The 60,948-nt window shown below is 49.0% G+C and overlaps 1 pseudogene; it reads left to right on the forward strand.

Moving 5' to 3' along the window:
* Window positions 1–36,586: 36,586 nt before the first annotated feature.
* LOC144175766 (uncharacterized) lies at window positions 36,587–45,463 on the forward strand (annotated as a pseudogene).
* The last annotated feature ends 15,485 nt before the right edge of the window (window positions 45,464–60,948 follow it).

Below are 60,948 nucleotides of genomic sequence, written 5' to 3' on the forward strand. Positions count from 1 at the left end.
AGTCAAAGGAGCACGACAACTGACCTTTGAGAGTCTCAAAGGCCTTTGAAACACGAACGGTTGTACCCTCGGGCTCAGTTTCTGCAAGCCGTAATAACAAAAACAATTATTTACGAGTAAAACTGTGTGTTTGAAGTGCAAGATCTTCATAATTTTTCACTTGCTCACTGGTTTTCGTTCTCTGTCACTCGCTCTACGATTACGAGGTAACTTGGTACTCTCAACACCGGCGGTGCGAAAAAGAAACTGGCTGCCTTGTGCATGTTTTGTGCGCGCTTGTAGATAGTTATCAATTTGATCTCTAATAATTGCCTTTTTGCCCATTTTAACTCTAAGATTACATTTTCGCCAAGAACGAAACATGGCAGCAGTGACGACACCAAAACATGGCGGGAGAGCGCGGAAACTTTCAACTGCCTTTGAGAATGGTCGTGTAGATCGACAGAACTCCTTCCAGTTCGAATGACATTTGAAATTTCGAGGGTCGTTCGACTGAAATGTCCTTCCAAGCACTCGTTTAGCACAGGTATTATGCATTTTACAGCTGACAACATGGCAGAAGCGCCTTAACGATTACTGAGATCGAGAATGCCCATCCAACGATGCTGTTGGATGTCAAGCATGTTGTTTTACAGAACCGAAACCGAAACATGTTTGAATGCTAACCTTGTACATCGTCCAATCACGGTGCGTCTCCTCCCGTCGTCACAGCCTTTAGTTGGTGCGGCCGCCGCAAACCGCGCATGGTAGTTTTTTTTCTTTTGCGCTTTGTGAAATAATCGCCTACTTGTCAACCAGATAAACGATGAAAAGTGTGCTAATTTGAGCCAGTCTACGCAGTGCAAGTAAGAACGGGACCTTGACAAATTCGCTTCAGTGTCCCTTTAAAGGAGCACTGACACGAAAATTTTATGTTACACTTTTATTGCTTTTATCGATGCCTATTGGTCTGGCGAACCTGAAACAGCACTTCAAATACTTCAGCGCGCGATAGTTAATTACATTGAACGGCCTGAAAATCGTTTGTTTCAAATTCCCGCGCTTTCATCCCGAACGGCGCATATGACAGCCTCCTGGTTTGACCTCACCGCTTTGTGCGGACGTCACCGGCGCCCGCTTGAGAGGGTGTTGCGCCCGCTCGCCGCTCGTGGGGCCGCGCGCGTGAAGTGACGTCACGAGTTTTTGACGAGCGCTGTCGCGTCACTTCTTTTTCCTCTCCTGGAGTGATGTCACGCTGATGTCCATTTGCTGAGTGCCGCTCCGTGCGCTGCTCCGTCGGCGTGATAAAGGCAATCCAATTGAACTATGTTCTTCGCGTCGCAGGCCACTCATATTTCAGCCAGGGTATTCTGTTGAGTGAAGGAAGCGAACTGTGCAATAATATTAACGCCGAAAATTGGTGTCAGTGCTCCTTTAAGACATCGCCGAGGTCTCGCTGTACGTAGGCGAGCATTGTAAACATCCTCTCTTCCTTTAACCTCCTGTCCCCGTTGCCTCTGGACTCAAAAGAATCGAGCACTTCGCAAAACTTCCCAGAATGTTACAGAATTTCCCGCAACATCTCTCTGCCGCTCCGCACTATTATTTCGCTCTCCACTCAACCTCCTCTGCGCTTTTCCTTTGAGCATGTTGCAGCTGCAGCAAGCACGCACGCACCGTCGCCGCCACTAAAGCTTGCTGGCGGCCTATACTCGGGGACTTTCCGTGGCAATGCAGTCAAGGCTGCAGAGTCGAACCGCGCCGTTTAGCTGCGCAGCTTGAAGCAGTTCAACAACAAAAAAAAACTTGATGGTTAGGAACTAAGCTATTCAATACTTACTTTTTAGGCTTGGATTGAAATTATTAGCCGGAGTATGGGAAACTAATATCATTATTTTTTTACATTTCGGGTTTATTTGGTGGCGGTGTTTGCCACTGGCGTCGCATAGGTTCTCTGCAGAAAAAAAAAAAAACATGACGTCCTCATCGACGGTAGGCTTGACGGCAGCTTAGCTTGACACTTCATCCTCCGGTAGCTGGCCACTTCGTTCGCCGTATAGGATTTTCGAGAAGCTTGAGAAGCAAAAGCTGACAAAACAAACGAAGAAGGTGGTCTGCAACGTGTACGCTCAAGCGAGACTGACGCAACAGGGACTCTCCGTCGTTTCCGCATTTCGTCCGTTTTGCCAGCTTGCCGGCATAAGCGAGCGTAATGTCGCACGGTTCAGGGCGGAGGTTCGGTGTGATACCCTGAAGTCTTCATAGCGTAAACGGCTTCGTTTGGTGATTGGAAGGCCCCATAAAGTTACTATAAAAAGACATGAGTGCAGCGATACGATAGTTTCACCCTTGCTGCTCTTCGACGGAAAGTACATCATTCGCAAGGAGGCGGTATCATCCACCGTATAATTTATTGAGTCAGAACATTGGCTTGCGTTAAGAAAGAAATGAAGGGAAGGAGACGCCAATATGCGTGCATGCGCGGTGATCGTGGTTCAGCGTGCTCAACCACGGAGCTAACGGGAAGAAATGAACTGTAGCAAATGCGATTCTGTCACGACGAAACTGAAACCGAAACCAGTTTATCGGAAACTAGTTTGGCACAGTAGCACAAAACACTTATCCCCCCCCGTATAATTTATTTCCATTGCCACAGAAATTTGTCCGCGACTATAGTGACGTCATGCAACTCACAGGTTTCGCTCGCTCCGCGGTCAGCACATTGCGTGAAGGCCGACCGTTATAGAGACATACCAGCAAATTACGATGCCGTAGCCTATATGAGAGCCCACTAAACTTGTAAAAAGTACTCGTGAAAAGCCCACACGACTGAAGGCACAGGGATGTCTATATCTTTGACTAATTTTTGTTTGAGCTTTCAGTGCGTGGAATGAACATTAAATGTTCGTCGAGCACCACACCGAAAATACTGCGTTATTCTCTAAAGAGAATTACTACATCACTGTGAAGAGGTCAGGCTGGTTTGGGAGTAATATTGTCACGTAGCCAAGGACGAAGCAGTTGTTTGGAAAAGAAACAAGTTTATTGGAGCGAACTTGTGCTCCCCTAACAACTGAAAAGAATACAGAGGCGGCGAAGCAGTGGTCAACAAAGTGACGTACAGCCGGTAAAAGGCTTGTCTATAACACAGCGTTCGTACTCTCAGCCCTATCCTGCCCCGCCGGAGCGGGATTTGAATAAAACTACTGCGGAATTCTTAAGTCTTAGCCCTTCGCTTTTGCCTCCGACATGTTTGGAACGAGTATGTTTCGGCAGTTTTCGGATGTAGCTGGTTGAAGTTGAAATCGCTGTTATAGACAAGCGTTTTACCGGCTGTACGTGCGTCGGCGAGCGTCGCAGAATCTAATGCCCCGGCGTCTGCTCTGCAGGCTTTTTATCTTTCGGCGCGCGTGGTTCTGGAACCGTCGATTCGCATCGAGAACATTGTAGATGCAAGAAGATTATTCCGGGATGTTCACGTTAGATCGGAATGCTCTCCCTATCTGAACAGATAACACATGCGGCACAGAAAGAAAGAATGGAACACGCGCTTCCCTTGGCACGGAGATAACACAGACCGGCGCAGCCGGGCGGTAAAAGCAAAACACAAATAAACAAACCCAATGCATGGTTCGCGGCATTACCCCCCCTCGAAGAGTGCATCGACCCGATGCTAACATAAGCGACAGTCCGAAAATGAAAATAAAAGTTCGTCATCGTTCGTAGAAAGGTTTTAAGCGAACCACGTGGACGACTTCGGGCCGCGTACGTCGTCGTGATGTGCCGGAGTCACCATCGGGGATCACTTCGTAGGTAAGTTGGCCAACACGTCGCAGAATCTGGTAGGGTCCGAAATACCGTCGCAGAAGTTTCTCGCTCAGTCCGCGTCGTCGGATGGGAGTCCAAACCCACACACGATCCCCTGGTTGGTACTCGGCGTCTCGGCGTCGGAGGTTGTAGCGGCCGGCATCCACCAGTTGCTGGTCCCTTATACGAACTCGAGCGAGCTGGCGGGCCTCCTCCGCACGTTGAAGGTATCCTTGGACGTCGGCGTTGAGGTCGTCGTCTTCTACATGCGGAAGCATGGCGTCGAGCATCGTAGTCGGTCGTCTTCCGTAGACAAGCTCGAACGGTGTCATCTGCGTAGTTTCCTGCGTCGCTGTATTGTACGCAAACGTGACATACGGGAGGACTTCGTCCCAAGTCTTATGTTCAACGTCGACGTACATGGACAGCATATCCGCAATTGTCTTGTTCAGACGTTCTGTTAGTCCGTTCGTTTGGGGGTGGTACGCCGTCGTTCTTCGGTGATCCGTGTTGCTGTAGCGTAAGATTCCTTGCATCAGCTCCGCGGTAAAGGCCGTTCCGCGGTCCGTGATTAGGACTTCAGGGGCTCCATGTCGCAGCACAACTTGGTTTATAAAGAACTTGGCGACTTCTTGTGCAGTCCCCCGCGGAAGAGCGGCGGTCTCTGCGTAGCGCGTCATGTAGTCTGTCGCTACGACAATCCACTTGTTCTCCGATCGTGACGTCGGGAACGGGCCTAGAAGGTCCATTCCAATTTGTTGAAAGGGCCTCCGCGGGACGGCGATCGGTTGTAGAAGTCCGGCGCGTCTTGTCGGCGGCGTTTTTCGTCGCTGGCAGTCCCGGCAACTCCGAACGTAGTGGGTGACTTCGGATGTAAGGCGGGGCCAGAAGTACTTCGCCTTAATTTTTGCAATAGTGCGAGCTGTGCCGAGATGTCCGGAAGACGGGTCGTCGTGGGACGCTTCCAAAATTTCGTCACGAAGGTCTGCGGGGATGACAAGTAGATAATTCGTTCTTGTTCCGGGGCTGAAATTCTTCTTCACGAGGACGGAGTTTCTGAGGCTGAATGCTGGTAAGTTACGCTTGAACGCTCTAGGCACGGCGACGTTACGTCCTTCGAGGTAGTCGATCATTACTCGCAAATCGGGGTCGGCACGCTGCTGGGCGGCTAGGTCGCTCTCCGTAACAACCCCGAAGAACGCACTGTCTTCATCGGAGTCTTGTGGTGGTGGGTCGACAGGGGCGCGGGACAGGCAGTCGGCGTCGGAGTGTTTCCTGCCGGATTTGTAGACGATTGTAATGTCGAACTCTTGCAGGCGCAAACTCCACCGCCCAAGACGGCCAGAGGGGTCCTTCAAATTGGCGAGCCAACACAGCGCATGGTGGTCTGTTACAACCTTGAACGGTCTGCCATACACGTATGGGCGAAATTTTGAAATGGCCCATATAATAGCAAGGCACTCTTTTTCGGAGGCAGAGTAGTTTTTCTCCTCCTTCGACAGACCACGGCTGGCATAGGCGATTACGTTTTCGCACCCGCTTTGTTTTTGGACAAGGACGGCACCCAAGCCTATATCACTGGCGTCCGTGTGTATTTCCGTTTCGGCGTTGTCGTCGAAATGAGCGAGCACGGGCGGGCTTTGCAGGTGTTTTTGCAGCTCGCAGAATGCCTTTTCTTGGTCGTCTTCCCAGCTGAAAGCGGTGCTATCTTTCGTCAAGCGCGTGAGCGGCTCTGCAATGCGTGCGAAGTTTGCGACGAAGCGCCGGTAGTATGCGCACAGTCCAAGAAATCTGCGCACGCCCTTCTTATCTTTCGGCCTTGGGAAGTTCGCTATGGCTGAAGTTTTCGCCGGGTCAGGCAGGACTCCCGCGGCGTTGACGACATGGCCCAAAAACTTCAGTTCCTCGTACGCGAAGCGGCACTTTTCAGGCTTCAGCGTTAACCCCGACGTACGGATGGCCTCGAGTACTGACTGCAACCTTGCGAGGTGTTCGTCGAAAGTCCGGGAGAATACCACAACGTCGTCGAGGTATACGAGGCAGGTGTGCCACTTCAGGCCAGCTAGCACAGTGTCCATGACTCTTTGGAACGTTGCTGGTGCCGTGCATAGCCCAAACGGCATTACCTTGAACTCGTATAGGCCGTCCGGGGTTATGAATGCAGTCTTCTCTCGATCTCTCTCGTCCACTTCAATTTGCCAGTAGCCGGTCTTGAGGTCCATCGATGAGAAGTACCTCGCATGGCAGAGGTGGTCGAGGGCGTCATCGATTCGTGGCAGGGGGTACACGTCCTTTTTGGTGATCTTGTTCAATCGCCGGTAGTCAACGCAGAACCTCAGTGTGCCGTCTTTTTTCTTCACGAGTACGACCGGCGCAGCCCACGGACTTTTCGATGGCTGTATAATGTCGTCGTTGAGCATGTCGTCGACTTGAGTCCGGATGGCTTCGCGCTCGTGGGAAGAGACGCGGTACGGTGACTGTCGGGTAGGTCGGGGTCCATCCTCGGTTATTATCCGGTGCTTCGCCAGAGGTGTTTGACGTAACTTTGAGTTAGACGAAAAACACTCGCTGTAGCGACGCAGCAAAGCCAATAACTTGTTCCTTTCTTCTTGCGGTAGCGCCGGATTCACGTCGAAGGGGTGCGGAAGCTTGAAGGTATCGTCGGGTGCGCGTTCAAAGTCGGCGACTGCTATCACGTCACTTGCTAGTTGCGTTTCTTCGACGAACGCAATTGCAGCGCCCTTGTTTAAATGCTGGTACTCCTCGGTGAAATTGGTGACCAAAACGTGGGATTTGCGATGCTTAAACCGCGCAATGCCTCTTGCGACAGACACACCGCGGTCAAGAAGCAACCTTCGGTCACTCTCCACGATAGCGTCGACGTCGGGAGCAGCACCTTCACAGTAGACGGTGATCATCAAGCTTGCGCGGGGTGGCAGGGTGACGTGATCATCGGCGATCCTTACAGCTGCACGGTGTTCGGGGTTCGATTCCGGCGTCATGGAGTGGTCGGAGGAAAAAGTTATCGACTTTGTCTGGAGATCGATTATTGCGCCGTTGTCTGTCAAAAAGTCCATTCCGAGAATTACGTCGCGGGAGCAGTTGGGCAAAACGACGAACACTGCAGGGTACGTCGTGCCATCTATGGTGACGCGCGATGTGCACGTTCCACTTGGCGTCACGATGTGGCCTCCTGCTGTGCGTATGTGCGGACCGTCCCATCTGGTCATAACTTTCTTCAGCTTAGACGCAAATGGTCCGCTCATTACGGAGTAGTCGGCTCCCGTGTCTACGAGGGCGACTACATCAAAACCGTCGATGGACACCTTGACGTCGGATGCCGCCTTCCTCGAGTTCCGAGTGCGTCGGGGCGTCGCATCTCGGCTTGTGCGTGTTGACGGTCGGGCACTGTGCGTCGTCGTTGTCCATGTCTTCTCAGCGGACGTCTCGGTCAGGTCGGGTAAGCGTCGCGGCGTATAGCTGTCGTCGTGTTCGGGAGTCTCATCAGGGTTAGGTCGGGTCGTCGGGATGAGGGCATGTCGTGAATCACTGTCTTCGGCGCGTCCTTGCGTCGTTGGAGGGTTTCCGGTTTTTCGCCGTAGAGCAACTTCACCTCCAGAAGTTGCTGCTTTTAGTTTCCCCCGCGTGGGCTGGGGGACCTTCCACGGGCGAAGTCAGCGTTGCTACGGCGGTTCGGCGATTGGTATGGGTAGGGCGACGGTGAACGGTTGAAACGCGCTGGGCCACGGCTGGTTTCAGATAGATACTCGTCGATCTCACGTGGTCGTTGGCCAGGGAGAGGGCGAGGTGCGTCGACGGAGAAACCACGCAGTCCGAGTCTCTTGTATGGGCAGCGACGGTAAATGTGGTCGGCCTCTCCGCAGTGGTAGCACAGAGGACGGTTATCGGGAGTTCGCCATACGTCCGTCTTCCTCGGCGTCTGGTTTCGGGCTACCGGGGGTCGGGCGGGTGACAGTGGGCGGCGGTACGGCGGGGCCTCTTGACGGCGTGTTGGAGCAGGGCGGGGTCGACGAACAGCCGCGGAGTATGTCATAGCTTGTGGCTCTCGGGGTACCTCGGATGGCGTAGAAGTTCCCAACGCTTGTTGCACTTCTTCTCTAATCACGTCGGTGAGGGAAGCGACTTGGGGATGCGGCGGCGTTGGGAGAAGTTTCCGCAGCTCCTCTCTCACTATTGCGCGGATAGTCTCGCGTAGGCTGTCGGCCGGGATCCGCGTGCTGCCAAAGTCGTTCTCATTGGCCGCGCCAACAAAGTTGCGGTCATACTGCTTAGCACGCATTTCGAGGGCTTTTTCAATGGTGCTGGCTTCGGTCACGAATTCGGCGACGGTTTTGGGCGGATTTCGGACAAGTCCAGCAAACAGTTCCTCCTTCACTCCGCGCATTAAGAAGCGCAACTTCTTTTCTTCCGTCATTTCGGGGTCCGCGCGGCGAAATAGCTGCTTCATCTCCTCAACGAAGATCACGACACCTTCGTTGGGGTGTTGCGTGCGTGTTTCCAACAAAAGGGCGGCTCTTTCTTTCCGCACGACGGTAGTGAAGGTCTTAGTGAACTCGCTTTTGAACTGAGCCCAGTTTGTCAAGGAGCTCTCGTGGTTCTCGAACCAAGTGCGAGCCGAATCTTCCAAGTAAAAGAAAACGTGCCGGAACGTTTCTGCGTCGTCCCACCTGTTGAATTTCCGGACGCGCTCCAGTTTCTCCAACCATTCTTCTGGGTCTTCTGCGGGGGCTCCTCGGAATGATGGCGGTTCCCGTGGCTGCTGCAGAACGACAGGAGGATTGGCTTGGTTGAGCATGGTGCTGGTTGCGACGTTTTTCTTCTTCGTCTTCTCCGGTAGTAGACCGAACTCGGGTGGTAAATCTTGCACGCGGAGGCTGGCTCTTGTTGGACTGGCTTGGCGGCTTCCAGAGGTTGTAGTGGGCATGAAGGGTGCGTACCGCGCACCTCCACCAGATGTCACGTAGCCAAGGACGAAGCAGTTGTTTGGAAAAGAAACAAGTTTATTGGAGCGAACTTGTGCTCCCCTAACAACTGAAAAGAATACAGAGGCGGCGAAGCAGTGGTCAACAAAGTGACGTACGTGCGTCGGCGAGCGTCGCAGAATCTAATGCCCCGGCGTCTGCTCTGCAGGCTTTTTATCTTTCGGCGCGCGTGGTTCTGGAACCGTCGATTCGCATCGAGAACATTGTAGATGCAAGAAGATTATTCCGGGATGTTCACGTTAGATCGGAATGCTCTCCCTATCTGAACAGATAACACATGCGGCACAGAAAGAAAGAATGGAACACGCGCTTCCCTTGGCACGGAGATAACACAGACCGGCGCAGCCGGGCGGTAAAAGCAAAACACAAATAAACAAACCCAATGCATGGTTCGCGGCAATATTTTAAGATGTTCAAAACAGCGCAAGATAGACAAGGGAAAAAGCAGAAACGGAGAGGGCACAGCATGATGGCAGTGCTGTGCCGTTGTTGTTTCTTTCTTTTGTCCTCCTCTATCTTGCGCTGGTTTGTAAGTCGTGAATCAACACCAAATAGCTCAACTTGGCACTAATCGTTATCGCCTGCACACCTTGTAAGTCTGATTGATTCTGATTGTAGGGTTTAACGCGCAGACGCAACGCAGGCGATGAGGCGCGCCGTAGTGGAGGGCTCCGGATTAATTCTGACCACCTGGGGATGTTTAACGTGCGCTGAAATCTCGTACACACGGGCGTTTTTTTATTTTCGCCTCCATCAGAAAAGCGGCCGCCGCGGCCGGGAATCGAACCCTCGACCTCGTGCTCGACCTCGACCTCGAAATCGAACCCTCGACTGCGCGTGCGCGCCGCTCGGACAGGCTCGGTCCGGTCGTCGCTTGTCATGTGCCAGTCTAATTTACAGACGCCACCAGCCACGAGGAGCGCTTGCCTCGCGCGGTGCCAGCCGTGAGCGGTGGCACGGGAGACTAGCGCGTCGTTTAACGCGGTGCGGTATCACCGCAAGGAGTTACGTAATCGCACAAAAGGTTCGACCGAAAGGGCCGCTGGCCACTATCGATGCGCTCGTTTCGTCTGCTAGGCGTGATGTTCGCGGTAAAACAGTTTATGTAACATTATCTGCAGAAATTAAGAAATTGACGGAATCGTCCATTTACAGGTTGCTATTTTCGTCACTTGCCTACATTTCGAGTTCCTTACAAGTAGAGTTGGCTATGAGAAGCCAAATACGTTATGTTATTCTGTCAATGTTTTGCTTTGTTTCTTTTCACCAGCAGCAGGAGAAGGAACAGTAAATGTTTAGCAGGGCCGTCCATTAGGTTTACACCATTATATCGAATGAATACACTTTCTTTTCCAACGCCGTATTTTTCCTACGGCGCATGCCTTATGGCAGGGGTTCCTCAGTTGTCGCGATTTTTTTTCGCGTTCTCTTCGATCTTTCAGAAGCTTTTTATTTGAGAGAGAGAGATGACTTTATTTGATGCCCGAGATGGGTTCTGAAGGGTAGACGACTTGGACGGTCTCCCTCCCTCATCCGCCAGCCAGGATTCCTTGGATCCTCGCGGCGGCTTCGGCCATCCGGACTGCTGTCAGTTGTGCCTCCGGTGTGGAGCTGAGCAGAACAGTCTTCCATTGTTCTGCAGCCTTAATTTTGTATCTTGTAAGTGTATCTACATCGGATTTGCTATTATAGCCATTCGTATTTTTTGGAGCTTATGGCAGGACCATATCATGTGGTGTAGGTCGGCTCTGCTGTTGCATAAAGTGCAGAGGTTTGAGTAGAGGTCTGGGTAGCAGCGGTTGAGGGAAACAGGGCTCGGGACTTTTTTTATTTGGAGGAAATGCATGATACATTGTTTAATTCGCTGTGGCAATTTTTTTTATTAATTTTTGTTTTTAATCCAAATTTCGTATTAATAGTTATCTGTATTTGCAGTATTATTACGAATAAATTTGGTACTTCCGCGAAATACGCATTTTTGTGGAAGGAAGAGGGTTTCATTCCCGGCCCGAAAAGCTGCTTTTCTGATGGAGGTGAAAAGCAAAAAATGCCCTTGTGTAGGAGATTTCGGCACACGTTAAAGATACCGAGGGTGTACGAGATTTCGGCGCACGCTAAAGATCCCCAGGTGGTCAAAATTAACCCGAAGCCCTCCACTACGGCGTGCCTCATCGCCTGCGTTGCGTCGGCGCGTCAAACCCCACAATCAATCAAAGATTCCGAGGAGGTAAAAATTAATCAGGAGCCCTAAATATGACGCGCCTCATTCCCTGCGTTGAGCCGGCGCGATAAACCTAACAATCAATCATTTTGGTGGAAATGCAGAGCATTGCATGATAATGGCGCTCGTTTTAACTGGCAAAGAATGCTAAATATACAAATCTGGCGAACATTATTCGTAATTAACCGTATATCACTATACTGTTTTTGTTAGGCACAGTTGTGGTTGGTTGAAAAAAAAATAGTCAGAGAACGGTCATTTATGTACACACGATGATTAGGAAGTAAAACGCGTTTACGGGATGGAAACACGTTTTTGGCATTTCGGTGGTTCCTAGAAGAGCTATGTTTCTACGTCAGCGTCACATTTAAATTGTTTTGGGCGAAATGACAAAAAAAGCAAATTTTTCTGCCAAAAGAGGGCAAAGACGATGCTCACGCATTTATTCGCACAGCCACGTTCCTTGCTGCCTTTCATATCGGCCAACTTGCCAATATCGTTTCTTGTGACGTAACTGGTGCCGTACGCGTGGAAACAGCGGTAGCAGCCACCAAACGAAATTTTCGACAGCCGGTGAAAGCAAAATTAGTCAGCAAGTAGACAATGATAATTTTTGCCCGAAGGTACAAATACGAAAAGCAGGCCTGTGCATTGGTAGTTCGAAGAATGGCTCCTCGACTTACGCACGAAGAACGCCGGACCATAGTTCTTATGGGACGCACCATGACTCAAAGAAGTATATGCGCTGCAACAGGACGTCCAAAGGCCACAGTAAGTCGTGTGCTGCAGGCCTATTACCGCGGGGGCCGAATATGTGACGCACCGCGTGCAAGCGTCGGAAGAAAAACGACTGCCATGGAGGACCAGCTTATTGTTGGAGCGGCATCTGAGAACCCCTTCCTCAGTGCACGTGAAATTCGGTAAGAGGTGGGTGTTGGCAACGCGAGCGTGTCTACGATCAGACGTCGACTACACGAAGCAGGACTAAAGAACCAGATCGCTGCGCAAAGGACACTGCTGGAGCAGAGCCATCGGGACCAGCGAATGGAGTTCGCATCGGTCGTCGAGTCCTGGACGCCGGAAAACTGGCGTGCGGTTGTATTTACGGACGAGGCTTCTTTCTGTACCCGCTGGAATCAAGAAAGGAAAGGTTGTCGTCCATAACGTAATCCGTAAGTTCAGCAGATAATATAGCGCTCACGAAGGACTGACACAGCAAGAAAAAAATATATATATTTATATATATATATATATATAGTTAAGAGAAAAGGTTCCTGGCTATGAGGTTAGCTGTACGATAGAGAAGTCAAACTGAAAAACATAACATTTATTCTAACGTTTCGACCGGGGGCCGGTCTTTTTGAAAAAGACCGGCCCCGGTCGAAACGTTAGAATAAATGTTGTTATGTTTTTCAGTTTGACTTCTCTATCGTATATATATATATATATATATATATATATATATATATATATATATATATATATATATATATATATATATATATATATATATATATATAAGAGTATATATAAGAGTATATATATATATATATATATATACTCTATATAAGAGTATATATATATATATACTCTTAGCAAATCCTCCATAGCTGTAGCGCAGCATTTCAACCAACCAGGCCACAATTTTGATGACCTTAAGGTACATATACTTCAGTCAAATTTTAAGTCCCCTAGGGACAGGAAATACCGAGAATCCTACTTAATTCACAAATTCAACTCCATGGAACCTGCTGGAATTAATGCGTCTAAGGGCAACTTGGAATCCTTGCGATATTCACCGGGAATACAGCATTAGGCATTTTCGTGCATATTCCTCATCCAAAGACTATGACCGTTCACTCTGCTCTGTACCTGGTCACCTAATTTCTTGTTCTTTTTTTTTTTTTTTCATTCCTTAGTGTCTAGCTTAATACTCGCCCTCATGCCTCCAACCTTTGCTTTTGGAATTCAATTTTATTTATTTAATTTCTCTTTTTTTTTTACTCCGCGTGGTCTTGTGCCCCGTACGTCACTCTAACTTTATCTTTTCGTTTTTGAGTTTCAGGACAGGCCTGTACCAGGAATGTTGCCGTGGGTGACACGTGCCATTTCAGCTGCCGGGCCATTGCTTTTTCTTTTGTGTGTGGGTTTATGTGGTTTCCCTCCCTGTTTTTTCTCCTTTTTTATTTTTTTCTTGACCTAGTTAGTTTTCCCCCGTCTCTATCTTTTCTTTTGACCTGAGGCTTGCAGATAGTTTCTGATAAGGACTCCACCCTCACCGCCTGGTCTGCTTCCGGCGGTTCTGAGATCCTTTTCCTATACCCCGCGGCGTGTCAATAAGCACCCTCTCATCCTTTCTGTCCGAAAATTCCACGAATATCAACCACCAGCTGACTTCCGTGTGACCTACTTCGCGGCTTAAACTAGACAACCTTCTTGGCCCCTCAATCTCTCCCCCGACACACTCCGAAACCAATCAGCTTGCTCAATTTCCCTTCCAGCTTTCCCTCTCCTTTCACCTGGGGTCCTACCCCTATATAAACCCTGCCTGCCAGGCGAGAGATTGCCCTGAGGAAAGCAAGTTCTCTTTGCTGAAACGTAGGCCACAATCGTGCTTTTACCTTGTTCGAAGTTTTTCTTCTCTTGTATATATATATATATATATATATATATATATATATATATATATATATATATATATATATATATATATATATATATAAAATTTGCTTCTTTGCTTGTTTTTTTATTTCTCTCCTTTAGTGTGTAAATATTGTGGACTTATTCAGCGTACTGGTGCTTTAATCTTCACTTAAAAGACAACAGGATAGACATTCAGGACTTACCTGATAATTGCCAGCTTTTTAGCTGATTATCATTCCATACAAATATTACTGAGCATTATGGCTAGGAACCATTCGCTTATGAGAAGTTTCAATAATGTAAGTAACACCTAAACCTTCCCTAGTATAAGAAAGGCATAGCTAGTGTTTGAAATGGAATTACACTTCCAGGTGTAACAAAAATGTCGGACTCACAATACTACAAAAATTTTCATTGCCACCCGAAGTCATCTAGCACAAGGTGCTGTTTTCTCTGTTTGATGGGGCCAACCTGGGATTATTTTTCCAGAAGTACCCAATTTTTTTTATCTCCCCTTTTCAGGAATGACCCACAGTACACATGGAAGGTCCGTTAGAGCGGTCGCACGTCCGTACTCGTGTGGGGTGCGTTGAGCTATGAGGGCCTCGGACCTCTTTACCGGGTTAATGAGAAGATGACGTCTGAAACGTGCTCCGGCATAATCCAAAACATTCTCCTCCCCTATGTCCTGGATGGTCCTTTTCCTGATGGATGGTTTCACCTTCAATAAGATGGAGCCCCAGTCCACCTTAGTGCACTGCACGGGCCTGATTTTAAGGCCCGAGCCCGGCCCGGGCCCGCTTTGTGAAGCCCGAGCCCGACCCGGGCCCGTGACACCGAGCCCGGGCCCGGCCCAGGCCCGGTCATTTATTTTTGAGCCTAGGGAGGGCCCGCGTGTGTGTGACAAGGCCCGGTCTTAGACGCTGAAGAAAATTTGTTTATTATATTTGGACCAGTGTTTTCGTAGCGGGCAATCAGACGGAGCATGTTGTCTGTACAAGCACGCCATAAGTTGAAACGCAAAAAATAAGGGTTTAAAAGTGCACGTAGTTTAGCTTACACCGTCTGCAGTTCACGTCACATCGGCGTAATAATAGCTCGTATTCTTAAACGAGAGGCACCATCACCTTTGATGACCAGACTTGGTTGTCTGGGTCACAAGTTGGTATTGATGAGATTTCTTGCTCCCCATTTGAATCAACGAGTACGTGCGTGCGTTGAAGTATTAAATGCAGAGCATTTCAGTAACTCACGATGTCACCCGCGTTGGCGTCCGTAGTCCGCATCGCTCCCCGTCGGTCTGGCATTGGATTGGATTCGATTGGATTGGCTTGGATTGGATTGGATTGGATTGGTTTGGATTTGGATTGTATTGGATTAAAGTGGATTGTGTTGCGTCATAGCCGCTCCACGTTGCGTCATAGCCGCGGCAGGGGGTTCACGGCACGTTTCACGTTTCACCATCGACTTCATCGACAATGTCTACGCGGGAAGAGAAGGCGGCGCGGCGGCGTGCTGCGGATGCTGAGCGCAAGCGCCGCAAGCGAGCCGCCCACGCCGAACTTCGCCAGCGAGAAGCCGCAGCCATTCGTGAACGTCGGGCGGCGATGCGGGAGGGAAAACAAGCACAAAATGAACAGAACTCCTGCTGGCGCAGTTTCAGGCAGGGGGCGCGCGAGCACTGCGAAGGCGGGAAATTTGAAATGCGTCGGGTGGTAGCAGTGAGCGGATAACGGCGCTACAGCCCATTATGGCGAATCAGTGCTCTGCATTTCCAACAGTTTTCACGTAGAGTGGAACGGCTGTAACTTTTTTCCCTGCAGTGGTTGTTAAGAGGTGGCGCTTCTCCGGCACGCGAGTTTGATTTCCAGCCATGGCAGCCGCAGTTAGATTGGTTCGACATCGTAAAACACACGTACATAGACATAGGTGTACAGCTGCAGGGTGTCTTAATTCCTTCCCTCTAGGGCATTTCTTGTAACCGTATCTTTGATACGTTATGCACTGTGGGGAGCGCCTTGGCACGACACCTTCTGGCCTAAAAAGTGTTGCCCGGAGCCCCTCGCCGCGAGCTGCCTTCCCTCGCCCTCCTCGCCTGCCGTGCGGCCCGGTCGCCGGAGAGATGGCGTGTGGGAGCGGGCGGTGGTGAGAAAGAACCGCGCGCGGGGACTCGAGGGACAGAGTGTTCTTGGCTGGTGTGCGTGTGTATGCCCGGTCGAGGATGTGAGTAAAGAGTTTGTCATTGTACTCAACCGCAGTGTGCCTCATTTCTGGACGGCCGTAGAGAGCAGGCCCACAGCACCCAAATATAAAACGTGTATGCAGTACATCAAATGTGTATAAAATTACAGTATAGTGACTATCAGACCTAGAAAAACATGTTTTTAAAACAATGTGTACAACTAACATCAAGAAGCACATAAAAGTAAACTCAGAATATTCAATTTTATGCTCTTTTCTACACTTCACGTCGGAACTATTAATGGCCGGGGCTATGAATTCAAGCCCGAGCCCAGCCCGGGCCCATGGCGTCGAGCCCGAGCCCGGCCCGGGCCCATGGCACTGAGCCCGGGCCCGGCCCGGTCCCGCCAATAATCGACTTCGGGCGGCCCGGGCCCGTGCAGTGCTCTAGTCCACACTGCAAGGGCAGTACAGACCACGCTTGAGAATCATCATGACGTTGCCGTGGCGGTCAAGAAGCCCCGATTTAAACATCACCGAAAACGTCTGGGGCCTGATGAAAAAAAAACGTGGCCAGACAGCCTGGGCTTGGCGCAACGACCGCAAACGAGCTGTGGACCGCCGCTGAGGCCAAATGGAACCGCCTCCGCCAGCTTCCGAACCTAGTGGATTCTCTGTACGACTCACTTCCAGGACGAATTGCGAAGGTCCAGGCGAGCGCGGGGGATCCCATTGACTACTAAAAAGCTCTACGAGTCACTACAAATTCCGGTTTTTTGTAATCAATAGGCTTTGATTAGATTTTTTCTTCGTAAATGAACACGATATCAGCGATTGAGCTGAACAAAAGCATGTAATCACGCTTTTTTGCTTTCACAATGCACATTGTTTGAGGTAATCACCAAATGTGTGAGCAAATGTTTGGGCCCAGCATTACCGATCTTTATTAAAACAGACTGGGTTTAGAAGTTGCTTTTAATAAAATGCTATTCACCAAACGACTTGCGCTGATATTCTCGATCACGCGTTGCAAACAAAACGAGCACATCGATAGTGGCCAGCAGCCCTTTCGGTCGAACCTTTTGTGCGATTACGTAACTGCTTGCGGTGATAAGGCACCACGTTAAACGACGTGCTAGTCTCCCGTGCCACCGCTCACGGTTGCACCGCGCGAGGCAAGCGCTCCTCGTGGCTAGTGGCGTCTGTAAATTAGACGGGCACATGACAAGCAACTACAGGACCGAGCCTGTCCGAGGGGCGCGCACGCGCAATGGCGAGCTGTCTCCAACCCAGCCGCTATCAGCAGGTGTCGCCAGCGTGCTCCGCAGCCGCGCGCTCGCTTGCCCTAGACAAGCCTGACGCGCACTGTACACCTTCAGAGCCGCCGCGGCGTTGGGCCCAAAGACGCGGGTTCGATCTCGGCCGCGCTGGCTGCTTTTGAGATGACGGCGAGAAACAAAAACGCCGGCCTATTGAGATTTCAGCGCACGTAGAGACCCCGTCGTGGTGAAAATTAATCCGGACGCCTCCACTTCTGCGCGCCTCGCAGCCCAGGTGGAGCTTCGACGCGTTAAATGCCACAAAAACCAAATAACTCCGCCTTGAAGTGCACCGTTTTATTGTGCACGCCTTTTGGATAGTGCGGCTTTAACTTTTACTATATACATGTTCGTTCTGACAAGTAACATTTTACTCCGTTCAGTGTTTCTTGATATACCCAACGGTTTGAGGTGGCGCAAGGTGCCGTGTACCCAAGTAGTGTCGTATGCATTTTCTTGCTGGAAGAATACGCAAACGCATTGCCGCTTGTGAGTGAAGGTTCCTTTGACATAAGACTGAAATGTCACGAATTCGTCAGTTTAGCATAGATCTGGTCGAAAACTCGCGGAACCTTGTTCAGTGTTGCATGGCCGTACACAAGCTCCACGCTTTCCGCACTGAGCCGCGGCGTCCGTGCTCCGTCCAGCGCATTCCGTTTTCCTTTGTCACCCACTGGGCCCGACAGCGTATCCACAAGCCATGTCCCGTAGGGGATGCGCCTGTTTGGTCCACGTCCGACAGCTGAGAGCTTTCTAAAGCAGAATAATTGCATCCTAAATAAAATAATAACAGGCGAAACCAACCTAAAATGGGGAACGCAACCACCATTAAAAAAAATCATGCATATACGCTTTCCGCAGCATTCAGTCGGCCCTACAACTCTTGCAGCTTGGATTTCCCGCAGATAAAGCTTGCCAACGCTCCCTGCGTCTTCTTCAGGAGATAAAGGAAAACAGATTTAGCGTTCGCTTCCAGTGGGTCCCTTCCCACGTAGGCGTGCTTGGAAACGAGGCTGCGGACCAGTTGGCTCGTGAAGCGACATCGTGCACTCGTCTTCTGAAGGTGGCCCCCGATGAACGGCGCATTTAAAAAAAAATCCTTTAAATCCTTTAAAAACAAGATCATTCCCGCTCTCTTTGGCGACCACAACATCGACCTTGTGTTACCAAAGGAATCAAGAGGACAGAGGCAACCTTACTGTTCCGCATCCGGACCAACTCAGCGCGGACACCGGAGTGGCTTCATAAGCTGAACATTATCTCTTCACCTCTGTGCGGAACGTGTGGTGCTACAGGCGACATCGGTCATTTTATTATGGACTGCTGAGAGCATGCGGAGGAGCGGTTAGCTTTGTTTAAAGACCTGCGAAGTATAGCCGGTCCGCATGCCTCTTTGAATGATTTAATTTTCCCGGAAGGCCATTGGATCACGTGGAGGGACATCTTCCGTTTGATCCTGCAATTTTTAAGGGTCACAAGCCTCAGCGAATCATGGTGAATTCCCCCGCATAGCGGTAAACAGGTGCTGATCGGGTGAGCAATTGCCGGCATACCACGCAAGGCTAGGTCCACCCGTCAATAAACATCGCCACCACCACCACCGCAGCTAGCATTTGCTCAGCTAGCTATGGCACAGTTGAAACCGACCTAAAGGGGACAAACCACGCAAGTTGAAAAAATATTCTGAGCTGACACCGACATAACCGCGAATAATATTCCACTAATGTAGAAAAATATTGGAGAGAAGTAGTCGAAATCGACATAAAAGATACCAAACCACTCAAAAGAGCAAAAAAGAGGGCTGTAACTGCCCTGAAGCTAACAAAACCACCCGATATTTTGTTTATAATGCACAAATCTGTCATAAGTAGATACCACGTGTGACAAAAAGACTTGTGTTTTAATCAAAATAAATATTTCAAAAGAAAGAAAAATGGCTCCTGCGGGACTTGAACCTGCTTCATGCATGGATTTAACCAGAAACGTAACCTGTATACCCCAGCCTTTTTTTTTTCTTCCGTCATATTTAATTCAAATATAGAGAAACACATATACAAGCACTATTTAGAGATCTTGCAGCTTAATATAAAACGCTAAACCGCTAGTCTGGGATTCGGCGAAGAAAATATTGACGATATCCTCTATTAAAAGGACAATGGTACACACCGGCGCTAAACAGGCCACCAATCAGGCCTAAAGACATTTTGGTTGTAGTACCCTCTATGCTTACTTAGCATTTCCCTAAAGTGAAACTTGCAAGAGACCATCGGCTCAGCGTTTCTAGATAACAAGCGCGTTTTTCATAAACTGCGCAGACCCATCAGAAAAACGGGTCATAAGGCTCACAATCCCAAGGTAACGCACAAGGTGGGGTGTTGATTCAAATATACTTTCCGTTGAAGCACATCCCAGAACAATACAGTGTCTTTGCAATCAATGAAATACTGCTCAATTGTTGCTGGAGCAGTACAAGGAAGGAAGGAAGGATGTAGAAGGAAGGCAGGAAAGTTAACCTGGCTGGAGCCTAGGTTGCTATCCTCCACGTGGGAAAGAAAAAAATAGGCAAAAAAGAGGCAAAAAGAACGAAGAAAAGCTGCAGAAGAGAGTTATGCCCAGCGCTGAAGCACTAAACGTTCAAGTTATGTGAACAGCAGACGCAAAAATGTTCCTACTACGCATCCATGCTTCAACTGGCGAGGTTTCCGTATGTAGCTGCAAAAAGAGAGAATTTGTGCTTTGAGAAAGAGGCATTTACAAACTCGATTAAGAACATCATGGCCGGGTAAACCACCGTAAACAGATCTGAAGAGGGGTGGAGGAAATAGTATTGATATTAAATCTCTGTAGCACGCATTGCGCGACACCGTAAATGGACAGTCGGTGGAAAAGCGAGCGAATAAAATCTGACAAAAGAACTCTCCTCATGCACAAATCCCCACTAACATGGCCTTGAGGGTAATTTATAAGAAACAATAATGCCAGAAAGAACATGCAAAAAGTTCACCTGACACAAGGCTCTAATAATGGGACGGGATGAGCCATGAAGAAGCCAAAAATGAGTGACTATGTATCTATAGTTTTCGTGAACAGAGGTGTGTCGTCCAGAGCCTTTAACACAGCAATGTGTCTGCCCATAGGTCCTCACCGAACATGTGGCTTGCGCGGACGTTCAATACCTATTATTCTGCGCATTGCTCGTACAGCCCTGGAGTTCTGTTGCGGAAATTACGAGCAGTTCGGTCTACTCCGGATTGACCTTCCTAATGCTTGCAATCGCGTGCGCCAATCGTGTCTGCTTTCACTCTAGGAGCATGTGAACATTGGTTCAGTTGTTTTCAACATCGTACGCCTTTCTTGTGACGACTGCTCAACTAGACGAATTGTTAATGGGCACTTCGCGAGGCCTGTGGTGGTACAATATTCCGTTAATCAAGGATATCCCTCCGTCCCCACTTCTTCCTGGCCTTAATTTCAATTCTTCAATGCCCCAGCGTTAATGGTGTTAGTTTTCGGGGCAATTAACTAAAGGCTCTGGCAAAATTCCGACGATCTCACCTTCTTCTGTGCTTACAAGCCTTGTATTGACAAGGTGCTCTCATTGAGCGAAAAATTCGTGGTTGTTTAAAGCGCTAAAACTAACTTTGCTAAGAGCTCTGATCTTTGGGTTGGCTTATGGGCGCTCACCCCATCCCGATATGCAGGCATTGGATGGTCGTGTTGGCAGCCAAAATACCCTTGCATACCAATGGACTGCTATAAGAGCAGCACACGATACCGGCGGGAGAGGGGCAAACACTCCGTCGTTACCCTGAAAGTTTTGTGTCGCACAATATATGCCCCGAGACATTCCGAGTTCGTTTAAACAGAGTATAACAAGCACGCGGATAAATTAGTAAGTAAGTAAGTTCGTGGTCCTGATCCCTTTTGACACAGGGCAGGCGCATCAAGCGCCACAGGAAGTTCGAACATATGTTTCCACATACGGAGAAATTGTTAAGAAATTGTTGCCACCCGTGGTGTGGTGATTTGCGATCGAGTATTTGCACCAGCACCACCAGAGCGTTTCCTGGCACAGCAGGTTTCGTTTGCACCGCCAGGAGGCACCACGAGTGTCAGAGTACACAGTACACACACCACACACGTACACACCGAGCACGCGCGCGCTCGCACACGCGCGTGGAAAGCCGGTCCCACCACGGCCGGTCCGGTTACAGCAGAGAAGTGAGGGCATCGGTAGGTCCGGCGGGTCAGTCCACTTAGCTCCCCACTTGATCTATGCAGGAAATACGCCAAGTGGGGACCTTTTCTAAACTTCGGCAGTACTGTTCCCAACGACGCAGTCGTCGTTTGGTGTGCGATGCTTGTTGCTCTTTTGTTTTTTCGGAGGCGCCCGTGAATCCCAGGCTATCGGCTAATGTCGTCGCTTCCTGATGTTCGTCGTTTAGTTTTGTACATTCCTCGATCACATGCTGTATCGTCTCGCTCTGCGCTCCGCACAGCCGACACGTTGGGTCCGCGCCGAATAGCTCGTGTCTCCTTTGCTGCGTGAGCAGGGATCCCGTGCGTGCCTGGAACAGTAGGGGCCGAATTCTCTAAAACGACGGGGCGTCGTCAAGCACCTGCAGAGAACCCCAAAGCGACGGCCCCAAACCCAGAACACATGCATTTGCATGGCGATACCCCGTCGTTTCAAGACGACGCCTGTTTTTTAGAGAATTCGGCCCAGGGCACTGTCTCTGTCGCCATGGCCCTATGTTTGAGGTACTCGGCGAGGCTTTGCTTTCTGGAGACCGCTATGCGCCAGGTTAATTTGCTCGTGCTTGCTTGCTCTTTATTGACGATTTGTTGCCACTTTTGTTCAGATTTAGCTTCATGTTTTGTCGAATTTTGGCTGTATTTCATTTCGAGGCTGGTGAGACTTTTTATCCAGTCAGTTTTCAGATTTCTGTATCGAAGGTGCATGTATATGCGTTTGCAGTAGTTTGTGCTCGCCATGAATTTGAGCCTGCCAGCGTAGTGTAGCTTTGCCCTCGCCTCTCTGACTTCGTAGGGGGACCAGCCCATTTCGCGTGTGATGGCGGAGTTTTTGGGGTCGCACAGTTGCCGCCAAGCAGCCACCGGCCCAGCTCGTTTTGGTGTTGCTCCATGCATTTCAGAGTTGGTCTGGAGTAGGCCAGCACATCATCTGCGTATGTTACGGCTGGTACTCCGAGTGCCTTCCACAGTGTGCGCCCTACAGTGTAGGGGTTGTATGAATGTCTTGCGAGGTGCCATGTTAGCCCTTTCAATATGTTTGATTTTTTCACAGTGTCCTTCTCGTGCTGTTCGAGGTAGTTCGCTTGACTGCCGATGGTGATGCCCAGGTACTTGTATGAATTTTCCGGTCTAGCGTTTCATTTTGGAGTGTGAATGGACCTTTGATCTCCTCGTTATTTACATTTATGCCCATCCACTGCGTTTTTGCTGTGTTAAATTTCAACTGGTCTTTTGTTGTTATCTTTGAGCAGATGTCGAGCAGGTCTTGTAGGTCTGTTGCGGATTCTGCTAGAAGAACAATGTCATCGGCAAAGGCGAGGCATGCTATTTTGGTATATTCTTCCTCTCCGTCGGTCGACAGGCGTAGGCCTGCTCCCTCCTTGTCAAGGGTGTTAAAGAGTTCGTTATATAGATGTTGAAAAGCGTTGGGGATAATGGGCAGCCGATGTTGATATTGACTTCCTGTGACTTGTATGTGTACAGTTTGTATATGGCAGTGCAGTCTTTGTACATCTCCTTTATTAGTTCAATCAGCCCATCTTCTAGGTTTAGTTTTTCAAGTTTGTCCCACAGCTTTGCATGGGGCACAGTGTCGTATGCCTTTTCCATGTCAAGAAATGCCAGGAATAGTTGTGATTTGTCTTTATGTTTCATTTCTATGGCTTGGGTTAACGTGAAGATGTGGTCACTTGTTCTTCGGTTAGGGCGAAAACCAATTTGGGCATCTGCTAATTTGTTGTTGTCCTCACAATATTTTTGAGTTCTGCGATTTATTACGGTGCATAAGAGCTTAAGCACTGTGCTGAGTACAGCTATTGGTCGGGACTACTCAAGTTCATCAATGGGTTTTCCTTTGCCCTTGTTAAGAAGTTTTATCCGTGCCTTTATCCATTTTTGTGGCACCTGCAGGGTTTCCAGAGTTTTGTTTAAGTACTGAAGGAGTGCTTCGCGTGCTTGTGGTTGCATTGCTTTAATGAGTTCGTTGGGAATTTCATCCAGGCCGGCGGCTTTCTGATTTTTTAGGTAGCTGATATGGCGCTTCAGCTCTGCACGTGAGATTTCTTGGAGCAGAGACTCGTCTGGTCTGTTTTGCATTGTGTGAGACCTATCCGCTTTTGGGCGCTCCTCTGTCTGCACCTCTTTTTGAAGGTTGTTGAAGTACTCTGTCATATATACTTCTATCTTGTCTTCGTGTTGAAGAACAATACCGGTTGCTGTTTTTAGGCTTGTCGCTTTCTGTGTTGTTTCTTTGGGGCCTAATGAACGGATGTACGACCAGAATCTTTTGCTGAGGTGTTTGCGCTCTTGTGTGATGTTGATCTCTTGTTTTCTGTGGGTCTCGTCAATTTTTTTCTGCAACATATCGTTTTATTTTTACTTTTTGTTCTATGTAACCCTTCCAGGCTACTTCCTTAGCTGCTGCGTCATATTGCGGTATATGACGGTGTTTTTTGGAAGGTTTTTTTCTTTCTGCTATTTGCTTTTTCACCTCAGTATCGAACCAAGGAGTGGCTCTGTGGAACAAGTGCTTCTTCTTTCGTCCAATGGTTTCCTCTGCTGTCTTGATGCATTTTTCAATAAATTCCTCATATGCGCAATATTCGTCCAGTTCTGTTTCTAGTTGGGATGCAAAGGCTGTCAGTGCATCCGTATCTTGTGTTTTCCAGTGTACAGTTGTTGTCCCTGTGCGGTTGCATTTCTTCTCTGTTTGTCGAGGTCGATCTGCTTCTGGGCAGATCTTCATCCGGTTGTGGTCGCTACCGCAACTGTCTAGCTTTTCCTCGTCTATATGTAGCGACGTAATATTTATATTGTGTTAGACTGCAAGGTTGTTATAGAGGGCGTAGTCAATGGCTGTTTTTTGGGTATTTCTTGACCACGTGTACATTCCTTGGCTCACTTCATTCAAATTGGCAATACGTAGGTTGCAGCGTTCAATTAATTTACGAAAGCCGGAGGCATTCTTGTATTCACCTTCTAGTTCTGCTACATGGCAGTTAGTCTCCGAGCAGGAGCACAGGCTGGCTGTGGCGCTCATCTTCGATATCTTTCACGATACAGTCATAGATGTCGTCGTTCCACTGTGGGTCTTCTTGGCTTGTGGCCATGTAAATAACACATACACGTAGGCAGCAATCTGCCAGATATATTTTTACCCATGTGTGTTCCTTACATTCGTTGGGGGTGTGCTCTAGTTGTAGGTTTGAGGTACGGCATATAAAGCCGACTCCCCCTCCTCTCTTTTCTCCCATTGGTCCTGTTTTGCCCGTGAAATTTGAATTCTTCTGCCAAATTTGGTTCCTCTTGTTCCCTCAGATGAGTTTCTGTCAATGCATATAGGTCAATGTGCTGTTTCGTCATTTGGTTTTGGATTTCTTCCCATTTTAGCTTATTGTTTCCTTGAATGTTAAGAAGGCATATAGTTAAGTTTTGTTTACCTTTTTTGTGTTTGTGCCTGGTGTGTTGTTGCCTTTTTCTTGTGTTTTTCATTTGGCTGCAAGTTGGTGTTGGTTTGAGGTAGCGTATGTCGGCATTGTCTTTGACATCAGCAGGCACAAGAGGATGAGGCATGATTGGGCTTACCGCCATTGACTGCTCTTTGACAACTGTCCAAACGCAGTCGTCATTACATGGATGAACTGCTGCATGGCTTTGGGGTGAGACAGGGGGTCTTCTTTTGATGTCCCTTGTTCTTTTCGGGACGGATGTTTGTACCTAAGAAAACGCTACTTTTTGGGCTAGTTGGTGCCTAATGTCGTCTGCCAGGCGACGGTCGTAGTGGATGCCATCCATGTTCCCCTGCGTTGATGACTTCGCAAGTCGGAGGAACTCCACCGCACGACCCAGAGTGTTGCACATGGAGCCTACTTTGGCGTTCCACTCGCAGCACTCCCTCTAGATCTCTGCTCCCCGTGTGTTGATTTCAGGGATAGCTCAGACACAGTACGAGTGCTGAGGTGCATGCTCGCTCCATGACGCAAGTTTTTGGCAGAGCAGTTCAACTAGCTTTGTTGTATCCTCCTTCTGAAGGATATCTGTCGTACCCACATGGAGCACTAGCTGCAGTGTTGCGCTGGTCGAGTTGGCACGGGCGATCTCTTCCTTTGCCCGGACCAGCGTTTCCTCGACTTTGGCGGCTGATCTGGTGGTGATGCGCACCCGTCGGTCATTCACTGTCTGGTACGTTGTCCTCTTCAGACGGTTGGCATTTGAGTCACCCAGGATCACACAGAACCGATGCGTGGGCCCTTGGAGCTGCTGTTGCGGCTGGTGCCCACCGCCTGACATGGGTCTACTGCAGGTCGTGTTGTGAGTACCTTCAGGAGGGGGGCACCCTTCAGCTGGGTCCTTAGCTGTTGTTTTGCGCTGCTTTGTTCCCGCTACATTGGACCACAGAATTCTGGTGTTAAGTGGCCCTGGTGGTTTCCCCGGCTCTGGCGTTTGGTTATTCGGCTCTGGGGTCTTGGGGCTTTCAGGAGCAGAGTCGAGGCAGCAGGAAGTTGGGGTGGGCGTCTGCGTATTGCGTGGGCGAACTGGGGTTTCTGGCACGTTGACTGTTGATTTCCCGGCGAGTTGAACTTGGTTCCGGAGTGCCTAAACCTCCGATTCCAGCACCTTGCAACGGTCGCTCGCAGTCCGTAGGCCCCGCGTGAGTTTTTCTACTTCCTCTTTGTTGTGGGCTTCCATTTCTCGCAACTGTGATTTTAGGCTGTCGATTTCCAGTCGGAGATCGCCCCTTCAGTTTCTTTTCGTTGAGCGTGATGTTCGCCTGTATGGCGTGCAGCGTTGTGCATCTTGAAATCTGCTCCGTCTGCTTCCTCGAGGTTTCGGGGATGACGTGTCCCAGGAGTAGACCCAGCTGTCACAGCCGCCGCATTGCACCATGCTACCTCTGGCATCTGCGTTTGCTTTTTTTGCGGTAGGGCGACGGTGTCTCTTTGGTGGCATCATGCTGACGGGCTGGGTGCTATCGCGGGATTGTAATACGAACGTCTCACCTGCAACATGGCTCCCTTGTCGATTTTATGTGGTAGCCGCTGATGGCAGCAGCAGTGTGCGTCGGTTCTAGATGTCAAAAAACAGCCGTAAGGCCAGCGTCGACCAGGGCGATGACAACGGCCGTCGGTATCCCGGCGCGGAGCTCCCCCGGGTACACAGTCGACACACACTGCAGCTCGACCGCACGATGTACGGGATCACAGGCACCCGGGGAGGCTGGATCCAGTGTGATCCTGAGCATTACTTGCGTAAACTCGGTTAAAAACCAATCAGATTAGGCACTTCTATCGAGATAAATAAGAAGAAACACTGCGCTGTTACGTTCGACCACCTTCGCGTCCTCTTTCAGTCGCTTGGCCTTTTCTCAACGCAGCCCATAGATGGCGCCACTCGTCATGGGGGCCCTACGGGAAATGGTTTGAATCCGCAGTCCCGCACTCCTCCGTGATGTCACACGCCTCCGCACACCGGGAGCGGCTTGCCCTAGTTCACATGCATCCTCCCCTCCACGGGTGTCTCTCGGCAGTTCTCTTGCCCTCCTCCGCGTGTGCCCACAGGTGAACACGGACGGTTTTTAAAGCGAACGCTTTCTTAGTTGTATCGGTGGCGCCCATGCCAAAAAACTGACGAATCTCCCCATATACCGGTTGGCCAACCGAAAACGCACTCAGAAGATGTATGGATACACATTGCGTGCGTGAAACCGGAATTCATTTGTGTCGAAACGGTTGCTTGAAAAGCGCGAAGTAGGAACGGTTCTGTATTAGACAGATCACACATCAATAATGAAGAACGAGTGCAAAAGTATACACTTATCTTGGAAACCTCGTATCGGTATGCATTTAGACCCTTCGTAGATGCGTTTACTTAGTGCGCGAAAAATAGTCGCATGGGCTCGTTCTTCGTTTGTAATTTGGGTCTTCGAAGGTATGACGATCGAATTGGACGCCAAGGTTGGACGCAGTTTTAGCGAACGTTTCGACGCAGTTTTGATGTGGGAAAGCTTTGGTGTTTCTCTCAGCTTTTTTTAAGAAGGCGCGGTAAAGTTTTTCTTGGCATTAGTGTTGTAATACTGACCCATGAACACAAAGTCTAGTTATCACGTGGCAAATGTGTGGCAGCTATCAATGGATGATGTGTTTGAAGTTACCTGCTGAAAAACGGAACTGCGTTAAAACAACTCTCACCTGCCTACCATCAGCAATCCCGTTTTCCGTGCGCAATCGCATAAATAAGGGAAAGACGACCTAAAGTGTGCGAAAGTGATTTTCGCTCATGTTTCCTCGCTGATGGCGTCGTCCATCTCGCGTTTCCGCACACCGTATTTTCGTATAACTAAAGACGGCAGTTTGAGTACTTCGCTTGTCACTGGTTCAAGCGTTAGACGTTGCGCCAAAAACAGCTGCGCATGCGGCATGAAGCGATCATTCAACTCGAGCACGAGAGCCGACAAAATCGAGACTTGTCGTAATGGCCACGTTACTGCTCGCGTGCTATAGCCATTTTGTTCGCACATAGAGCAGCGGCCAAGCTTTTGCTCGTACCACCCGGAATTGCAACATCCGTTATGGAGGTCCGATGACGCGAAACAAATGTGAGAAAAACGTTCTCCTCGCACGCTCCGGGCACACGAAAATTCCCCCCGGCGTCGGCTCTGGGTTGGTCGACCACGCAAGGGGCTGAAGCAACGATGGTGGGATCGCACCACCAAAAAAAAAAAAAACCCACCCATGCAATATTTCAGGTTTACTGGACTAAAAAAAGCTATCAGCCAATTTATTATAGCGTGAAATTTTGCATATTCTGCGGTGTTCGGAAAGCAACTCTTCCGTATCAAAGCGGAAGCTAGAGTTTTATGCCCTTTTTCGGCTTCTATCGAGCAGTTCAAGAAAGGAGTCAACTGCGTCTGTCTCCAGAGGCATGTTTGCAGCTCACCAGTTTTAAAGAGAAGTTCTTATGCCTCACTTGCGCCGTAGATCCTAACACCTAAACGCACCGCATAAAAGTCGACTTTACTCGATGGGTATCACAAAGCGATAATGATGATAAGTGAAGGCCCATAAAGCGCCTGAAGAAAGATCATGCATCCATCCGTTCAACGACGACGATGCTTGAACGCGAAGCTTTCTCGTGATGGATTCTTTGGTTGGCCAATCCCACACTACGAGCATGTGCTACTCTGGAAGAAGGCACGATTTTTCTAGAATACCCAGAGCTACTCTGGGGGGCCAAACCTTTGGGTTTGGGGTGGACGGCGCGAATCGGTACCTGCTGCTTGGCGTTCGCTTCGACCACGTCGAAATGGAGCAATCGGATATAGACGCCGGTTTCATAACGCGAGGGACCCAAGTACGATTCCGGCCACTGAAGCGTTTTTTTTTTCTCTTTTACTTCACCCACGGTCATTCATCATCATCGTGAGTCAAAATTGGATTTCCTGCAGGGTGTATTGGCGTTCCACGGAATCAGTGACGACACTAATGCTTCGCTTTAAACACGCTTCCCTTGGTCGGAGTCGAACTTGGGTCCCTCGCGTTATGAAACCGGCGTCTATCCGATTGCGCCATTCCGGCACAGTCGAAGCAGTTTTGTGATTTAACTAGTACCAGAAAAATACTGCACAGGTTATGGTTCAGATCCAGATAACTTCGTTTCGTTCCGGTTGAGTTCCGGTTCGACAAAATTGCGCACCCAACCGGTTCACGAACCGGTTAAGAGTTCATTTATAAGTGAAGTGCGGAAAAAAGGCTTTGTAGTGTTGCACGAATACATGCGCAATTAGTGTACGCTATTACTTTGCGCCGTACACATCGCGCATGTCGGAAGACGAGTGCATGCTATTTCAGCAAAATTGGGTGAGTGAGTAAGTGAGTGAGTGAGTGAGTGAGTGAGTGAGTGAGTGAGAGTGAGTGATTGAGTGAGAGAGAGTGAGTGATTGAGTGAGAGAGAGTGAGTGATTGAGTGAGTGAATGAGTGAGTGAGTGAGCGAGCGAGTGAGTGAGTGAGTGAGTGAGTGATTGATTGTGGGGTTTAACGCGCCGACGCAACGCAGGCGATGAGGCGCGCCGTAGTTGAGGGCTCCGGATTAATTTTGACCACCTGGAGATCTTTAACGTGCGCCGAAACCTCGAACGCACGGGCGTTTTTGCTTTTCCCCTCCATCCGAAAAGCGGCCGCCGCGGCCGGGCATCAAACCCGCCACCTTGTGCTCAGCAGCCACTGAGCCACCGCGGCGGGTGAGTGAGTGAGTGAGTGAGTGAGTGAGTGAGTGAGTGAGTGAGTGAGTGAGTGAGTGAGTGAGTGAGTGAGCGAGCGAGGGAGTGGGTGAGTGAGTAAGCGAGTGAGCGAGTGAGGAGCGAGCGAGCAAGTGAGTGAGTGAGTGAGTGAATGAGTGAGTGAGTGAGTGAGTGAGTGAGCGAGCGAACGAGTGAGTGAGCGAGTGAGCGAGCGAGCGAGCAAGTGTGTGAGTGAGTGAGTGAGTGAGCGAGCGAGTGAGCGAGGGAGCGAGTGAGTGAGTGAGTGAGTGAGTGAGTGAGTGAGTGAGTGAGTGAGTGAGTGAGTGAGTGAGTGTGTGAGGGAGGAAGTGAGTGCGCTCAATTAAACAGCGAGCGCGATTTTCGGGGCGCTCTCCCGGTGAAGTGAGTCTAGCTTTTGGCTTTCCGATTCCCGATAACCGCATAAAAAGCCACGTAAACGATTCTGCAGACGACTAAGGCCTACACAAGAGGGACCATGCCGTTTTGTTTCAACCCACGGCTCTTGTTTGCTATCCTACCCAGCATTCGAACAATTTGAGCATCATGAGAAAAACAGTACGGAGGCCTAGACCACGTAGTCGGGACCTACGCGGCGGAATACGCTAGGTAGGCGGTCAGATCGGCGGCCACTACCTCGGGAACCGACCTTATCACAAGTCTGACGCTTCAGTTGTCTAACACCCAGCAGGCTGAAGAAACGGCTATCGCCCACGCCTTCTCTCAGACAAAGGCCAAAGTAGTTATTACCGACTGCCAAGCCACCTGGCAATCATACCAAGCAGGTGGGATTTCAAGACAAGCCCTTCAGGTTCTCCTCAACATGACCCCCCAGAAACAAGACAAAATCCTATTGCCACGAAGTCAAAGACGACGCAGTTGTCTTCAAAGCAAAGAAGTTTATTGGAGCGAACTTGTGCTCCCCTAACAGCTCAAGGAATACACATACACAGGCGGCGAAGCAGCAGTCAACAAAGTGTGAGAGAGAGAGAGAGAGAGAGAGAGAGAGAGAGAGAGAGAGGGGGGGGGAACTTTATTGACGTGTGCACGCAAGCGTCGAGAGTCAAATGCCTTTTATCTTTCGGCGCGAGTGTTTCTTGAACCGTCTATTTACATCTAGAACATTGTAGATCAACGAAGATTATTCTGGGCTAGTGACGTTAAGGCGAACCAGACTGCTTATCTGAATGAGATAGCCCACGCGGCATAAAAATAAAGAATGGAAGACGCGCTTCGCTTGGGACACAGATAACAGAGCCGAGCGTGGCCGGGCAGTAAACAAACAATAAATACACAAACCCATACATGGTTCGCGGCAATATTGCCGTGAACTATACCCTGTGGTTTGTTTATTTGTGTGCTTTGTTACCAAGTCGCCCAGCGGTATTATCCAAGTGAAGCGCGGGTTTCCCTCTTTCTTTTGTATGCCGCGCAGGCAGAGTGCATTCATTGCCTGTCGTCACTAGAGTGGAATGTTCGTCCTTGATCGCCAACGTCCTAGATCTGATTCGATAGATCTTGAAAGGTTAACGCCGAAGCATAAATGCTCGCACCGCGGCATTCTTTTCACCGACGTTCATCTATGCACGTCACGTTGCTGACTGCTTCTTCGACGTTGGTGTTTTTTTTTTTTTCAGTTCGCTGAAGAGCACAAGTTCGCCCCAATAAACTTGTTTGTCCAAGAACTTGTGTCGTGCTTGGCTTCGGGACAATGTGGATCCGGCCCACGTAAGCCAGGACGGCACACGTGCTGGCCCGACAACTCGCCCACCGGGCACCGCAAGAAGAGTCGGAGCGAGCCTGGCAACTGCTCCTCACATACGCCGACATCACCCAACCTTACCGACTAGCGAGACAACTGTGCTCTCCATTCACCGACCTGGCCACGAAAGAACAGGAAGTCATCCCGAGGCAAGGACAGACCAATACATACCCGCTCCCAACACGACTACACGCAATCCATCCAACGCTCTATGTGCTGCTGAGCACGAGGACGCGAGTCCGACTCCAGGCCGCTTCTTTGATGGAGGCGAAAGGCGAAAACGCCCGTGTGTACGAGATTTCGGCGCACGTTAAAGATCCGGAGGTGGTCAAAATTAATCCGGAGCCCTCCTCTACGGCGTGCCTCATCGCCTGCGTTGCGTCGCCGCGTTAAACCCCGGAATCAATAATCTCTGTGATCCCCTGTGTATTCACTGCCACGCCCCAGTCACACTGTACCACTATGTCTAGGAATGCAACTAAATCCAGATCTTCCCGCATTACCCTCACGCAAGCAGTGGGAGAGTACGCTGGTCTGCTCCTGTCTTGGAACGCAAGCTTTGCTAGCGGAAAGGGCGAAGACAGCCGGCCGTATTAGCGGAGTCTTGGAGTAAAGACCCCAACCAGAAATATGCTCACTTCAACTCTCTCTCTCGTTCTCTCTCTCTCTCTCTCTCTCTCTCTGTGAAAAGTTGGTTACGTGCCTCAAGCACTCTGGTGCGTCGAAGCTTGCACGTGGAAGGATATTCTTGCTATGTTATGCACGTTCTAGATTCACTAGTGACGCGAAGGCGTTTGTTTTGACTGATGTGGATAGTTGGGGAAAAAAAACCGTATGCGTCTTGCCAGACTGGTGAGTGGCTTTGCAATACATTGGACAGATGGGGCAAACAGCCCTTCGCATTCGGTTCTACAGATGGCGCAGACAGCACTAGCGTTTCGCTACGGAAAGCCGACGAAACGCCACTCAAAAACTGTTCTTGCGCTGCGAACGTAGCGGGCTGCAAAAATTTAGCGTTGCGCGTACGCAATAGCAGTAGACGTCATGGCAACACCCTCTAATAAGCAATTAAAAGCAGTCGACGGAAGGCGGATCTGGGCAAGTGCTTATGCACCTTGCTCGCATAAAGTCTTGTACTGGGTACCGAGTTAAATGTTAACGATTCTAGCGAAGGCACTTTGGTACGTACATCACCCAATTTGTTATGTGCGCACCACCATTAGAAATTAAAAATGCGCTGATACATTAGCTCAGCACTTTACATGAACATTACCTAGGCACATTCTATCTGCTCTCGTTTTGTGTTCCGGTAAAGATAATCCCGAGGTAGACGTGAACATTAAGCTTTGTGGTTCTACTTAAGGGTTCGTTCTCGTATAATGTGGGCACTTTGCCTGAGTTCATTGTTCCATATATCCGGCTACAGACTTTTACAGCAAAGCTGTAAATGGCTAGGATCCAACAGATCGTCTCCGGTCCCAGAGCGATGTAGACAGGAATCGCTAGCGAGCGTAGCGCCACGTTGCGGAGCCCACTTATATCCCGGGAATCGTAAAACTGCGCGCCACACCCCCGGGACACGAAAAAAATCATACAAAATTAAAAAGGTCCTAGGGCCTTCATAGAGCATGCGCCGTGATTACCGTACCCGCGCCACAATAAATTTCTACCCACGATTCCTGTGTGCTTTGTAGCGTAAGCTACACTGGCCGAGGTTGAGCAGTTTCGCGTGTGCCGTAAAGGGCCGTTTTGCGCAAGCGCGAGGGGCAATTGATTGGATTCGGGGCCCTATTCTCGACTGCACAAATTGCCGGCATTTCGCCCATGTTTTTTTGCGTAAGCACGACGTAAGAAATCAGTGACGTGCAGCACCCATAGCTATGACGACGTGCAGTGTAATTTGACGAGTCACTCATAAAGATCGCTACCAAGGTATTAAATATTGTGCAAGAAAGATATAAAAACACTTGGCATGTACTATAAAAATTAAGACGGTAGCTGAGGCTGACAAGAAAAACACATTTCTGGAGGTCAAATTTGGCGTCAACGCCACAAGGCGATCGCGTAACGTTGATCCAAAAGCAAGTGAAAGGCGGATGTCGAGTTAAAAAACATCACACAATTTTTTTTACCGTATCTATTTATTTCTTTCAATCACTTTTAGTAACATAGCTGGGCTCTTTGCTTCAATGCAAGCTTTGTTGCGTTATCACCTTCCCTGCCGCCACCGCCGCCACGCCATCGTCTACTCCTATGTTACAGGTTGATACAGGTTTATGGCGTGATCACAGAAAAAGACGGCCGCGACCATCGCTGGTATGACATATCAGAGCAGCGAAGCGCTACGCCTGACAACCACGGAGCGCACCGATGTCGCCGATTCACTCATTCGTCAAGCTCGACTGCAATCAGCGCTGTAATGAACTAAACAGTCACTTTTCATTGTTATTTATCTTTTGAGTTCGATCATGTGACCCAACAGCTCACTAGGACAAGTATGGACAAATGTCATGCATTGGGTTCTCTTTGTCATGGAGAGGCCTGTACTGCCCTCTTATGTTTCGGTTACGCCAAACAAATAATTTTTATTTCATTGCCAAACATAAAAGCAAAATACTGCACTTTATTTGTATGTTCCATGATCGCTGACTTGGAAGCAGTTGAAACTATAATTTGTTTCGGTAGGAAACATGCTTTAAACAGCGCGCATGCGAAACTGCGCCTGCTGCAAATTGCCGCACATTTCGCGGCGCCGTAAGCCGGGGCAATATTGTGCCCTATTTTGCTTGTATTTTGCGACAAAAACAGCCGCCATTTTCAAGCTGTTACGTAGAATTACGTCACTTTTACGCAAGCTGAAGTTGCCAATGCATGACGTAATCGTTCACGCCAACTGTTTAAATTACGTCACGCCTTCTCAGCCAATCACAGAGGGGGTGTGTATTACAAGCAGTATTGTTGTTGAATAGCAAAGACAGGCTTACGTTGTCATGTCCGCTGCATTTAGTCTGGTTTTTCATTCCCGGCCAAGAATTATGCGCCTCTAGTAACGAGAAATAAGGCAAACTTTAGAACTGCTGTCCGTAGACGACATGAAACGTCAAAATGACGACACCACACACAACCGCTTTGTCAACCGGAAGCACGTGACCAAAATTGAAAGCCAATCAGAAAAGACTTCCGGAAAATTGCCTGAATTGCCGGCAATTTGTGCAGTCGAGAATAGGGCCCTCGATTCGATTGGATTGGCTTGGTTTGGCTTGCCTTGGATTTGGATTGGATTGGATTAAAGTGAATTGTGTTGGATTGTGTGGCGTCATAGCCGCGGCAGACGCACTGGCGCCCGCGCGTGCTCAGGTGTGCGCCTCAATTGCGCATTAGCCAAGTCTGACGATGCGTCGGAGCCGCTTGATAGCCGGTTCACGTGGCTCGTGAAGAGGCGTGCTGAGCATGAGCGAGGAGCAGTGACTGGACAGGACTGGATTCATTGTAGGGTTTAACGCGCCGACGCAGCGCAGGCGATGAGGCGCGCCGTAGTCTCCGGATTAATTTTGACCACCTGGGGATCTCTAACGTGCGCCGAAATCTCGTACACACGGGCGTTTTTGCTTCTCGCCTCCATCAGAAAAGCGGCCGCCGCGGCCGGGAATCGAACCCGCGACCTCGTGCTCAGCAGCGCAACGCCTTAGCCACTGAGTGGACAGGACTGGACTTTCAGTTAATAACCAGGCACAATGCTCAATTGAAAATTACAAACAAACGTGTTTTGCTTCGTGCACCCCTCGGACTACGACCCAGTCAAGCCTCACGTGGAGGCTCGGCACCGCAGCTTTGCTGGCCGTCCCTCTTCACGGGCTGGAAGGGCTCTGAATTTTTTTTTTTTACTCCGCCAGTCTTCGTTCCTTCTTTGCGCAATTGAAGTACACCATGGAGTACCAACTCGCCCAATCCTATACAGCCTACTACGCCAGATAAGTTTCCGGACTCCCGGCACACGCATCCTCGGACCTTCGGCTGCAGTGGAAAGCAAGAGAAGGCGCGCTACCAATTTCGCGCCGCCTATAACGAGTGCAGTTAGTACCTCTTAGAAAAAAAGATTTTCTAGGTGGCGCTGGCTGAGGCATCTGAGCTGAGGCGGGAAATAAACAAAGTCGGCGGAAGCAGCTCTTTCATGGAAAAAAGTTGCTAAAAGCGTCGCGCGGGCTGCGTAGAACCCGTCTGGTCTAGAACGAGGAACCGGCTACCTGGAACGTCAAACAGCGCCTTTCTCCTTGAAGCGCTTGCGTGCGAAGTTGGAATCACAAAATCCTGATGAGACAAAAAAAGAAAAAGACGACATGGTTGTGCGAGACACCGCCGATCCTGCTAATTCATCCTCAATGAGGGCACGGTAGCAAAACGGGAAGACAGGTTTCGACAGCGATCGATGGATGTCTTTTCTCGGAGTCTTTGAGTTCGGTGAAGGGAAATTCAGACAAGCTAGAGCGAGTGGGGAAATAATAATAAGAAGAAGAACTCCGGGGTTTTTCTTTTTACACCGTTTCCCCTCCATTTTCTACGAGGCGGCGTCCTCGTTAGAAGTTTAGCGCGCCGATAGCTCAGCGAGGCGCGACGGTATTGTGAGGAGCCTCGCACAAAGCCCCTCCCGGCTGAGCACGCGCGGATGGTATATTCGCGCTAAAGGCGTTTCCCTATAGCAGCTCGGCTCCTTTCAGCCTACAAATCGAGTCATGTGTGTTGGGGCGCGGTCCTTTTTCTTTTGACATCGCTTCTGGTAGATCGTCTTTTCTCTTCTTCCTGCCATCGCTGCGCCGCATACTTCGCGTCCAATTTGAACTCGCCCATCTGGTTCCCACCATCATGCGATCGGATAGCGCAGACGCAGTAGCAAGATAGGACTTTCAGAAGTTCTTCCGCCTGCTTCCGGAAGAATCGCAAATGTACGCAAAAAAGTTAGCTCTTTTAATGCGAAAGGATTGAATCCCCCGCTAAGCGAAAATGGAGCGTCCGCCGGTGTTTGAGGGACCTATAGAGTACCGGAAAAATGCCGGACCGCGCAAACGAAAAGCGAGCAGAACAAAATTGAGTGTGTCTCGGATTCGAACCCGAGCCTTTCAGCACCCCAGACACCATCACCTAGCCTTGGCGTTAGCAAACATAAGATGGTTGCGCCCCTGGACTCAGAAACGTGAGTTGGAGTCATGTAGTCAGGCTTAGTGGATAAATCTGAGCACGCTAATAATTAAAGAGCTAGAAAGGCATGTTAACTCTAGTGGCGAATATGTGGAGCCTACAACGGCCAAGAAGAGGGTAACGGAAAAAAATCACAGTAATAGCTCTCACTGCCGCAGCTCCACTAAGCTAGGTTCCACTAAGGTTTTGTAAACCTCTGAAGGCGTATTGGGAAAAAGTTTTTTTCGGGCAATTCAACCACTCCAGATCTAAGTTGGACGGTATAGCAAGCGGCGACACTTCGTGCTCGCTATTTTCTGCCGTATTTTACAAAGTCTACGCGTCCGAGTGCTATATTTGTGTTCTCGCTGAGGTAATCTTGGAGCGATCCACACATGGCGAAAGCAACCGAACCGTTCCTAAAATACTTCGTAAGGTTTTGCAGGCCCCCTTCAACGTTCAGCTTGGCTCGCCATGCAACAATCGTGCTCAAGATGGAATGTTAACCACGCTGGACGGAATCAAGTGCTGGGCTCTTCATGGCTACACCAGGCTTGAACAAATCCTGCTGATCTGCGCAGCCGCTCGGTGTTCATAAGGACTGCTGGACCGACATCTCGCCACATTTTGGAGCGATCCACGCAGGCGAAAGCATCTGCACCGTTCCTAAAATACTTCGTTTGGTTTTGCAGGTACGCGTGCGCTGCTTTTGGGGTTACAAAAATACGTTTGTGCCGCTGGATCGCTGAAGTGTTGTTGCTGCCGTCCCTGTGAAACCACGTCTGATGACGAAAACCCTCTTACGGCTCTCGGGCAATCCTTCACGGATAAACCCCCAGAAACCGTAAAGGAGCTGGCGAGGGCTTTGGGTAATGTGACGTTGTGCATGCAAAAAATTACCTCGACCATCCGAACCCATATTAAAGCGGTGGCCGGTAATGCAAGGCATCCCTAACCGAGGTGCAAGAAGTAAAAAAAGTCTGTGACAAGCATGGATTTGATGATAGAGCAAGAGCAATTCAGGGCAGAGATTCAGAACGCGGTTCGTGACATAGCGGAAGCGAAGGAAACACAGTTTGAGGCTAATAACCAAGTTCGAGAACTTCGCCGGGAAGTCTTTGAGATGCAGCAAGAAATAATTGACTTGAAGCAATACAGCCGCAGAAGCAACCTAGAGATAAAGGGCGTTCCGCTAGCTGTTGACGAATCTCTGCCTAACGTTATGCACACTATTGCCGACTGCCTAAAATCAAGCCTTCGGGTTGAGGACATTGATTGACCGGGTTCCCACCAAAGACAGGAACCGCCCCAACACTGTTGTAAAGTTCCTTTAAAAAAACCCCGGGACGAGCTTCTTGTGAAGGCAAAAAAAAACCCGCCCGCATCTTCCCACGGGGGAGCTCGAGTAAATGCGTCGCAGAGTGGTGGGGGTATCGCGTGAATGTTGCGTAATTGGGTATGGTTTGGGGAATGCTTAATTGTTGTTTCGTCTTTATTATTCTTATTTATTGAATGAAGGAGAAGCGAAGGAAAGGAGTGTAAAGTTAAAGTCTGTCTTTATTGCTTGGTGCCGTCAAGCAAAGCGTCAAGTCAAGCGAAAGCCAAGCAAAGACGCCCTTGACTGAATTCCGAACGCGCGCTCCGCCGCTTATACACACACCGCCCGCGTTCGAGGGAGAGGAGTACGTGGGAGAGACGCGCATGCGCACACTTCCGTACACAAGCGCGCGAACTTTCCACGCACCCACCACGCCGTTATCACGTGTACACGCCCTGCCGCCGTTACTGTTGAGCGTGACGCACCGCACGGGTAGCTACGACGCATGCGCGCACAGACGCGCACCCCCCCGCACCGCCGCACCTGTTGTTGAGAGCGAGGAGGGTACGGGGGAGAGACGCGCACCTGCGCCTCGACGCGACGCGCATGCGCAGTGAGCGTGTGGACGGCGCCGACAACATCGACGAGTGATATCGCGAGCCTAAGAAATGCTCCGCATTTAAAAAACAGGTTGACCCCGTGCTTGGTTTTGATGCAAACGAACCTGTCTACATAGAGGTGCACTTGTGCCCAGAATATAAAGTTTTGCTTGGCAAGGCCATTCAAACAAAACGCGATAACAACTGGAAGTTTGCCTGGGTGTCCCAAGGAAAGATACGGATGCGCAAAGCAGAAAACGCGCGTGTCGTTCATATCGCATGTGATGCCGACCCAGAGAAGATCGTTTGAGCATCCACCCGCTCCCTCGCTTCCTTTTTCGTTCTTCTTTCTTTTTTGTTCGCGAAGTTGCTGAAATATGTTTCCCATTGAGCAAGTTAACAGAAAAAAAATCTGAAGATTCGTTGTTGTCAATTACTTATTGTAATATTCGAAGCATTCGAAAAAATGAACACCTTTTGTTAGTATTTTTATTGCAAGATAGGTTTACGTTTGACGTCATAGCCCTGTCCGAGACTTGGCTAAACTCCATGAGACTGTCGGCATTTCTGGGTACGATGTTGTTTGCTCGTCTCGGAACACTGTCACCAAAGGTGGAGGGGTAGACGTTTATATCAGGTCATCGCAACACTATACTACTTTGAATGACATAACCATCAACAACAATGCAATAGAGAGCGTTTTTGTAGCCTGTCTTCAGGCGCAATAGTGGGCGTCATATACCGACCCCCGAGTTCTAGTATACCACTGTTTATTGACGCTTTCGAGGGCATCCTAGGTGCCATCAGTCGCAAGCACAAAGGTCCTAAGCGGGGATTTTAATATGGATTTTAAGCGGGGATTTTAATATAGATATAGGCGGGGATTTTAATATGGATACCTCTGCTTTGCAAAATAATAACTATCTTTTTTGCAAGAGTCGTTAAATTTGAAGAATTTTATCATTGAACCCACCGGAATTACAGCCACTTCTTCCACTTGCATTGAGCATTTCTTAAGTAATAGTGACAACGTTTTTGCAGGTGTCTATGACTTGAATATTGCTGATAATTACCCAATTCTTGCCTTTATATGTGAGAAACCCGCGTGTTTTAACAAGCCACTATCAACGAAAAAACCACGTGTAGATTACAACAGGCTTCAGGCAAAATTGACCAATCTAAATTCTTGCTTCGTATATGACTCTGACGTTCGCAGGGAACATGCAAATTTTATAAACCATTTAAAAAACGCCATAAGTGAGTGCACAACCCATGTTCATACTAAATATACGGAACCCTTATATCCCTGGATGAATAATAGAATACTGGAAGCCATTATGGTGAAAGATACTTGGTATCATAAGTGGGAATGTCAAAACCAGAATTTGTACTCTTTACAGCAGTTCCGTTCAAACCGGAACCGTGTGGTAGCGATAATGAAAAAAAGACAGAAAGAATACAACAGCTCACTTATAGAACGCGCCCAAGGGAATACTAAGCAAATGTGGGGTATAATAAATAGAGTGATTGGTAAATCTCCTAAAAAACAGGTTCACCCTGAAAGAGTTACTGTGGATATCGTGGATAATTTCAATGCCTTTTTTACAAACATAGGACCCCAATTAGAGTCCAAAATTTCTGCGACTTCCTATGCGGAGAATATTTCTCATATTGGTAGCATATTTTCTTTCAGAGATATAACTAATGACGAGCTAGTTACTATCGTGGCTGGCATGGCAAATAATAAGGCAACCGGATATGACGGGATAACAGTCAAAACGTTGAAAGAGAATATTGATGTTCTCGCACAAATTCTGCAGAATTTTCAACCATTCTCTGCTAGATGGCATTTACCCCGAAGTTATAAAAATTGCCAATATCAGCCCAGTATACAAGCATGGGGATGTTAATGAACCAAGTAATTATCATTTTATATCCGTACTCAGTGTTGTAAACACAATTTTTGAAAAGCTGATTTTGTTCCAGGTGCGGGTTCACATATAGATTCTAGTAACATTATAAATGATTTCCAGCATTGTTTGAGGCAAAATAGGTGCACGTCGACAGCTCTCATGGAAACGACACAAGCAATTGCACATCTTTGCATTCTAATGAAATAGCAATTGGAATTCTCCGAGAGCTGCAGAAATTTAAACCTTCGATACGGTAGTGCATTCAGTTTTGTTACAAAAATTACAAAAGCACGGCATTCGTGGACCGGCTTACAATCTTTTCGCGAGGTACTTAGATAACAGAAAACAGTTTGTTTGTCTGGACAATATGTGCAAGGCATCTGCAGTTCCATTGGATTATGTTTTCTCTTCCCATTATGAAGTGTTCGGAGCTACTGGAGTGTCTTGTTTATGTGACGTCTTTCGGGGCTTGGACACTAGGAGGGGGATTTTTAGGCCTCTCTAGAGGTTTGGATGCAGGGACCCGTTCCTTTCGCCGCGACGCAAACAGGAACGGTCCCACATACAACTCATCTTCAGATGTCCTAGGGGTGCCCGATGGACCAGGCCCCTTGGACTTGGCTCCCGTTCGGGCACCCGGTACCGCCGAAGGTGTCGGGAGCGCCAAAGGTGGCACGGGCGGTGCGGCAGGAGTGGGAGCCGATGCGGGAGCCCCTTTGTCAATCACATCCGCAGCCTCCAGTGGAAGCAGGAAGCAGGGGCCGGAGGGGCTGTTGCCACCACAGCCGCTGCTAGCTCAGCGAGCGCTGTGGTGACGGGTTGGGCTGCCTGAGGCAACCCAGGGGGGGGGGGGGGACCAAGTCCGACTCTTGGTACTGGGTCTCCGCCGAAACCAGACGCCGCTCCACCCCCCGGCCAGCTGCGTCGGCGTACCTCCCCAGGGGGAAAGAGGCGAACCTCTTTCGCGCCTCCGGGAAGGTGATGTTTTCTGCAACCTTGATGTTTTCTTCTCAAGTTGAAACTTCTCGCATTTTATGGAGTACTCCGCGGGTGGGCCCTGACAGTTAATGCAGAGCAATTGTTGTGAGCTAGAGTTATCTGTGGGATGGTCATGTTGGGCGCACTGGGCACAGGTTATTTGGCCCCGACACGAGTTAGTACCTCAGACCGCTGGCACTTGAAACAGCGCAGCGGGTTCGGGATGTACGCTCGGATGGAGCACCGGATGACACCAGCATTGATGTGGTCTGGAAGGACGGAATGGTGAAATGTCAGGATGACGTCTAGTGGGCACTACCTGATCGTCTCTTCTTATGGTTATGCGGCTGACAGCCGTCACACCTGGTCTTTTCAGGGCTTCAAGAAGATCGGCCTCTGTCTCGTTTGCTAGATCTGGCTCCGAGATCACGCCCTGCGAGCTGTTGTTACTGCGGTGGGGCGTGACCTTGATGTCAAGATCGGCATTACGGGTCTGCTTCAAGAATTTTATGGCCTGCTGCTGGCACCTCGACAAAGATCTCGCCGGTTCTCTGTTTCTTAGCGTTACAGGATTCACCTACAATACTTTCCAGAAACTTCGAAATCAAGAACACGGACTGTGAAGCAATAGGGCTGGCGTGTTCAGGAGATTCAATTACCAAGATGTGGGGGTAGTTATCAGGTTTTGGGATTGCCATGGTCGGAAGGGGTCGAAAGGATACTTCGGTGCGGCCCCTTTTAGAGGGCCGATCATTGGGTTTGGGGAATTTAGAAAACAACCGTACAGCATGTATAAAATCAGGGGACGGAGGTACTTTCTTGGTCAGCTTTACCGTGATAGCTGAAGAGGTCCCGGAGCTCCCTGCCTGGTAAGCAGGCAGGGAGCCCATCCGCCGGGAGCTTGACCTGGGCTCCGACGGCCACCGTTTGTGGTTTCTGCCCTTCACCTTAAAACTCGTAGCCACGGTAGATTAAAGCGTGAGTATGGGGGCTCGGGGTCCGCGGTGTCGCCAATACCGTCACCAAGATTACTCAAGGTTCCCCGTGCGGGGAAGTAGCACCATTTGAAATTATTCCATGGGTGTCGTGGCATGACTGGGTTGAGAACACAGCCCGTGCGACATTTTTGTTCCGCCAGTCGCGTCTGGCCGTAGAGCTCACGACGGTCGTCATCTTTTACAGCCGCCACGCGTAGCTGCCTAGACTCACATCTTCGAACCGGCAGTCCCAGAATGCACTCCCGATGTGTACTACAATTCGCTGCGAAGCGAAGATGTTCCTCTTCTGCTTAACGCTATTACCACCTTTCCCGCAGTCCCCCCTGCACACGCGGCGCTCTCTGACGCCGATGAACGGCTATGGCGCTGAGTGCATACGCGCCCCTTCCTTGCCTCTCCCGCCTGCACCGCATCTACACCGCTCTGTACTCCTGAGCCCACTGGCCCGCTTGTGGGGCGGTCCAAACCATTGATCACCTCCTTGGGCAATGCCCCCACAACCGATGCCCCCGTATCGAGATGGTGAGCGCTGGGCGAGGGACGTTGAGCAGCTCGGATTCTGCGGTGCAAAAAGCCATCTCTCGGGCTGCCAAAGTCACCGGGGCCCTTCCTTCCTCAGTCACCACCCCTCCTCCGGATTAGTCCTTGGGGTAAGCAAAGTATTTTGTCTCTCTTTCTTTCGGGCCTGGATATTCTGGACGCTGGAAGAACTCATTCTAGCCTCTTTGCTAACGTTTGTTTACATGGTACTTCTGCGTACGCGACCGCCAGCTTGTCGGACGCCGTTTCGTCAGCCTCACAGAAGCGTCTCTTCCTGCACGACGCCAAGCATACATTAAATACAGTGATAGCTTGCACACTGCAGGTGAAGCAATCTAATACATACCGAACCACTGTTATGCTAAGAAAAAATGGGAAGAAGTACTGATTACAACATCGTTAAACAAAATTTATTTTACTCCAGAAAAAGAAAGAAAACTCCCAGTATTGTTGGTACTCGTACACAGACCGTTAAGATAGGAACCATAGGCTCTACTTAAAGCCACAAGGCAAGAAAAAAGATTTTGGCATTTGGTAAAGTGAATGTCGGTAGTGTGGAAACAGAACGAGTATAAATAGTTTGCGCTGGCGTCACTGTAGTAGCCATCTTAGAGTATTGGTCGCACGGCAGAAGGCTGTGAACTTATCTGTCGCTGTTATCTGGAGAAGCGCTGTGAAAACTGATAGAAATAATCCAGAAAGACTGCGGTGACTTCGCATGCAAGCTGTGTATACACGGCTTGCACTGACGTCAGCGTAGCTGCCATGCTTGTGACCCACAAGCACGGTGAAAGGCTGCACACCTATCTGGTGTGCTTATCTGTGGGAGCTCTGAAGAAGCTGGAAGTAGGACACAAGAAAGGGTTGTGATGACGTAATATGCAAGCTACGTGTCTTCAACACTGTATCGTATACGAAACGGAACAGGGCTGCTTGCTAGACGCTGCCTCAGGGAGTTCTTGCCGACACCTGCGCTCAGATGCATTGGCGGTCAGTATGAAACACAGAGCATCCAGGATGGACCAGTTGCCGTGCTTATGAACAACTTCCTTGACACCGCTTGGTTTGAACGGAGACAAGAAAGAAAGCCGGCTAATAGCGGCTTACGGAAGTCACCAAGCGAATTAAATTGCTCTGTGTTTACTCGCAGGAAGAAGCAGCAACAAGGATGAGCGTGCCGCAATACCGACTGCGGCATCGCGTCGCGTCAACACCGGCTTTATAGCGGGACCAGAAAGCGGAAAAACAATTTTCCAGTTAGCTAGGCAGCGAGCGAGCAATGATGCGGGTAAATGTACGAGCGGCGACCGGGTGTCCTGCGAGTGGGCGGGGGAGCGGGAGGGAGTCGGTGACCGAGCGGGGAACGGCCATTCCGAGCAGGCCGGCAAATCAGCCACCCGCAGCGAGCTCGGTAGGACGCCGGCATACACAAGCGCAGCACTTCAAGGTTGGGTTGCGCTTAGAGACTTTCAGCTTTGCAATAACAAGCGTATGGGCCATTAAAAGCGCTGCGACTTTGAAGTTTATTTTAGCCCACTCGCTTGCCACCTACTTGAGCTGCCTTATTTTCATGTTCTCCCAATTAAAGTAAAATGCCGGTAAACAAAACCTCAGGGCACTCAACATGAAGGCTCCCGAAGATGTGTCGTGTTTATGTATTTATCTTTGTTTTATTTCAGTACTTCAGAAATCAGTGGGAAGTTGCACCACGGACAAATCGTCGACGCTACCCTCGAGCGCAGCCACCCTGGAACATGCATCAAGCGGTTCTTCGTGGAACCTATAAACTTGGACCCCCTGCCAGCAGCGTTCAGTGGGCACGGCAGCACTGCGAAAGCAATGTCGTCTAATCTGCGGCTTCTGTTGCTCGAACACGTCAGTTTCTACTCAGAATACTGTTACAAAACTGACAACAGATTTGTTGTTGTGCTGCCGTGCCCAAGTGTACTGTTATCTGGATTTTGCTCTTTGTGCCTGCTATTGTCTGGGCACGTTGAACTCAACCCAGTTCCTGATGTGAACGCCCTCCTAAAGAAACTGTCGGAAGGGCAGAAAGCAATTCAAGCAGATCTGAGCGCTCTAGGAGAAAGAATGACTAAAATGGAAGACGCCATTAAAAAAAATCAAAGATCAGGGTAAAAAAATAGGCCAGCTAACGAAAACTGTCACGAACCTTAACGTGACACTATCAAGACAAGAAGACAAGGCAAGGCTTAGAGGACAGGAGTCGGCGGAATAATCTTTTGGTCTCTGGGGTTGAAGAAGGCGAGGCAGAAACCACAGAAGACCTGGAACAAGCGGTACTTCAGGACGTTTTTGTTCGCACACTTGGTGTCGAACTAAAAACGGTTGAAAGGATCCACGGAATAGGCCGAAAAGGGCGTAGTTCACCGCGTCCGGTCATTATGAAGTTGTACGGCTCCAGAGCGAAGTTAACAGTTTACAAAAATTGCAACAAGCTAAAAGGCAGCACTATATAAGCTGGGGACGACTTTTGCAAGGAAACTCTAGCGAAGCGTAAGATATTATGGGAATCCGGAAAAGAAGAAATAGAGGCAGGAAAACGCATGCATCTGAATTATGATAAGTTGGTAATCGACAAAGACGTGTATTCCTGGGACTAGGACAAAAATTGTCGAGTTAAGCTTAATTAAGCATACAAAGAAAAAACCACGTCGCTCTGACGACGATGACTGATGCCATTCGCAGTCAAATGCATGCAGCCTTCGCTTAATTAATCTAAATGCTCAGAGCCTTGTCAATAAAGTCAGTGATCTAGAATATATATTAGCAAGCTATATCCCCACACGTAATTACCGTCACAGAGACGTGGCTGCGACCGGAAATAGCGGATAGCGAAATTGTACAGTGGTGATCCGCTGAGGGTGAACACGGGAGCGCGTGGTCGCCGGTACTAGCAGAGCAGCCTGGCGTGCCCAGCGCGAACTATCACGCATGCGCTGTGCGGGCCGAGCGATATTTTGCTTTCAGCGCGCGCATCGCGTCATCGGAGCGTCTGCTCGTCGTCTGCTATGTTGCGTCTCGCCTGCTAATGGTACCTTGTTTTGATCCGCGAATCCTGGATTCTTGCATGAAAACGCCCAAATATGATAGTGCTCTCCCGTATATTGAATGCAGGTCGTAGCGCCTGAGCCCCCTTTGAGTGACCACCTTCGAAGCCTTGAATTGCGTGCTTCTATGTGCATTTAAAAGACTTTTTGGAAGCACTTTAAAAAATAAAGTGCTGTTAAAATCTGCGTGATCTTTTGAAACAAGGAGGCGAGTTACGCTGCTGTGCCGAAACCGTTGTATTGGAGCTAATGAACGAATTACCGCTGACACGGAAACATTTTTAAGTGCGAATGCACTTTATAAGTGACCCCAAACCTTCCACCGCCGGCGGCGGCGGCGGCGGCGGCGTCCGCAGTCCTCCTCTCTATATAAAAAAAAACAGCATCCGGCGCCAGGTTTCGATCCGAGGACTTTGCGGCCGCAGCGCGACGCTCTACAGACTACGCCACGGACGCGACGCTGATATCAGTGTTAGTAACGCGCCTTATATCTTTAACGCATTCAAACTACGTCGTCAGCGGCGTGCGTTGGCGACTCAGCGGCGTTATAGCGGCTTGATAACTGCGTGGTGTACACGTGATACTACAAACCCGATGGAAGAGATGGAAGAGAAGGCGGCGAGGCGGTGGGCTGCGGGGGCCGAGCGCAAGCGCTGCAAGCGGGCCGACAACCGTGCATTCGCACTTTCACATTCTCCCCCTCGGGGAAATGCGGGGGAATTTTTTTATGTGGATTCTAGTTTCCACTCATTCATACAGTGGCTGATAGCTCCACCGCTACCAGCGCGATAAACATAGCAGACGACGTGCAGACGCTCCGATGACGCAGTGCGCGCGCTGAAAGCATAGTCTCGCTCGGCACGCACAGCGCATGCGTGATGTTTCGCGCTGGGCACGGTAGGCTGCTCTGATAGTACCGGCGGCCACGCGCTCCCGTGTTCACCCATAGCGAGATCACCACTGTACCACCCGGCTACAAAATATTTAGGAAAGACCGTGATTCACGAGGGGGCGGTGTGGCGATCTTACTTGCAGAAGATTTTGAAGCAATTGTCATGGAAGGTATACCCCACTATGAAAGTGTATGGCTAGAAATAAAATTACCGAAAACTTCCCTTGTTTTGGGAGCCGTTTACAGGCCTCCAGGCGCCCCTAATTCATATCTAGAGAGTTTGCAGCAATACCTTGACGGAATTGCTATCCGGAATCGGAGACTGGTTATTGCGGGAGATTTCAACCTTCCTGGAATTAATTGGGCCACATTCTCAACTAAATCGAAGGAAGCAACAGACTGCCAACGGCTTTTAGCCATGGCATTCAGCCATGACCTAACGCAGGTCGTCAATAACAGTACACGTGAAACAGGGTATCTGCATTAAATACTGGTTCTAGTTTTTATTGACGGGCGAATTGACACATTTAACGTTCCAATTGAACATGGGTTATCGGACCACGAACTTGTTTCAGTTGAGTTAAGCATTGATGGTGCCTTGCCACGCAAAAAAGAAAGCTTCAGACACGTGCGCAACTTCAGCAAGGCCGACGATACAAGTATAATTGATTACTTGTCGTTTTTTTTTTTTGGACGCGTTCAATGAGGAAAGTGACGTCAATAATGTCACGGCATGGCCTGTTGCACGCGCCCGGCCACAAAGAACAAACAAAGAAAGGATGCCTCGCGGAGCAACCAACCAATCAACAGCGGCCAACCAACTAAGCCACCTGCTGAAGAAGAAGGGACGCGCGTGGCGGCGCGAGAGAGAGCTCGGTGGCAGCGGGACTAGGGCGTTGCTTTTATTGAGGCACAAGTTCGCCTTTTAATAAATCTGTTTGTCCTTTTACCACCAACGTCATCTTCTTGAGTTTGTGCCACGCTACAATAAGATGTGGATAAGGTTTAAAGAAATTGTCACGCTGTGTATTTAACAAATCTGTGCCCTCGCAAAAAAAGAAAGAGAATAAACAGAATCCTTGGCTGAATAGGAAGATAATACATCTGAAGCGCGCCATTAACCGCCAGAGGCAAAAAGTAAACAAAGATCGATCCAAGAGACGCAATTTATCGAGGCTTCTGCGCGCTGAACTGAAGGAATCAAAAACGACGTATTACGAAGAAACATTGCCGACATTTATGAAATCGTCCCCCCATCGTTTTAAGTGCGAATGCACTTTATAAGCGACCCCAAACCATCCACCGCCGGCGGCGGCGGCGGCGGCGGCGTCCGCAGTGCTCCTCTATATTTAAAAAAGAAACAGCATCCGGCGCCAGGTTTCGATCCGAGGACTCTGCGGCCGCAGCGCGACGCTCTACCGACCGAGCCACGGACGCGACGCTGATATCAGTGTTAGTGACGCGCCTTATATCTTTAGCGCATTCAAACTACGTCGTCAGCGGCGTGCGTTGGCGACTCAGCGGCGTTATAGCGGCTTGATAACTGCGTGGTGTACACGTGATACTACAAACCCGATGGAAGAGATGGAAGAGAAGGCGGCGAGGCGGTGGGCTGCGGGGGCCGAGCGCAAGCGCCGCAAGCGGGCCGACAACCGTGCATTCGCACTTTCACATTCTCCCCCTCGGGGAAATGCGGGGGAATTTTTTTTTTTTTGGCGTCCCTTGTCTCAGAAGGAAGACCAGTCAGAACGCGTGCATTTTATTGTTGTCAATGATGAATTGGTGACCGACTGCTCCTCTATCGCTTACCTACATAACAGATTTTCCAAGTCAGTGTTTACTGCTTGTCCTAGTGATGCACGCACGCCACTTCCTTCTCAGTTATCAGTTATGCCTGACGTTCAGACTACTTATGAAGGCATCGTATCATTATTACTGAACATGAACGTAAAAAAGTCGATAGGACCAGGTGGCATACCTAATAATTTTCTGCGAAGGTATGCGGAATGGGTTGCCCACTATTTATACATAATATATTATGCCTCAATTGAACAAAAGCGTGTCCCAGACGACTGGCTTGTGGCGAAGGTCGTACCAACGCATAAGTCTGGAGACCGACAAAAGGTGGAAAACTTACCGTCCAATTTCCCTTACCTGCATGTATGCTGCAAGCTGCCAGAGCATATTATATCCAAAGCTATGTATATGTGTCTTGAGGGCACAAAAATATTTTTTCCTAATCAGCATGGTTTCCGGCAAAATTTATCCACTGTAACCCGATTAATAGAAACTGTCGACGACTTCACTTGTGCCTTAAGTAATAGTGTTCAGATTGACGCAATATGCCTCGACTTCTCCAAAGCCTTTAACAAGGTTCCTCACAAGGAGTTAATTAATAGGTTAGCACACCTAGGCATAAATTATAACATAATACAGTAGATAGGTGCGTACCTGACAGGCAGAACACAATATGTCGAAATAAACGGCTTCAAATCTGAGTCACTAAATCTAACCTCAGGGGTACCGTAAGGTTCAATTTTAGGACCGATATTATTCTTAACTTACATAAATGACATTTCATGCGGCAGAGATAGAAGTACTACAGTGCAACTTTTTGCAGACGACTGCCTAATCTATAAAGAAATACACAGCGAAGCTGATCATAAAACGCTTAATGATACTCTTGATGCTGTCAGTAATTGGTGCACCGAATTTAAAATGGAAATTAATCAAACTAAAACAGTTGCTTTGCGCGTCACAAACAAAAGTAAGCGTGTCTTCCATTCCAATTACACTCTATGCTCTACCCGCCTGTCTACCGTAAATGAAATAAAATATTTAGGTGTAACAATATCCAGTAATCTAAATTGGAGGGCCCATTTGGAAAACATTTGTACGATGGCGGAGAGGAAACTATGGTACTTGCGAAGAAAATTAAGACTTGCTACGACTCCCGTTAAGCTAGCAGCATATCTTACGTATATTCGGCCAACATTACAATATGCCAGCATTGTAATGGATCCCTCGGAAATCGCCCTCATTAACATGCTAGAAAGAGTACAAAGGCGAGCTTCCAGGTTTATTCTTTCAAAGTACTCTTCGACCGAGTCAGTAACAGAAATGTTACTGTATCTTCAACTGCCCACTTTAGCCGAACGTGGGCAATTGGCAAGGATGAAGTTCTTATTTTTTAAATTGAAGTTCTTATTTTTTTAGTTCTTAAGGATGAAGTCATTGGGCCCGGCGGCACCGCTAGGACATGTGGTGCTCAAACCCTTTCGTCTTTCTGCTACAGGCCCTTCTTGGATGCCTGGTGCCCAGTTGCGGATCCCCTGAAGACGCTCAATTTCGCAACGTTGGACTGTGGACAGCACCGATCGTGGAAACCGGGCGATGCTTTGACATGGCTGGCAATGCGTCATGGTCTTGCCGCCTGCGCAGCTTCAGCGATGTACTCCCCGACCGCGCACCGCCCTCAGTGACGTCATGGACAGATCGCCCCTATAAATTGGACGGCAACTTCAACAGCAGCATTCGGCACGGTGGCACCGCTAGGAACATGTGGTGCTCAAACCCTTTCGTCTTTCTGCTACAGGTGAGGAAGCGATCTGGTAAATGCTATCGTAGTAACGACCCATTCCTGTTAGTGCTGCCGTGCCCAACGCATATTTTGTCTTCGTTGTATGCCTATGCCGCCCCGTTCAGTTATGTTTTATTGTTGCTGGCAGGCGATGTAGAAAGCAATCCTGGGCGGGACATGGCCGAATTGTTGGCAGAAATCGGCAAACCCTCTGTAGATATTAAGAGTATTAAGAGTGACAACACATCTACTAAGGAATCTTTGCTGGCTATCCATGGCAAGCTAGATAAATTAACCCAATTAGAAGAAAGAATCGTAACACTCGAGGACCGAATATCGCACCTTGAAAGCAGCATAAACCATCTGTCACGCCAAAATGACTATCTTGAAAACCAAAGTCGACGCTCAAACATAATTATCTATGGTTTACCGGAACCGGACGACGAAACTGAGGCTAGCCTTTTGAATGAAGTATCGTGTAATCTTGTGCAAAAAACACTTAGTGTTACGGTTTCCGGCATTGAAAGAATACATCGTCTAGGGACTAAGAAGACTGAAAACACACGCCCAGTTATCCTAAAACTGCTCGACTTTAGAGATAAAGTCAAAATATTTAAAAACTGCAACAAACTTAAAGGGTCGGATATATCGGTAAGCGAAGACTTTTCGGCAAGGATCCGTAACGTAAGGAAAAAACTTTGGGACAGTTGCAAGCCTAACCGTGACAGAAGAGAGAAGGTAAAGTTGATTTTTGACAAAATTAAGGTTAATGACCAACTTTTCATTTGGGATGATGAAATTGGCGACAAAGTTCCTCTAAGCAACCCACGCCAAAAAAATGTGAACGAGTAATTCAATGCGAGACTTCATCAGACCTGGTGATCGTCAATATTAATGCAAGGAGTCTTGTTAATAAGGTATCTGATCTCGAAGCTTTCCTGTTTGAACATGACCCTCATGTTATCACAGTCACGGAAACATGGCTCTGTTCCAATATTCCTAACTCGACCTTTTTTCCACCTGGCTACACAATATTACGCAACGACAGAGGCTCTAGAGGCGGTGGCGTAGCCGTTTTGGTGAAAAACCATATACTCACCACCCCTCTCCCTGATGTAAGTGGGGCAGAAGCACTCTGGTGCAAAATTAAACTTAGTAATTCCCCACTTTATGTGGGCACTATGTACCGACCACCCAATTCGAGCATTGACTGCCTCAATAAAATGTCAGATTATATGCAGCACCATTTTCACCCATCGGATAAAATTATACTTACTGGTGACTTTAATCTGACTGGAATAACATGGCAGGTCACAAATTGTGAATCGTCAGATAATGCTCTTGGACAAGCTTTGTTAGACGCGGCGTTTATTTTCGACTTAAAACAAGTCATTCTTGAACCAACACGCGTAACGCCCCACTCGCAGAACATTCTCGATTTAACGTTCGTGAGCGATAACTTCACCAACACAGAAATAGAGTGGGAAATTATTGATGGGATATCAGACCACAACGCAACAAAATGTCCTCTGGTCTTGAAAGAGGCATTGCGCACAGAAAAAGAGATAGCATGGGTATACGATTGGGCAAATGCAGACGATGTCAGTATTATAGATGCTTTAGCCTTAGCGCATTCCACTTTCATCAGCTGCTTTTGCGAACGTTCCGTATCACCGGATGCGCTCTGGAAATTCTTTAAAAGTACTGTTGAACGCTGCTTATCGGCTTATGTTCCCAAAAAATAAAACGAGTCAGGAAAAATAACCCTTGGATTACACGAGACATCATCCACTGAAAGCGTAAAATCTGTCGGCTGCGAAAGTTAAAAAATAAATGTTCTTTGCCCTTCCATGCGCCAAAAATAAAGGAACTTTCCATCAAATTAAAAGCTGTCATCAAAGAAGCGAAGCGCAGATATACTAATGTAACACTAAAAAACTTTATAACGTCCTGCCCCCAAAAGTTCTGGCGTTACCTCAATGCTAAGAAAAATAATCAGAATAGGATACCCCCCCCCCCAGTGAAGCCTTAGATAAAGCTAACATGTTTAATACATTCTTCCAGTCAGTATTTACCGTAGACGACGGAAACCGCCCGCAAATAAGGCGGCCAGCTCAAGCTACAAACCGCCAAATAGATGTAATTACCTTAACTGAATCCGGAATATTTTCTTTATTACTTAACCTCAATCCTAAGAAATCATGTGGCCCCGACAATATACCTAATGCTTTCTTGGTAAGGTATGCGGAGTGGGTTTCAAAGTATTTGCTCTTAATATACAAAAGGTCACTAGATTTGGGTATGCTCCCTAAGGATTGGAAAATAGCTAAAGCTGCACCGGTACCTAAGTCTGGTAAAAGCTCTGATCCCTCAAACTACCGACCCATTTCTTTAACTTGTGCATCAGGAAAAATCTTAGAGCACATAGTCCTCAAGCACATAATTGCCTACTCTTAAGAACATGGACTAATCAATCCAAATCAACATGGCTTTCGAAAAGGCTTATCCACGGTAACTCAACTCACAGAAACATTACACGACCTAGCTTTGACTCTAGATAACTGAGGACAAACAGACATAATATTTCTCGACCTATCGAAAGCATTCGACCGCGTATCGCATCCTAAGCTACTTTATAAATTACACAACTTCTTGGGGGATGGAATGGTTTTTAAATGGCTTGCTTCATACCTCTCTGATCGACAACAGTTTGTTTATTGTGCCAATCAATCATCAGACATCTTAGGAGTAACCTCAGTAGTACCCCAAGGTTCGGTTCTTGCGCCTATTTTGTTTCTTCTGTATATCGATGATATTGCCTACGATATTGATGTTACAGTCCGCATGTTCGCGGATGATTGTATTATTTATAAAGTAATTAACAGCAAAGACGATCAGATTGCACTTAACCAGGCCCTCTCCAAAATATCATGCTGGTGCCAAGAATGGCAAATGTCTATTAATGCACAAAAAACCGTCGCCATGACAGTGAGAAGGAAAAAAAAACCACAAATCTTTTCTTATGAAATTCAGCAAACACAATTAGAAAGGGTTCAGGACAATAAATACCTCGGCACAATTATAACAGACGACTTAAAGTGGGATAAACAAGTATAATTTGTAACCAACAAAGCCCTTGCTTCGCTATACTCTCTTAAAAGGTCCATTTGTATGGCCTCACCTGATACAAAATTACTTGCCTACAAATCGCTTGTATGGCCGATCCTGGAATATAGTGTAATCTGCTGGCTCCCTCACACAAAATACCTTATTGCTAAACTAGAAAATGTCCAGCGGAGGGCCATTCGGTTCATCTATAATAAATATAAACGCTACGACTCTCCCACGGAATTACTCAGACGAGCTGAGCTACTACAATAGGTCAACGCGCCAAAATTTTGCGCCTAAAATTTTTGTTTCAACTAATCCATGGCGGACTAAAAATACCTTGTAAGAAATTCATTATTCCATCTGTTTCCAGGTCTACAAGAACAAAACACGACAAACATCTCATTGAGTACAGGTTCCACAATGAATCCTTTAAATACTCTTATTTTCCATGTGTAATAAGAGAATGGAATTGTCTTCCTAATGAAATTGTTACTAGTTCATCCCTTGATAATTTTGGCTTCTAAATTGTCTAAGTTTATGCTTAATAATCCTTCTTGATATATGTTCTGTACTCCCTATTGCTGAATATTTCATGCGCTTCTCGTTGTTATCACTTGAATTGCCACGTGTTAATGTGTGTAGTCTGTTTGGCTGATATTGTTGTTTTCACCTTGACCCTTGTTTCTGCTTTCGTGAATTGTTTAAAAAGAGCACGCTTATTATTCATGTATCCCCCAATCCTGCAACAGCCTCCACAGTTGAGGCTAGCAGTATCAATAAATAAATAAATAAATAAAAAATATTGTCAAAAAATAGATTAAACATAGACACAACAAAATACTTAACGCCACGCCGCGGAAGAAACCTGAGAGGTATAAACGATTACACATGCGAAGTGCCGCAACAGCGTGTCAATTTAGATGCGAATTAGTTTTTTTTCCAAAAACAATTAGTCAGTGGAATGCTTTGCCATTACCACTGGTGCGTTGTGATTCACTGGAAAAATTCGAGGAAGGGCTCAAAGATTTTTTTTCTGAAAGCATGGTCTGCTATTTTGATTTTTTGTAATTTGTTTGTATGCTTACTACGAGTGCGCTGTTTTTTCTTTAGCTTCAATGTCGGTGTTTCCAATGTATGCCATGTAACATCTCCAGGTTGATTTGTTGCTGTTTAAATCGCTGTATGATTTGAATGTATGGATGTTTGACATTGTTTAGTATGTCCCACCCCTGTAACAGCCGAAAGGCTAACAGTATTCGGAAATAAATAAATAAATTAATATCGCGCGTGGTTGTCGTGGTTTCAATTTCGTTATAAAAGAATAAGTGTCATTGAAATAAAGCGTGACCAACCAAAGTTTTATTCAGTTCGCTATAGCTGATAATTCGCTATATCAGTGTTCGTTATAGCGCGGTTAAGCTGTAATATCATTGCAAAAGGGAGAGCTTGAACGTTGTAGGGTCGGTGATGAATGCGATGTCGGCGGTAAGGCGGTTCCAGCCGTTGCTTGATCTTGGGCAAAATCAATCACTGTAACGACTAGTTCGACAAGGTTGAAACTATGGTGGTCGCGCTTCACTTTCTAAACACGGCTGTTATTGGAAAAGGGTTTGTTATGCGCTACATTTTGGAAACGGGCAACCTCCTGATTACAATGTTTGTGCGCTTCGCTCACCGCAAAGATCTGCTTATCTGAATTGTTTACCAATAATTGGACACACCTAGTACGTACCCGCGCACGCACGCACGCAGACAGACAGACCTTGCATACCCACACGCTCATGCAGGCACAAATACATAAATGCATACATACACTCTTATAGATACATATATGCATGCGTACACATATGCACACATGTAGCTTTAAAGAGGGGGTGACGGGGAAGTCCAGATGGTCACACAGGATGAACGTGTTTAGTACTAAATCGTCTCAGCGACACCGATGCCGTGTTAATCACGTTTTTTTACCTCTTTTCAAGAGGTTTTTTTACCTCTTCCTTTTTTTCCCTCTCTCTTCCGCCCTACTTCCGTCAGGGCCTTTATTCTTTTTTTCCGATGCACGCAGAGTAGAATGTAGGCGACCATATGCCTCTACTTCCTTTCCTTTACTAAAGCGCTCTGTGCGTGTTTGCGTGTGTGGGCATGCGCGTGCGCGTGCATGTGCGGGTGCGTGTGTGCGTGTGTGTGTGTGCGTGCGTGCGCGGGTGTGCCCGTGCGCGTGTGCGTGCGCATGCGTGTGTGTGTGCAGAGAGAGAGAGAGAGAGGTTATTCCAAACTGGAAGTTGTGAAACGTGAAACTCCCCGTAGCCACAAAGTATTAGAACCGGGTTCGTGGTTGACCCCCTGCGCTGGGGCCGACCATTGGCAAACGGGCGGCCAAGGTGCTTCGGTAAGCACCCGCCGCCGCCTTAGAGGCAACCCTATTACAGTGTCATCTTAGTCGACAGAACAAACACGAAGGAAGCTCGCAATAACGCGTTAGACTTGAATGCAGCGGAGCTGTAGGCAAACTTCACGACCATCACGATTGCAGCCGATTGGCTTCGTCTTCACTGTCGCAAGGACATTTACGCCATCATTGTTGCTATAAGAGTGAGCTTTTTGTGAGCGATAATTATTGGACATAACGTTTGAGGAGCGTATGCTATAACGTGTGCTTCTCGTTCCGAGCAAGTGTTGGCACGATTACAGCCAACACTGGAGTTTTTTTGCCAATCTTGGCAATCTTTTGGCAATCTCCTCAAGTGTGCATGCTTGGCTTGACAAACGTGCGCCGGTTACGCTGCGCGGTCGCAGCGAGGCACGCACGCACGAGCGCTCGGCATTTTCATGTTTTTTTTTAACTACTGCGTTGTTGGCCAATCCCCCTAAGTGGGTATGCTTGGGTTCACAAACGTGCGCAGGGGACTTTGGATGGTCGTCGTGAGGCACGCACACACGAGCGTTAGGCATTGGCCGGGCGGTCGACGCGAGGCCCGCGCTCAGGTGCGCGCGGTGGGCAATTTCTTGGTATTTTAACCGCGGACACGAAAAAATTCGATTTTCTAAACAGCTTCGCTATTAAAAGCTGTTTGCGGCTGCTGCGGTTAGCCACACATGCGAAATGCTATAAAAACACCAGCACGCATTCCACGACGAAATATACTAGCGGACCATGAAGGATGGTCGTTTTCGCATTCCCGGACAGGGCGCGGTTTGCCCATAACGGGATGGAAATGTGCGCCCAGCTAGTACTGATTCCAGGAAAAGTGACTGTCGCGACTATTCCGATTGCGCCCCGGCGCAGGGCCCTTCATTAAGTTTTCTGTAACTGTAACTTCATTGACGTGTTGTTATTTTAATGGAACAGGAAAGAGGCCACGGAAGGACATCCCACCCGTAGGGCACGCCGTAATAGCGATCACGTATGCAGGACGTGGCAGGTAAGCTTTCAGTTCCGCCCTATAGCGTAACCAGAAAAAAATTACCAAGAAAAAATACCAGAAAAATACCAAGACCGCACGTGAGCGTGCGCCGCGTGAGGAGCGCCGGGCGTCAGCCAGGCTTGCGCGTGGGCTTGCGACACGTGAGGAGCTCGCAAAAAAATACCAAGGAAAATGTCGTGCGCACCTGAGTGTGCGCATCGTGAGGTGCGCCCTGCGTGCGTGTTGACGAACGCTTCGGTGCTGTTGCGACCGAGTGGGGGCACCCGATCCGAGCTCCGTGGCCTCCGACGTACGAGTGGTAGCGTGTATGATGCGAGCGGCCAGCCGCTGTAGCAGCCGTGAAGAAGTCCAGAAGCCGTAGGCTAACGTAACTGTTTACTTCATAGCGAGAGGTTAGCCGAAGCCAAAGAACAATGCCCCGACGGGCGAGGTTACAATACAGGACTCGAGCAGAGCGACAGCATGGATTCGCTGCTCAAACAGGAATGGTTTACAGCGCTTGCGGGGGTCTATTTATACCCAAAAGCGGTAACGGTCAAAACGCCAACAAGTAGCAACACGCCACGAACGTCACAGACACACACAACGCTCTTTCCGGAGTTCGTAGCCTCGGCGCACGTTGAGTCCGAGAGAGGGGAGAGAGGTGGACTCCGCAGAGTTCGCGGGGCCTCTGTGTCCTTGAAGAGCGTCGAGACAAGCCTCGCCGGCAGCGGCCGAAGTTTTGAAATGCGCCGAAAGCGAAGCGTCTGACTCGGCTTGTTGAAACTTGTCACCGACATGGTGGCGCCTGACGGCAGAAAGGCGCACGCAGTGGTTTCGCCGCACAGCCGAGGAGTGATGCGGGAAAGTACGGCGGCGCTGGCCGATTCGTAACAGTGCACAACGCCCCACGTGATGTCACTGCGTGTGCCCTTCTATTGAGCTGCCGAAACAACCCCGCGGTCCTCCCTCCTGTTTTGTTCAATCTCGCCATGGCTCATCTACCCCCACTGCTGAAGGATATCCCCGGCGTACGGCATGCTCTATACGCCGACGATATCACGCTGTGGGTTCCCTTGGCAGCATTGAGGCCAGCCTGCAGCATGCAGCACCGGTCGTAGATGAATACGCCCGCCGCCGCGGCCTCGAATGCTCCCCTGCAAAATCGGAGCACGTGCATTTTCGCCCCAAACCAAAAGACACAACTCAAATCGCACTTTCTTTGCACACCGGCCCAATCCCGGAACGCGAAGAAATCCGCGTGTGGGGGCTGCTCATACACAACAGCCTGCGCAAGTTACGTATGGTCGGGGATCAAGTGGGCCGCATGGTTCGTCGGGTCTCAAACAAGCGGGGGGGGGGGGGGGGTCTCAGAAACCGCGATGCTTCGCGCCTCGCCAACGCTTTCGTGACCAGTCGGATCCTCTATTCGACACCATACCTACGTTTGAGCAAATGTGATGTGCACACGCTCGAAGTCATTCTCCGCAAAATATACAAGCGCGCCCTCGACCTCCCGATCTGGACGTCTAACCAACGTCCTGCAGATTTGGGCATGACCAACGCGTATGGGGAACTCAAAGAGGCCCATCTCCATAACCAGTACCCGAGGCTTACCAAGTCGCACGCTGGGAGATGCCTCTTACAATGCCTCCATATTTCCTACACCTATCAGGCAGAAGAACGGACCGCGATCCGAGAGGACTTGCGTGGTGCGTTGGATATCCAGCCTCTGACCCAAAACATGGCTAGGGGGACTCAGGAAGGCAGGCTAACTGCGCGGGTTACAGCCTTGCAAGGACGCTATGGGTCCCGGCTTAGAGTATTCTACACGGACGCGTCTGGCCCTCACCACGGTGGCCGGCACACGGCAGCCGTAGTCCATCAGAACGTGCCTGTTCAAGGGCTCACTTTTCGAGCCGCGGATATTACTCACGCGGAGGAAGTCGCCATAGCTCTCGCCATAGCTCTCGCCGCAGCGGACCCCGCATCTCGGATCATTATTACCGATTCGAGGAGTGCGTGCCAAAATGGTATACGAAAGGTCGCATCACCATTCGCGCTGCTCGAATCCTCAAGGGCTGTTACTATATGGACCGCCCAAATACACCTTGCCGACAGGCACCTTGCATCAAAAAGTGTCCCCACAGAACAGGGAGGATTTTAGAGAAGCAAAGGTCTAGCTTTGCCTGTAGTGCCAGAAAAAGCATAGTGGCGGCGTCGTGAACTACCGAGTATGCCCGCTTGATGGCGCTGTAAACACGGCTTTGTAAACATGGCGGATGCTTTCTGCACAGGCCGCTTGAGCTCCTTAATAACATGGCTGCCCTCGCACGGCGGCCGCCGGCTCGCTGCTCCCGGCCGGACTCGACTCTCCTCCTCCCGCGCGCGAAAGGAGCGTCGAGTCCGGCCGTGGCTGCTCCTGCTGGTTCATGGCTGGCACGCTGGCCGCGTGTTTACTTGCGCCGCGCTAGTGAAGTGATGTTACGCCAGGTGACCAGATGGCCTCGACTGGCACAGACCACAGCGAGCAGCAAGTGAGAACAAATCGTTTATTGACATCCGCAAGTTTACAGAGGCCAGGACATCATTTCATTTCGATCGCTGCAATTGTACGTCGCTTTCGTGACAACATTTTTTTTTGCCATAACAACTCGTTCACTTGCGCTAAGATTTCGAACGAAGGGCACAAATGAGGTATTGACGGCGACAACGGTTTCGTTTGCACCGTCTTTCTAGCGGAGTGCATAACACTCACCTTCTGTTAGAAGAATCAAATATTCTGGCCTCGACAGCTGTCTTCCGATGCGGAATTTCCCACATTTGTCACTCCACAAGCACTCAATTCCTGTGTTTTGCCAGTCCTCTCAACAACTGATGGACGCAAAAGCACATAACAGCAATAACAGTCACGAAAACAGTGTTCCGCGCACATAGAAACGGTGGGCCGTTGCAGCGGTTTCAATTTGAATTGGCGGCTTTGTGGTTGCGAATTCAGAAACGAGGTGGTGCACCAGTCGGCTGTTCGTAAAAAGTTGCGTACATTTTTGCTCAACAGATGTTTGATGCGGAATTTGTTAATAATATTTTTAAACAACACATTGTAAGCGAACTGTGTTGGCTCTTTGAGTCACGGAATGAATGTTTTGTATTCTATACCAAAAGTAACCTTTCGCTTGCGCCGTCTGGTGGACTTGATGGTCGAAAACAGCGCTGTAGGTTGGTCACGTGGGGCGTCGATTTTTACGCCGCCTATAGGGAAACCAGGGAACGTCCAAGCTTGAGAGGCCTGGTGTCCCTACGATTGGTCCACTGTTTTGGATTTTCTGTGCAGTGGCGCCGTCTGTTGGTTACAAAATAAACTATACAACGTGGTTCGCCACTCGACGACCTGGGCGATGAATGGTATTTGGTGCTTACGTAAATTTGCTGTGCCCAAGAAGTGTTCAACCATGCAAATGTTTATATGCATTTGAACCAAGATTACTAAGAAAATGAGACCCTCTGTTCAGGGAATTGCGCAGTCGCCTGCGCATTGTCGTCTGCTGCGGTCTTCCGGGAGACAAAAAAGGAGTTAAAGGGGTCCTGAAATACCTTCCGCCGATGCATGGATGTACATGTACCCAAATAAAGCAATGTATTTGCAATCTCCTCCCGCAAGAATTTTGTTAAAGCGATGAGTATTAGCTGAGAAATCGTAAATCAAAAACCGCGCATTATCGTCGCTCCGCGTTTCCTCCTCCTTTCGACTTACTCTCCGCTGTTGTAGGGCGCACGAGCCTTGCCTCCCATGATGCTGCACTCCGCAGCGGTGACGTAATTCCGCTATTGCGCTGCTCAGACCACTGATCTCCACTTAGTTGCTGGATGGCGCTTCGCCGCTGTCGCGGCCGGGCGCGCGCACGGCCACCGGAAGTTCAACGGCTCGTCCCGGAAGTCGGGCGTCTG

Source organism: Haemaphysalis longicornis, unplaced genomic scaffold (genome assembly GCF_048455015.1).
Source record: "Haemaphysalis longicornis isolate Haplotype H1 unplaced genomic scaffold, Haemaphysalis longicornis Haplotype H1 scaffold_3, whole genome shotgun sequence".
NCBI lineage: Eukaryota > Metazoa > Arthropoda > Arachnida > Ixodida > Ixodidae > Haemaphysalis > Haemaphysalis longicornis.